Source organism: Manacus candei, unplaced genomic scaffold, assembly GCF_025592945.1.
Source record: "Manacus candei isolate 608988 ecotype Guabito, Panama unplaced genomic scaffold, ASM2559294v1 h1tg000033l, whole genome shotgun sequence".
NCBI classification, from domain to species: domain Eukaryota; kingdom Metazoa; phylum Chordata; class Aves; order Passeriformes; family Pipridae; genus Manacus; species Manacus candei.
Window position 1 is genome coordinate 11,878,934 of NW_026138081.1, and position 71,857 is coordinate 11,950,790.

General features: G+C 45.5%; 1 protein-coding gene across 8 annotated transcripts; it reads right to left on the reverse strand.

Annotated features, from left to right (window-relative positions):
• Positions 1-740: 740 nt before the first annotated feature.
• Positions 741-39,986, reverse strand: CD82 (CD82 molecule). Of its 8 annotated transcripts, none has more exons than XM_051791744.1 (9): positions 39,875-39,986; positions 20,731-20,812; positions 15,239-15,311; positions 11,875-11,999; positions 10,683-10,757; positions 5,991-6,098; positions 3,746-3,937; positions 3,428-3,511; positions 741-2,911 (listed from the first exon to the last, which is right to left on the reverse strand). In XM_051791744.1, exons 2-9 carry the CDS (start codon positions 20,791-20,793, stop codon positions 2,834-2,836), a joined length of 798 nt encoding a protein of 265 aa, XP_051647704.1. In that variant the 5' UTR covers positions 20,794-20,812; positions 39,875-39,986; the 3' UTR covers positions 741-2,833. The 8 variants fall into 8 exon arrangements, with proteins under 8 accessions (XP_051647704.1, XP_051647705.1, XP_051647711.1 ...); XM_051791745.1 differs by having other exon boundaries at positions 39,871-39,917; XM_051791751.1 differs by lacking the exon at positions 39,875-39,986 and adding an exon at positions 38,341-38,356.
• Positions 39,987-71,857: the final 31,871 nt, after the last annotated feature.

Consider the following 71,857-nt stretch of genomic DNA (forward strand, 5'->3'; position numbering starts at 1 on the left):
ACACTACCACAGGTTCCTCTAAGCCATTTTAAATGGCCAGAAACACCAACATGGCACAGGATCTGAAAGAATTTTGAGATCCAGCTCATATCCACTTCTCAACTGCTGAGCTGAGAAAAGCAAGATTTATACATTTGCCCTATCTACTTCTTAAGAGTTTTTCACTCAAGCCCAGTGTGTGGTGACATAACCTACAAAAATTTCTTTCTTCCTCCTCACAGCAGTAGGGCAGGGGCTGAGGAATCTTTTTTTAAAATAGCAGCCTGGTGGCAGAAGCCTGCTGACGGTGAGTACGAAAAAATTATAAAGGTAAGCTAGCAAGAGCTGTATGCACTGTGGGCATAGCAGCAAGCTTCCATTTTGTCAGAATTAGTCCCCAAGGCTTATGAGTTCATACTGTGCAGACTGTACAGATTTGAAGCGACATCTTCAAATAGAGAGATCACTTAGCTTAGGACATAGTAGGTAATCTAAAGGAACTACCACTCAATCAGATCACCCTAACTCAAACATACTTCATAAAACAAGGCAGAGTACAGCCCAGAAAACTGTCACCTCCCTCTGCTGGCAGTATCTTCACAGTCCACATTGATCTCACACATGGGTCTGAGACCAGCTTTTTGACAGGCCCCTTTGCTACCTTGAACAAACAAGAGGTCAGTGATTTGCATGTAAAGCAGAAGGGAATGGAGAGGAAGCAAGGGGAAAACACTGCAATGCACAAGTCACAGACAGATAGATATTTTTTTAGCAAAGTCTTTATTACAGAAATATTCACCCTCTAGACTTTTATATCTGTACATGCATTTCTTCCAGTAGGAAGATTTTGCTAAAAACAGACAAAAACAAAAAAGGAAATCCAGAATGGGCTTGGTATTTTTTTACTTGCTGTTTGGTATTGGCATCTGTAACTGAACAAGAATCTTACAAATAAGAACATATTAGAGAATAGAGTGTGTTAAAAAAGCTAGCAAGCTTTACTGCTAAAGGTGCCTTCTGCTATAGCAAAGATCAGCTCAAAGGATCTGTGCAGGAAGGGGCTGATATCTCAGAATTGCAAAGCCTTATCCGTCCTCTATAAAAACCAGTTGCCCAGTCATAGCTACTTTCTCTCCAGTCACTACTGTGTCCAGAGAGGACAGAGCAGGGACCCACTGCTGGGGCCCTGATCCCCTGCACAAGCCTTTCTCCCCAGAAGAAAACTGAGTAGGTAGTGAAACCACCTCCGGAACTGCTACTAGGGTTATGACTACCAACCCCCCCCGACAGGAGATGGTCCAGGGACCACCTCTGTAAGGCAAAGGCTCTCTCACCAGGTACCTCGTAATAGGTCTCAGGCAAGGACCACCCACTTCACTCTCATACAGCTTCCTGCTATCAGGGTGATTGTACCATGTACAACAGCAGGAAACCTATTGTGCGCAAGACACCTCTAAGACTGAAGATTTGCACCCAGCTCTCTTATGTAGGAAGATGGGGCAGTGTTTCACACACATCTCCTACCTTCTTTCGGTCTACACCACTCCTTGCTGCTGGCCACTGGCTGAATAGAGTGAACAGCCCAGCCATTTAACACAGAATCCACCCACCCTGCATGACTGCAGAACCTGCTACTTATCTGCTGCAGTGCTGGCACTTGAAACAGAACTCAGGATGTAGCCATGGCTCCAGACCACAGTGGAGTTAGAAAAATGGACAACTGAAATAAAAGCAACTTATTCTTGCATCCAAACTACAGAACTTACACTGGGCACTGGTAGCAGTGGTCTTTCCAATATACAACATCAGCAATCCAGTCAGATCCCTCCACATTCATATCTAAAAACCACAGCTAACAAATTTTAGGTTCATATAGGGGCAGGGGAAGAATCAAAATTAATCGTAACCTCTATAGAGTTGGCAACCCAAGAATGCAACCAGCAGAGACAGCCTGGGGCTGAGTCCACACTATGCAGCAGTCTCTGAAGTACCTTCAACTGACAGGAGCCAGCAAAGGGGAGCTAAGAGGAGAGGAAAAGGTAAAGAGGCAAATGGGAGAAACATCTAAGCATCAAACCCAAACCCCAAGGATCCATTCCAGAGGTAGCTGAGCACTGCCACCACAATCAGCCAGGTCACACTAGGAATTAATGGGTAGGCTTGGCTCCCTCCCAGTGGCTTCTCATCATGCTCAAAGGGAAGAACTCCACTGAAGGCAAGGCATAGCTGACTCCAGAAGCAGAAGAAGCAAGTATGACGGTAGCACTCTATTTCAGATGAGAACCTAGTCTGGAAGATGCACAGTAGGAGCCGAATAAGGTTAACTGCAAGGGAGGAGAAAGCCTATAAAGCATGATTAGTTACCACCACAAGTCAGTGAAGCAAGTGAAGCTACCAAAGCACTGGAATCTCAACAGAATTCCTGGCTCATGGGACTAAGAGATGGGACTTCTGGGGGGAGGTGAAAAGATGTGCAGGAGAAGAGCAAGGGAGAGAGAAGTTACTGTATGTTAGGCCCAGTGGGTTGTAGAATGCTGATATGAGTAGTATTGTTTATCATGGAGCAGGCAGCAAAAGCATTGTCCCCTCAGGTTAATCAGTGTCTCACGTGATATGAGACAGTCCAAGTTCTGCTTCTTGAAGTAGAAATAATCCAGAGGCAGGATGCAGGTGGCCCAATGGCCCTATTGCCAGAAGATCAGGCTGTGTTGCAGGTCTAACAGTTCTTAGCAGAGTGGTATCAGAAATGGGATGTCACAGGAATAATGGTCAACAGTTGGACAGTCTGGGTATGAGGCAGGAATGTTCTGTTTGCTCCTTTCTCTGTGGTGCCGTAGCTCTGGAGTCAGCCAACTCAAGACTTGGGCACTTTGGTGTAGTCTTCGCTGTGTATGTTCTTGCAAAGCGAAATGGACAGAATCATCCCCAGCAGCTGGAATAAATATGAAGAATGGGAACAAAATCAGCAACCAGACAGATAACAGGGGGACAAGAACAGGTGATACAGGGGAGCAGAATACAGTGAATGTCTTTCAATGACACCACACAGGTGAATAGATTTGGTCCACAACACAAAGCAAATGCAGTAACTGGAATGGCAAAATGGACTGCAGAAAGATGTTCATTCCTCAGGAATCTATGTTATGGGCTTTTTAAGGTAACAAGTGGGATTTCACTAGCAGGATGCTGCTTGTCTCAGTCTTCCTAGTTATGCATACAGTGAATTGTCAAGAGTCAGACACATCAGAAGGAACCACAAGTAGACAGGGCTTTGTTCCATTTTTAATCCAATCAATGAAAGCAGCAGTTCAAAGGCCCAGGTAGACATAACCAAGAGCTAAAACTGCACCACCATTAAACCAGGTGTCAATTACTCAAGAAAATAGCTTTGCCTTTTAAAGAATCTCCATAGTAAGAGAGTACAGGTTCACATCAGGAAGTGACTTACCTCTATAACAGCAACACCAGTGCAAACCCCAAGAATGACACCAAGGTTGTCCTTCAACCACTGCTCTACACCATCCATACATCCCTATAGAAAAAATACGGTCACAAGGAAAAGAAGCATGAATCTAAATATCTCAAGACTAAAAATCCATAACACATCGTCTTTGCATGCAGGAATTATCTCCATTACATGCTATACCAATTTTCATGGTAGCTTTAGCAAAAAATGGTGGGATCTCTGTTCCCCCTTCCCCCAAATTCCACAGCTACTTCAAACACTAATGACGTGAAAGTCAGGGGCCCAGGCATATCCACTCACCTGCCCATGAACAGGCCAGTCAGTATAGGTTGCAGTGCCATTGACAGGATCATCCAGATGACAGAAACCTCTTCCTTCCTCTAAGTCTTCTGTTCTATTGGAGCAGGAGCAGGGATACTCAGTCATGCTTTTGTTGATAATAATCTCATTATATTCCCAGTCTTTTGCTCCAGTCCAGCCACAGCAGGAAATCTAATAACCAGAGAGAGATCATCACAGTCTTACACTTTGCACTGGCAACATAACTGAAAATAAACAGGCAGAAGTACACAGGAACTCTCCATGTAACAACAACAGTCAGGCCATACCATTTGCATGAATTAGCTGCATTAGAACACCACCCTGTTCACTTATACATAGGGCTGTCCAGAAGACAGGGACATTATTTCCTACTAAAGAATCACTCTCCTAGCAAAACAAGAGTTAAAGGTTGACTTCTAGCAGACTAAATACTAGCAAACCTCATTTTATTTCCAGGTGACAGTGCTAAATAAAGGTAAAAATGCAAATGGAGGTGTTGCTGGTGGGTCAGCTGGAGGAGGGTAGTTGTCCTGTGTGACACATTTGAGAGATTTTTTCAGTCCCTCCACTTTTATCATTGGCAGGTTGATTTGGTGAGGGAGAGGCAAGTCAGGCAAGAGATTCATATGTTGAAAATTCATCACGTGTATTCACAGACATGTCAAAAGCCTTACTACCTAGTCTTCCGTCAGTGATGCCACCTCCATAGGTTTAAATGCTAATACTTGATTTTTCTTTGAGTAGCACACATTTTCGTTTCAGGCACGAAACAGGAACTTCTCATTTTCTTGTTCCCAGTCGCAAGGTACCACCGATCTCAGCCGTGGCCCCGGGGACAGCAGCAGCCACCGCACGATGGCGTCACCAGGCTGCCGAGCCCCAGCACGTCACCGTGAGCTAGCGCCTGCCTGGCTGCAGTGGGGACTGGCTGGAAAATGGGATGAGGAATACTTTCCATCCAAAGAAACATTTACATTTCTATACAGCCACGTGATAAAACTGTAGTTGCTGGAGGGGAAAGCACATCGGGAAGTCCAGCAAGTACTAAAGATCCTATCATAAGCATGGATCCCTGTGCCTGCATGGTGGCACACAGCAGAAAGGCTATAAATCTCAAGGTAGAAGGTTAGGGAAAAATCTCCCTCTGCCCAGAAAGGAAAAGTAGTGTTTCTGCTATAACAGACACGAAGCAGAGATACAAACAGCTGAACATCCACACCAGGACAAGTATTTGCATTCCCAACAAGGGTTGTGAAGATCCAGCCTCCAGAAGGAACTACCTCTGCCTCACAAGAGGTTTGGACTTTAACTCCAAGACTGGTCTACAGAATACCCACCCCCTTTCAAATGCTAACTTCAGTGTGCAAAGACCCCCAACACTCTACTTCTCCACCTCTACAAAACCCTCTTGTCTTCTTACATACACAAAGGGCTCAAGCATGAGCCTCTCTCCACAGTAGATTCAGGCTTCTCTTGTGTTCACTAGCAAGGAGTTGCAACCACAGTGATAAAACATAAATAAATCATTCTCCAAGGAGGAGAAATACTGCAGGTCAACATTTTGCAGACCAAAGAACAGACAGAAGACAAATGCTATTACTTGTACTTACTACACATCAGTCCCATGCTGGGCATGTATTTAACCACAACAGCCAGCCAGCTCTCAAGGCTTGTGGTTTGGCAGTAAACAGCTGTCATGACTCCAGTGTGCTTGAATACTCTCTAGCTGCTCAAGTGCTGACCCTGATGCTAAAACAGAAACCATGGGCAGTTGGATGGCTCCCAAGAATGCTGACACTTGCAGAAGAACCATCACAATAAGCAAGCAACATGCACCAAGTAGTAAGGCAGATGGTGCTGCTGACTTGCCTGGCAATAAGCTTGCTACAAATATCATATGCAAACGTGCTACAAAAGTCATATGCAAAGTGGTTTTCACATGTCAGTATTCAGGAGGCCCAGCAAACAAGGACAGGCTGGATACATTAGGCCATGCAGCCGATACTAGTTAGTTTTAACAGCCAATATGTAGAAATGGTCCAGGGTCTGACCCAGTAGTAGCAAGCAAGACCATTTTCTAGTCTGCAGGCACCAAACCTCACAGGCAACTTTGCAGATCAGCCAGATCAACATGCAATATCTGTTTCCCTGTCCTCAGCCTAGCTTTAAAGGCCATTGTCTGAACTGACAAGTCATCTGACTCTTGGTGTCCCCCATGACTCACCTGTATTTGCACATAGTCCCATACTTCTTGCAAGTTCTTCTTATTTTCATTCAAAGGGTTATACTTTTCAATCAGATCTTTAACTATGTGAGACAACTCTTCTTTCAGCTGTCAAGAAAAAAAGATGCAGGAGAGTTACATTAGTCAATTCCTTGTAGCCTTTTCTTTGGGACTTAGAATACATATATGAAGCTTCAGTCACTCTAAAAAGCTAACTGCAATAAGTAATAAGTTAAGGACAGCAGCTCTGCTGCTGCAGCAGCCAAAGCACTAGTACTTCCCAGCAAGTCCTTGCCCAGGCACAGGGAAGGGCTTCAAGCCTGATGAGCCGTAAGGAAACAGAACCGGGTATAGTTATCCTGCTAAGACACAGACTGAACTGCCTGCCCCAGACAAGAGAGATGTGCAAGATAAGTGTAAGCTGAAGGACAACATTGCCTTAAGGACTCACAAAAAATGTGAGTCTGTGTACTGCCAGCAAAACTCTGGTCAAGAATCTCAGTCACTGCAGTTCATCTCCACTGCTCAGGGAAGGTATGAGTCACTCTCCTGCTCCTGTATGCAGCTGGGTTTACTGACAAACAGCTGGGGGAAACTCGCCTTTTTCACAAGGCCTTGAACTGCCTCTCCTCAGACTCCTACAACTTCTGTTTCTGTATTAAGACAGGAAGAATTACAACTATCTAAACTGCTCATTAAGAGTCTTATCACAAAGCTCAGGTGTATCAAATCATCCCTACAACCCCATTTCTTATCCAGAGACATTTACAACACCCTTCAGTTCGATAAGAGGTGCAAGCTACACCTGGTAGACTCTTTCACTTTCTTCCTCCCACCTCCTTCTGAAGCTCTTCTTCACCAGCCCGTACATGATGACAGCTCTTACTGCTAAGGACAGACCCAGATAACAAGTTGGAAAAAAGTGTCATTAGACTGCCTGAGGGATGGGATAGAGTTACATCAGACTAAGGACTAGGATGTTCCCATCCTATATATTACCTGTTTGACTGTGGTACCGCAGCATATTTCAAATCAGTGGAAATGGTTTTTCCCTTTTCTTCTACTATTAAGCATGGTAATTGACCACAGCAAACCCCAGGACACTCAGCCAGAGGAAACACTTCCTACTGTTAAGAAAAGCTTTTCTACATCACCAACTCTTCTTCCTAGGAAAATTGGAGCTCAGTTCACTAGGACCAGCTATGTCAGGCCAGACAGATGGGAGCTGCATGATCTTTCTTCTCATGATGTCTAGCTCTTCCCCTTTTAATTACTTCACTTCCCCTTTTCCTTCCCTTCAAATTGAGGCAACCTGACCTGGTTCTCACTAATGAGATTGGCCTTGGCTTCTGCCATAAGCCTTATCAGTTACTGAACCTCTGAGTTCCCACCCTCACCCCTCCCGCACACTGCTGCTCCACATGCAGAGGGAGGCAAGGAGAGCTGGATTTGTTTTCCTACCCTGGGCCCATCTAGTCCCTTAGCTATTAGGTCAGATGGAGCCAAGTGTCACTTCTGCAAGAATCCCAGGCAGTGCTTCTGTTCTCCATCCCAGGACCCCACAACAAGCAAAGACAAGACCTGAACCTGGTGACCCCAATCACAGCTGCATAGGGAAGCTGTATGTCTGTTATTCCCCTACTCTTATACAAGAACAGGCAAGAGGTCTTGCAAACAGCGCTGGTTTCAAAAAGTGAGGCATTTCAGCTAGAGAAAAACTCAGGCATTCCTACATGTTTCAGAAAGTAATCTGAGAAAGGGAGAATATTACGCAAACAATAGCACAGCTCTGGAGAGCACACACACAGCCAGCTTGCTCATGAGTTTAACCAGCAGAACAGCCCAAAGGGAAAACATAGGCACCTGCAGCTGTTCACCCTTAGGTACCTGGCAGAGTAAAACAAAGAGCAACAAGCTAGAAGGGATTATGAAACCCTTAGACAGGTTTTCAACATCTCCACCATCTTCACCCATTTAAGGCCTGTCAGGACTCAGTGCTTTGTGAGACATACAATGCTTCAGAAAAAGCCACAGACCACTGCCAGAAAGCAGCAAGGCTGTCAGTCTCCCCTTCACATGGGCTTACTGAAGAGGGAGATGGAGAAAGCTGAATGCCAGAGGCAAGAGCCTGGGTCTTCAATCCCAGTCTTGATCATAGAATGAATTGTGCAGGCTTCTTCCACTGTCAGTCATCTATCCTGTTCCCTCTGTCAGACTCAAGCTAGACTTCCTCCAGCATTTATTAGCATCTAGCCTGCACACAAAAATAGGCTCAAAAAACCTGGAGGGAGCTCTCCCCACCTAGTCACTTCAGATTCGTAAACTAATGCATAGTCCATAGCCCCAGACAAGTCATTGCACAAAATCACCCAAGCCTGTTTGCTGCAAACAATAGCAAGCAATAGGACTATTCCCAAAACATCACTGCTCTCCTTCACTCCAAGCATTTAGAGGCAAGCTGCAGAGCACTGTGTGGACTAGGCCAAGAGAGACTTTGCCCAGGCTCTCACGTTTAGGGGCTTGTCATCCACTAGATGTAGGTGAGTAGTGACATTAGGCTCACAAAGCAGAATGCCATTTGTAACATTTGTGAAGTTACTATTTCGTTGTCCATTAAAAAAACCCTCTCCACAGTTTCAGTCATCAGCAGATGTAGGGAAATGAATGTTGCATCAACATCCTCCCAGTAGTACTGGGCAATTCCAGTCTGAAGGGGCATTCCTCTAACAATGCTCATGGCAGAGGCAAAGCAGCAGCCTTCCTGTCAGAGGCTCGGCCTTTTAGTTATGCCAACTTTATTTCAATATACTGTCACATGTCAGGGTGGAGGGGATTTTGACACCGAAAAGGAGTAGATATTCCAATAACATCAAGCGAACCTGTAGAAATAAATACTTGAGTTACAAGAAGTGGAGGAGCAAGCACCAACTTGCTGCATCCTGGATCCAAAATCCTTTCCCTCACTCTGTTATTCCTTGTTTCATATCTAACCAAGTTCCCAAAGTCAGAAAGAAATAAACACAAAGAACACAATAGACATCTAGGGACTGGATCTTGTGCAGTTTCCGTGTGCTTCACTGTGCTCCGAGCTGCCCTGGGATGACGCACACCAAGCGAAGCAGAGCGACGTGCACTGAAGCGCAGCCTCAAACCAGTGTGCTGGAGGTTTCAGCCAACACCTTCCTGAAACAGTTTTTCTTAGCACTTTAGGCTGGCACTTTGGAGGACCCCTGAAATAGAAGGGCTCTAAAAAAAAGCTTTTCCGTGGATTTTGTTCACTGAGGACTGAACAGAAGCATCTGTTCAAAGCCCAGCTTCCCTGACCGTTCTGTCAGATCTATACAAGTGATGATGTCAGTCACACCAGCTCCCAGGGCTGTGCAGAATAACCCCCAGCACTTTAATCTCTCCCAGGTCTGACTGAGGTTTAAATGAAGAGCTACAGCTTAAAAGCTAGAGTTTATTTTAGAGTAGAGTGACAACTGGAGGAGAAATAACAGAGGTACAGAATTTCATGGTCTGAAAAGTCGTATTTCCCCATCACAGGGGAATGCCCATCCCCACAGCTCCTCCCTGTATTAGTCAGAGCTGTTGAAAATCAGCAGCTCATTTAAAGCTGCATCTTTACACACCTGTTAGCCAACATTTTATTTTCTCCTTCAGCTTCAGTCAGCCCAAAGAGCAAGCTACATTCACACCACATCTGGCAAGGAACCCAGGCAACAGCTGCTCAGAGTCACCACAGCCACTTACACAAAGCTCATATCCGTTAGGCTCATGGAAGGCACCTTCCCTCTGCTCCCAAACTACTCCACCAGGTCCCATCCATAACTTCCTCAACCATCTGTTTTCTGTAACTGCCTAGCTGAAGGGTTGGCTTAGGAGAAACAAGCACAGCCATACAGTGCTATAGATATACAGTTATGCAGCAAAGGACGGGTTATCCACAACTGGTACCAGAAGCCAGTAGTGACCCCACAGTTATAACTTGTGACTGCATGTCTGTGCCTCCCAGTTTAGCCAGGATGAGTTGTTGCAATGCACTTAAGTAGCTCAAGAATTATTCCCTTTACACTACCAAGCCTGTTGGAGCTCTAGAAGCATACACTGTAAAACTGCATTCCTGACAAAGAGATCCACTTCACTTAAACCACTTGTTTTTAAGCTCCAGTTGTAGAACAGGAACCGTCAGATATTTGGGGTTGCTCTTGGGGAAAGAGGAGAGCTCTTGCAAGGAGAGCTTTGTACAGATGCAGAAACACCAAAAGCACATAACAAGATGGTACAAGGAGGTAGACCAGTCCTAAAAGTGCTTAGGCTGGTAACTCCTCAAGGCACCAGTGATGGCAACATGGTAGTAACCACTGCTAATACATGCCCAAATAGTTTTCTACAGCAGGATCAAGAGGAGGTGCAGTCTACAGCCTTTCAGGATTTTCTTTTTACTGTTCCCACTACCCAAAAATAAAGCCTGCACACCAAACAGAGCTTCATATCACTTGAGAAAGCAGTACTACTGAGGTAGATACAGAAAAAGCAAACTGCCCAGCAAAGCTGCTGAGTGTGGGTAGAGGAAAGGAGAATCCAGTTATGCCTGTTCGTTATAGCCTAGTTTGGAAGAACAAATTTCTAGATGTCTCCTGTTTTCCCAAACCAAGACCAAGGAAAAGATACACAGTAAGAAACACTTACCGTTTCTTTCTGGAAGTAGATGACCAGTCCAGCAGCAACCTGAGTAATGAGGATTATCATCAGGCAGGTGAAGTACTGGAAACCAAAAAGAAACCTTTAGAAAAGTCTGTACATAATAGCACAAGTTTAATAAGGTTTCATATACAAGAGAAATCACAACATTGAGCTAACACCTTTTGTGCTTGCAGACAAACTGCTATCAACAATGTTCTTCCTGGGAAAAGGCTTACATACAAGCATCCACATCAGACCAGTGCACCTCAGCACTTCTCCCAGCAGGTCAACAGGAAGACTTCTGGAGGGAGAGGGCTTACAAGCACTGTCTGCATATGTCATTCCAACTGGGACTCCCTTTCCCACCTCAAGCTCCATTCCCAGACCACTCTGGCCTCCATCAGTTGGACTCTGCCTATCCCAAACCTCAACAGAAAAACAGAGTCAATTTTACAAACCTAGTTTTTCAAAACTGTTTTAAAGTCAATTACCTTTTTAAAAAATGCTGTTCTACTTGTTTGAGGATCTAAATTTAAGATTCACCAGCAAACTGCTGAGGTTACTTTTAAACGATGGCAGCTACTACCGTTACACTAGGAGACGCCCCTAGAACCAGGACACACAATGTGTGCGATATTTGAGTTCCTATACACATGTGCTCTGAATAAGCCCAAGTCAAGTAGAAGGCTGAGGTGTATGAAGCTAGTGCCATCTCATCCATCACAGCCAGAAAACTTCCTATAGATGAACTATTTGAAGAGAAGTCCTGACATACAGGACATTCCTAGTTGAGTCTCTCTTGACTCTTACACTTTCCACAGAAGTTGAACTTCGTAGCACGGCAGGACACTGTCATTCTTCCCATTCTCTTTCACCGTGCTTGATACCAACTGCAAAGTCAGGGCAAGGGGGACAGGATACAGGGTCCTGGTAACTTGGGACACTTGCAGTTGGCAGTCCTGAACTCACTATGTGCAAAAAGAGTCAGTGACATCCTCTCTCATTTCACAGTTATCATCTCAGTAGTCTCTGAGGTGCTCTGCTGCAGTCTGTTGACTGCTAGAGAATTTAACATGTGCAAATTAAGAAATAGATCTAAGTTGACCTAGCAAAGTACTATCCCCAGGAGACCAGAGATCCAGCTACAATTCAACAGATATTTCACAGGAGAGTTATTAAATAGCATGAATACTCTCACCAGACCCAAGAGACATCGAATTTCATTGACTGCTCCAAGACAGCCCAGGAACCCCATGAGCATGGTGAGTGCCCCAACACCGATGAGAATGTATGCACCAGTCTTCAGGGAGGGAGATGATGTCTCTGTAGGAGCCACGAGAGGGAACAACATTAGCTACTGACAAAAACTTCATCTGCCATCACCATTTATAGAGCTGTGTCCCTATCTCCTGGTAACTGTATTTTGTCTTAAACAAAGGGACTGCACAGAGGTGTCCTGAACGTGGTGACAGAAGGTTGCTTCTGGGTGTCCTCTGATTGAAGGTAGACTTTCAAAGCCAGCCTGCAGGTCTCCAGAGCCTGGAAGACTCAAGGTCACTTGAAACAAATGAACCTTGTTTGGAGAAAGTTAGCTGCTTACCGGAATTTTACTCCCTCATGAAAGCACTCTGAGTGAGAATAAGATAAAGGATGTTCTACTCTACAACTACTACCTATTTGCTTGAATTCCCTTTGCCGTCTTCCCAGAAGCTTTCGTCCAAATTCTAAAACCCCTTTTTGGATCATCTTTTCACTTTATTCTTTGTTCTAGCCATTCTGTTTTTACTTATCCAGTTACGGTCAACAGTGGGACACACTAACTCTGTGGAGTGAAACATGAAACAAGAGCTACAGCTAGTGTTGAGCACAGATGATGTGACAGGTTACTTGACAAGTCAGTGTTGAATGACTTGAAGCCAGGTACTTACTGAAGGCTGTTGCAGGACCTGTGCATGACCCCCTGCAAACAGATGCTATTCTAGGATCAAAACAGATATCATGCCCAAATTAGCTACTTTTACAAAACCTCCTAGCTATCCTCCTGCTTTTGTCTGGACTGACTGTGCTCTTCAATGCTCAACAGTTTTTCAACTAAGTTAGGTCGCATTATTTCAGCCATGCTGGTGCTGTCAGCCCTCTCCCCTCACCATTTAGTACTGCGAGTAACAGAAGAAACAAGTGCTTACATTTGAGTTGGTCACTGGACTGTTTCTTGTAGGATAGGATTAGAGAAAGCAAGTATGACAGCATAAAAGTTGAAGAGATACTGTCTAGAAATAGTAACTAGAAACCTCATTCATCATTAAGAGACATTCTTAAATCTGAAAGCTGCACAGTGTAGGGGAATTCTGGATGTCCATTGATTAATGAAAATACATTTTTAGAGCTCAGCATTTAGTTTCCTGAACAGAAGTCCCAGGAGGCAAGCTTCTTCTGAAATACATTAAAAGAGTAATCAAATCCAGACTAATACTCTCCCACCTCATACATATCTTCCCCTACTTCTGATACCTGGTGCAAGTCACCAGCTTCCAAAGCCTCTTCCCTAGAACAGAGGAAAGTTCACTTATCAAAAAGTGAACCAGATCCATTCGCTACACAGGTCATTTCATCCTTGATTAATGTCCAGGTCAGACTCTCCCTGGGTGGACATATGCCCCAGAAGCCAGGATCCTACTTCCTCACCAGTCCTGTGACTCCTGCTGTGCAGATTAGGTGGTGATACTGCAAAGCATTTACTGAAGAAGCAGCCTTACAGGAGTGGCCTTCACAAGTCTATACTATTCCCTCTCAAAATTTGCATTTGCTCAGCCATCATACACTAAGTGTTCAAGTGCCCAGGCTGCAGCACCTCCACAGCGCTAGAAAGCACTAAGTCAACTTTCCATTACAAGAAAGAAAAAGCTATTTCCAACTCAGAAGCCTTTGGTGAACTGACAGCGTTCAGGAGTCATACTTGCACTTCTTATCTGCAGTAGTCTTGTCTTGCAACAGAAGGTTCTGCAGGCATTCAACTCCTGCTCTTTTCCTGTCACTCCATGTTTTCCTCTGCACTGGGCAGGCAGCCAAGCAAGTACAACAGGCTTCTTTGGCAGCAGCTGGAGTGCCCTGCTGTGCCGAGCTTCCTCCCTGATGCCTAGGTCACTAAAGCAGAGGCAAAGAGGGGCAAGGCATGGGAAAGGAAGTGAGGGGGCAGGGAGAAAGAGCTGATTCTGGAAATCTCCAGGAAGGAAACAAAATCCTTAAATGCTCTGTTAGCAGAGATTCCAAGTAAAATGGGAAGAAGCTGAGCCAAGCTCAGGGACTTCTACCGCCCCAAGTGGCTGTTACACCCAACAACCTGAGGGAACAGCTGCTGGCCCACTGGTACTAAGCACACTTCACACTGCGAGGGGTGCTGCAAACAGCCAGGCCCCGACAAGCTCCTTTTAGGCTGCATGTATTAGTTCGTTTCTGCTCATGTCCCCAGTTTATTAACCAACACCCCTTGCTGTGCTTCTTGACCTTCTAGTACTGCAGTAGCAAGCCAGATGCCGCAGCACAAAAACAGTGCAGCAGTATTCACATGTGCGGTATTAGCAGGGGGTGTCTCTCCACCCAGCACCTTCCAAAGCCAGGCTAGAGTGCTCAGCAGGACTTGGGAGATAAAGCTCCTTGCAGAATCAGTCTAGTTGGAAGAGGGACTATGAATGCCACTAGTGTTCATTCTCTGGGGCTGCAAGCAGTGTGCACACAGCCTTACTGCAGCATCTGAGGCTGGTGTCAGACTCAGCAATTCTGGAGGTAGTGGCAACAAGTAACCAGACCCACCAAACAGAAAAGTTGTTTGAAGTCTCCTCTAGGAAAAAGTGCAAAGGAAGTAGAGCCTGTGAAAGACGGAGTTGAGCTACTCATTTGGTGAAAGTCCGCTTACAGTCCTATGAGGCCCAGACTCTGCTAAGTCAGCTCACTTTTCTGATTATTGCAGAAAGTAGACTCTTTGTTAAAACTAAAGTCCATCAAATCCTCAAATCTACATCCTCAACTGCTTAGGAACAAATATAGTGTCTACTGTCAATGTACATGAAGCATCAATAAAACTAGGTACTTATTTTCTTTGGCATTTAAAACAGTCAAATTGAAGTAGATCAATACAGAAAGCAAGTAATGGAAGCATGGAGGACTCACACAGCAAAACTACATTAAGGGATTGTGAGTCTTTGGACCCGACGGTAATAAGGAAGCTGTTGTGGAAACTGAGTATGCAGTGAAAATAGGATGAAATACTATTCCCTATGTTTAAGATAAAATATTTGGATTGTTGGTTGAAGTGGCAATGGTCTCACTCAGTCTGACTGTGGTGTTGCAATCCACAAGACTAGGAGGAAAACTGTGTCTCCAGGGTTGCTCCCTTTCGTCCTGTCCCTGATAAGAGTCCCATCTTGCTAAAGACCAGTGTTACTGCTCAGGCCACAGACCATGCACAAAAAGTATTGCCTTTCCTAGTCTACATAATGGTGAAACACAGCTCCAGACCAAAGTCAATTCAGAAGAAGAATGAAGATGAAGAAACGCGGGCTTACGTAGAACCGCAATGAAACTGGTTTTGTCGGCCAGAATCCATATTCCAAACCCCAGGATGACAGCCCCCAGGATCTGAAAGAGCAAGAACAAAACATACATAGCTGGTTTATTAGCTTAGACAAATAAGAGGAGGCAGTCACCATTATCCATATTTCCAGACTAAAAACAATCATTCCTTTGCTGTTCCCGCCCATCTCCCCCATGGTACTCCTCCCAGAGTAAACAGGATTAGCATGACTCCAGGAAAAATGCCTCAGCCAACTGCACAGGAGCCCCAAGATCTGCTTGGCAGTCCTTCACACAGTATTTGAATAGTACATGATATTGTTGTATAGGAGGACCATTCAAAACAGTCTGAGGAAGAGACGCCCTGCTGCTAGAACATTGTTGTCAGAAGCAAAAGGTAAGTGCATTGCTTCTGTGAAGAACTGAAGAAGGACAAACGTATAGGATTTTAAAAATTTTTTGAATAGAGAAACCCATGACTCTATGGACCCAGGCTGGAAGCCTGAAAAAGGATTAGATATCTGGCAGCTGGAACCCTTCCAGAAGGGAAATCTTTGCCTTGTCAGGCTCTTATAATGTTACGGCTTCAAACCACAAATACAAAAACCCCAGTAGCAGGTTCCTTTGAACAAAGTGCTTCGTCCCTTCCAAAGCCAAGTTCAGGCATTTGCCTTGGCCCCTACTTTATGCCAGAATACCACAGCCCCTCAAGCCAACACATCTTAGCCCCAGTAGAGAGTCAAGAGTTATGAAACTCCTCTATGAAACGGCCTCTGCCTTGCTCACTACACAGTTTTATCTAGGACAAGGATTAGTAGAGCAATACATCCCTGTGAGGACTCAGCTGAACCTAATTGAGAAGTCAAGCAACACACAATTTTCCCATCTCACTTTGGAAGGTAAGGGGAAGCATGCTCTGTTTCAGCTTCCAAGTATCACCATGTTTTATACTACACTGTGAGGTGTTTCAGTGCAGATGACCCCAGTTCCCAAAACAGGGGAAGAGCACCACTACACCCATAATAAGGTAACTACACTGAGAAGCCTGGAAGTCTGCAGAGACTGGAAACCATTTGTGCAAAGATCTAAAATAGACTTTGAAGAGACAAGGGAAGGACAAAAATTGCAAGTGAGATGCTTCCAGAGGACATAAACTGCAAGAAGCAACAGCAGCAAGATTTCAAGAAAGGATGAAGTGAAATAAATTAACAGGGCTGAAGAGAGATTGCAATTCTGTACTTCATTAGAGAATGTTCTGATACTTGGGGTGCCAAACCACCACCTACAGCAAGCTGGTAGAGAATGGACAGGCATTGGCTCCACATTTTGAAAGTTTACACTACGCTTCAGCTCCTCATACAAAGAAGCTTTTCTGAGCAAAGATAAAGCCACAGTCTAAAATAAGCTGCTTGCAAGCTTTCCTGGCTTGGCAGAGGGTGCAACGTAGTTAGCTCTCAGGACAGGATTAGGAAGTCATCAAGCAAGTTCCCACCTATGAAGATGGATGGAGCATACTGACTCAGATTCAGAAAAAATGTAGCTGTTGTATCCCAGAAAAAAAAGAACTCCCCCTTGCTCCAACATGCTGCACCCGCAACACGCAATCTGGTGATCAAGTTAGAAAGGCCTCTTGAATGTGCAACAGCTGTGACACCTAAAAAATTCCTCTCAAACTTGGTAGTACCCAGAACTGCTGAACTGACAGTCTGAGGCAGTCTCACATTTAAACTATAGTCTCAATAAATATTTGTCTTAACAAAGATGTAAACCAGGCATATGGGACATCTCTTTTGGTTCACTGACCCTGAAATGTCACCTAAGTTTTGCTGTTGCAGACAAAACACAGAAGGGCTTCTGAGAAGAATTTCTGGGAAGTTATTTGCTATGAGGTGCTCAAAGTATCCAAGGCCTGTTTTCACTCTGATCTTTTCTCCAGTCCACAACTTGTATGTTTGCCAGGAGCTGCTGTGGAAAACACCACAAGGGGAAGGCAGAGAAGCAACAGCCCCAGGCAGAAAACACTGTCCTATTAACAAAGGTATATTTACATCATAGCAGGACAGTATCTCTGCTCAGCATCTTCAGAAGTTTGCATCTCATAGCAAGGCTGCTTCTGCCACTGCCTTGGCTTCAGACCCTCCATGGAAGAAATCATGTCTGCTTTGCATGGATTTTAAGTCCTCTGCTTCATTGCTGTAAATTCCTGAAGTGGGGAAAACATGTCTCCCCTCCTCCCTGGGGGGACAGGGGGAGGTTTCACCCCCAATTTCAGCAAAATGTCCTTCCATGCCCAAGCCAGAAGGATGCAGCTCCCTCAAGGCAGGGTCAGCAGTTTCCCACAGAGAGCCAGTCAAGAGGGGCTTGGAAAAACCAAGCTGTGATGGAGCTGACTCATCTTTCTGGAAAAAGCAGCTGGGGGTTCCCAACTATCCTTCCCCAGCACTGCTTTCCTTTACACTCAGATTGTGTGAGGTAACACTGAGCCTGGCACAGGGGACAAGAAAAAGGCTCTTAAACTCCAGACTTTGCTTTAGGTAATAGCCTTCTGCTGCACTTACAGAGGGGTTACAAGTAGGACAGTTATATATACTAAACAAATAGTTTCCAAAGAGTGTTGAACTTGTCTCAAAGAGCTGCTTTCCCTTTAAGAAGAAGCATGTGCTACAGCACGTGTCTGTTAGCCAAGAAGGTAGAAATGTTAAGTTCTGATGAGAGAAACTAAGATTATACTCCAAGCTTGTGTTTTTGGTATCTTTTCTAGCAAGCAGGCAAGCAGTCCAAGTAACCTTCTTCCCTTTAATCGAAGCAGGTCAAACCCTTCCCTGAAGTAAGGCTCCAAGACTGCAAAATACCACCAAGTCCCTGAACTACTTCAGCTATAGCAAGTGACTTTCTCACAGACCTCAAGCTGTAGAGCAGTGCTATTTCAATGACTAACGTCCAAAAAGAGTCACCAGCATGTCTCTAAAGGCTTCAATTGTCAGCAAGGCTGAAGAACACACTTCAGACAGCTAGGGTTGGCCTGCACAGGGTGCAATTACATAGGCTCACCTCAAGGTCCAAAGCAGACACAGGGCTTCATCACCAGCATTAATGTTCATATTTGCAGAAGCATGCTCCTCAACAAAACTCAGCAGCTTCAGGAAACCAGCCCAAGATATGCAAGACCTGTCTGGGCTGAGAGGTCCCAGCAACTCAACACAAGCAGTTTCTCTGCTAGATTTGTATTGCTCTACCACATTGTATAAACTCAAGAACAACCACACTCCCCTCCCCAATTCAGACTTTGAACAACCATAGTGGAAAAACTTCTCAGGTCAACTACTTCCTATGATAGCAAGACAGTAATGGATGCCACCTTCCTCAACATCTGGCATGTGCAAAAAGCTTGCCATCAGTCAAGACAGAAGTATCGAGAAGTATCGAGATCCACCCCACAACACAGTGGCTTTGGAGACCTCACGTTGACAGAGCAGCCTGAGGTGAAGATAGTGCCCATGCTGCATGGCAGGCTTAAAGAGTTCATTTAAAGCAGCTTCCCTTCAGTCAGCACAGACCTTCTCACACACAACCTGTCTTAAAGCTCTTACTCTCCAGGCCCAGCTCAGTGCACCAGACCAGCTTTCCACAACAGGGAGAGGGGCTGGGTGCTACAGCAGAGTAGGTTTGGAGCAGGGTGTGCACAAGACAAAGAACATCTGCTTCCCATCACTTGCCACCCAGTGAGGAGTGCTCAAGCCTCCTCAGCATCCACAGAAGGATTCAGAGCCTGCCATCCTACCAGTCTCACAAAATTTAGGAAAATGCAGCGCAGATGTGGGTCAGCCCAACAAAACAGCTCAACTCTGCCTCCTGAGAGCACATCTATCCCCACAGGCTGCCTGCAACCATGGCTCAGCAAAGAAGGGAGGGAAAGGCAATGTGGAATAGAGATACCACAATAAAAATTGACAGCATACAGCAAAAACAGTGACACTACTGTAAGGCACTGTAGCATATCAGGCTGTCATCCCCTTTCCTCATACACTAGGCTGGCTTTCTTGAAGAGAACTTTCTCTGTACAGAGATTAGCTTATGAACTTGGACTTAGGTTTAGGCATAAAGAAAAACTAGCCAGTGCCCAGGTATTGGGTTTCAGCAACACTCAAACACTGCCTTAACAAATACAGCTCTGCTTACCAGGGTAGACTGGTTGTTATATGCTGCTTAGAATTTATCACCTCTTCAAGAGAGGAGACAGCCTGAATATTAATGCCTTCAGAGGAGTCCTGCACTAATAGGGGGACAGGCCTGGACTCAGCTGGATTTTTCCTATTTTTAAAGTGGACTGAATCATACTCTGGAAGTCCCAGTAGCACTTGAAAAAACTCTCCTCTCCCCTCTCTCTCAAGAACCTTCCCCATGGATGCTCTGAGCACCCCTGACTTTGGGCTGATAGACCACACCTAACTACTCTTAGGATGGAAGCAAAATGCAAAGAGCAAAGAGCGAGCACAGTAGGCAAGGGAAACCAGATCCAGATGTGCCTCAAGTTCATTCTGTGTGCTAGCAGCACAGTACAGCCATGAAGGAAGCAAAAGGGAAGCTGTGTGCAGGGACAGAGACCAGAAAGCTGTGCTCACCTTATCATGCTCCAGTTCTCTCCCTTCTCTCCCAGCCTGACCCTTCCTTCTCCTTACACACTGCACAAGTGTAACAATATCAGACAGGCTATTCCTTGCTGAAATGCGGAAAGCTGAAACCTTGTACATCCCCACTACACAATTCCATGGAAGTAGGCATCACCAACAGTATGATCATCACCAACACCGTCCACGTGACACAAAATATGTAAGCTTCAAAAAGGGATACATGCAAGAATGTGTGTGGCCCTTCCAGACCCATTCTGTTCCAAAAGGAGTTCATCTTTTGCTAACCCTCACACTTGAAAATAACTGCACCCAGTGGGCTGCTTCATTTCCCCAGACAAGCCTGCCCCAGTCTGCCCCACCTCCCAACTCCATTTCAAACTTGGACTAATTCATCTCGTTAAAAATCAAAACCAGCCGTTGGGACTCAAACAAAATTAGAGTTGTTCTTTGAAGCCTGCCTGGCCTATTTAGGAGGGCACTGCCATTACTTGGCAGGTTTTGTAGCTTTGCTGCTCAGGGATAGTTCAGCTGCTGCTCCAGATGTGTCAGAGAAAGTAGTTACAACTACTCTTCTTCCAGAAAGAACCTATAACTCCTCTTTCCCTTCCCAGTGCAGGAAGGGAGCTGTGTTCACTGGAGACTGCAGGTGGGTTCTGGGAGCAGAGCTGCTCAGCACACCTGAGACATACACAGCAGCTCTGACATGCCTGAGCTTCAGGGATTCCCTCCCTCCTTCCAAAACTGTAGCCATTTTATTCAGTGAATACGCTGGTCCAACATCCATCAAAAAACACTTTCCAGCTAATTTTGGTCCAGGCCTTCCTTTCTACTCCACAGATGCCCACAATACTTACAAGGAACAGGAGATTGAAGAGGAAGAGGAAGTACTTGGTGACTTTTAGGCAGCCAGACCCCATCTTCTTTCACTTATGGGACCTAAGGGGAAAGCAGACAGACAATCAGTTATACTACAGACAGGTCCTCCGGGCAACTTCAGAGCAACACCCTTATCCTGTGCAGAGCTCTGGATCATCTGAGGGAGTCTCAGAGCATATGCACAGATAGCATGTCTTCCACAGAATACCCAAGTTGCCTTTTCAGGACAGCAAAACAGGACACTGCTGTCACTACAGACACTGCTGCCAAGAGGGCTACCAGCAGTTCCAGAAGAGATTTAATAACAAATACACTGCTAATTCCACCACTATTTATACAGACTTTGCAATAGTAGCATCAGCCAAAACACCAACTCTAGCTACTACTCCTGGTGGTAAAAAGTGATGCAAGCTACTTCAATTGACACCGAAGGGCTCGGAAGCTCGAAAAAAGTCCCACAAACCAATCCCACTGCTGAAATGAGCCTCCTCCTGGGGAAGAAGCACAGCTGAGAAACATATGAGGACTGGTGGGGGAGCATCTCAGAGATCAAGAGAGTACAAGAAAGACAAAGAGCTCCTGGAGTAAGTCCACTGGATTCACTGGCAAAAAAGACAATTAAGGGACCAGAGTGTCTCTCTTATGAGGACAGACTGAGACAGTTGGGCCTGTTCAGCCTCGAGAAGAGGCAACTGAGAGGTGACCTTATCAATGTCTATAAGTATCTGAAAGGAGGGTTTCAAGAAGATGGATCAAGGCTCTTCTGGGTGTTGTCAAGCAAAAGGATAGGAGACAACAGAAATTGATGCACAGGAAGTTTCACCTGAATGTGACGAAGAACTCTACAATGTGGGTGACTGCTCACTGGGACAGATTGCCCAGAGACATTGTGGCATCTCCCTCACCGGAGATATTCAAGTTATGTTTCTTGCATAGGCAACAGAGGACTTTTAAAGTTCCTTAAAATTTGCTCTACCAAGCTCCTTGCTTGGTGCAAACATCTCCTTGCTTGCTTGCAAACAGACCACGCTGCTTTAAGAATCAACAGCCACAGGAAGAGCAATAGTAGGCTGGGGTCACCAGTCTAGCCTGGGAAGAAATAGCCCCAACAGAGAGCAAGGTCAGCAGGGTTCCCTCTGCCAGCCTGGGTGTACCAATGATTACTGGAGCCCAGTATGTTCTTTTGTTTCAATCAAAGGCTTTTGCTTAATCCTATTAAATATTTAGGTTAACTCTGGAGCTAAACTGGTATGTGGGCCTTGTTATAACTGGCTAGCCTTCCCACCAAGCAATGGTCACCCTTTAACCACCAGAAGAGAGCACAAGTTTGAACTCTGCAGCTGAAGATAACACTACTGCTCTAACTTCAAGGGATGCCATAGCTAGAGACTATGCTAAGCCCATCGCTGCACAGTACCTAGCAAGATGCTACTGAGGTGGGAAAGCAGCACAGAAATACAACCTCATTCAGCTGTGCTACAGACTGATCTCAAAAATCTCATCTATATAGCAGTCACTGCACCTAGGAGCTCTTACTGCACAGCCAGGTTAGCAACATCTGTCAGTTTTTATTCAGTTAACCCCTCAGGTCAGAGTCCATAAAACCAGCAGCACCCAAAAGTAGGTCCTTCAATTAAGCCATGAAAAGCTCCCATAATAGTTTCTGGTGCATATGTGCACCAAATATCAAACACACAGCATTACCATTTCCAGTGTCCCTGGGTGCAGCCATCACTTGTGAGCTGGTTCTGTTCCAGCACAGATGCACTATACAACAGCTGCATCGCTACCAACCTAGGAAAATGAGTGAAGGCTCTCTGTTAGCAGATTTCCTCCTTTCCTCTTCAGGAAAAATGTTCTCTCAGGCCCTTAATCCTGAAAGGCACCAACACCTAAGACTGCACTTGAAGAGGATAACTAAGATGTAAAATTTCCCATTTACCTGGCTTGCTTACTGGCTTCACCATGAACACATCTCCTCTTAATAGCATCACAAACTGGAGCCTGGGAGTCTAATCAGAACACTGAGGCAGCCAGGACCCTAGCCGATAACGAATGTCTACTGTGGGGGTTACAAATGGTTTTCTACTCTTCAACCTAGCCAAGAACTAAGCTAGATAACCTCCTGCCCAATGCATTGGACTTCTTACCTTAAGATGCCTGGTTCCAGGTCCAATTCTCCTTATTTTCAAACTGGAGGGGTAAGTCCCTGTAGTTGCTGACTTGCTTCCTAGCACTAAGGAATAGCCCTGTGCTACCTACTTCCAACTCTGCCCACACTTCTTTGATAAGTCATTTAAGCTGCCTACACTTCTTTGATAAGTCATTGATAAGTTATTTAAGCTAATTAAGTAGTCAAACAAGTTGAGAAGAGCTGTTGTGGAAGAAGACATGCCTGAGGTAACAAGTGTAAAATATTGCTTTCAGGGCTCTTCTAGCTATTTGTTAAAGGCATACCATCTTCAATGTTTATTCAAAAACCCAACAAATCCCAACTGTGCATTACAGGACTATGCACTATTCTCTTCTTTCCACAGAGCAATATATCTCTTTCATAGCTCCTAGCCATAAAGTACTTCAAAGTACAGTTTTCAAGCCAGAAGAGAAATAGGTTTTTAGATTTTTGCTTTGAGCTTTTAAAATACTTTAGGGCCCCACATATTCAAATATTACAGATTTTCCAATTCTTCATCTGTTCTTCGGAAAGTAACTCGCTTTTGTTCACTGCATTAATGAAAATCCCCAAAACCTTCCCTTATGAAATTGCACAAACAGCCACAAAACTAGCAACACTAGAAGCAGCAGCTCAACAAAATTTGAGATAGGTCAGGTTTGGAAGCAGACGAGCTTGGAGTTATCACCAGCAGGCATATCCACAGGCCATTCAACAGCAAAAACATGGGTTAAGTACCACAGCCACAAAGCTGCCCATTTGCCTTTTGAAACTGGTCAAGTTTTGAGCCTTAATGTCGTGCAGCAACACATGCAAACGTTTAATACATTAAGTTTGCAGTTTTAAAATTCCACTGATTGTCCACAATTGTGTTTCTTTCTTTTCCTCTCCACCCCAACTGCTTTGACTATTTTAATCTTCCTCCCCAAGCAGCAACACCCACTCTATTCAACAATCCTGCCTATACATGTCCAAATTTTCCCTGTCATTCTCCAGATTGATGCCACCTCTGAAGAGGATGTCAGAAGAAACCATCAGCTTGGAGAATGGTATTTCTCCCAGCCTCTCATTCCCCTTCATAAAGACATGCAAATTTATGCAGTTTGCTGCTTTGAGGCACCACTGCCATAAAAACTTGGTTGCCAACACAGCCTGGTCAGCTGTTGTGTACTTGATTCTGGGTCTTTCTTAGCCTAGCTTAAGCCTCAGGACCTGAAGGGAGAACTAAGTCCAGGAAGGCATCAATTGATCCAGAACCCTGGGGTTTCCCATAGGGGAGGAACAGAACAAGTCTGCACAGACTAGACTGGCATCCGGGGTTGGCTTCCTGCCCCCTCCCTCACCTCTAGCTCTCAGGCCTGTCGTTCTCCCAGCAACAGCAATGACAGCAAGACCTGTATGTAGAGCAGGAGCACAAAATCCAGGACATGTGCCTGTGGAGAGGCAGACAGAGGCCTGCTTTGTTAGCAACAGCAGGAGTCCCATCACAGGTCAGATTAACTTATTTTTGTTGCAGGAGTCTGTGATACTCCCAGCCCCCCTCCTGTAAAAGGTGACCGCAAAGAAGGACAGGTGATATGGGGAGAGTTGAACACCTCTGCCTCCGGGACCCACCACTGGCCAGAGAGGCAGGAGGGGGGAACTTCACGCACAGACATTATAACCACATGAGTCAAGGGACAGAGAGGCTAAGTTAATTTTTAATTGCAATTCTGCTCTCTCAAATTAGATCCTGTATTGCCTCCACCCAGCAATCACTGCATGCTTAGTGTTCACTGAAGTTTGAGATGTGGCTCAGGCTAGCACTGTACATGCCTGTGCCACGCAGCTCTGCCGGTAAGAGCTCAGCCCTCCTCTGCAGCACCACCCTTATGCTCACCCTGCAGGTTTCTTCCTGATGAGCTCTGGCACCTGAAGCACCTCAGCTGCCAAGTTACCGTACAGCACAAATAAGGGGCTCATTTATGAGTGCAGTGAAAGAGAAGGAGGAAGAACCACAAAACAAACCAGAGTACGACAGCTGTGGAAATCACCGTCTCAGTAGATTTATAAGCAAGTGCAAAGTTCACACAAACCCTCAAGGACAGCACACGTGCTTCCAAGAGCAAGGAGCTCTGCCAGTCAGCCCCAACTCAAGTAAAGAAGGCACATTTTAATGCATCTAAATAGCCAGAAGATGCTGCCCTCTCTTCCCCAGATGCTCTCGCTTAAGGAAAGGAAATAATTGGTTACAAAGCAGCTGCAGGTTGTTTCTATGTACTTTGGCCAGTTGCTCCTCACCACCACTTCTCAGGTTCTAACATCAGGGGACATAAAACAAAGGCAGACCCTATAGGATGTGCTACAGCCAGCTTCCACCAGGCTAGGATGAGGTCAAGTCAGCACCAGATTTGGTTCTCTCAAGTTGCTATTTCCCTTACCCCCACAAACACCTCAAATGCCCTGTAAGGCTGGCACGCTGTCTCAGTTCTGCTATCCCTCCTGCCTGCTCAAGGAGAAACATCCAACTTGGCACATGCAGAGATGCAGCAGCAAGCACTGTGAACCAAGGTTCTGCAGCATACCTTGAGGCTCCTGACTCTTCAAATCTTGCATCTGATGTGGCAGGTGGGACCTCTGGGTCAAAGTCCAGCTGGTCCACTGAAGCAACCTCAGCCAATCTCATGCACTGCAAGTGCTTCTTAACACAACCGGCAACCACGACATTCCCATGCCTACAACCAAGCCTTACATATTGCAACAAGGTGTCTCCCTCAAGATTTTATTACCAGGCTGCACGCTGAAAATTTTTAAAGTTCTCCCTGATCTGATCTCACCTCTCTCCCTTTTCTTCACACCACAACATTGACCAAGGTTAGCTGGGTTAATTTGCAGACAGATTGATCAAGAAACCCTGGAGAAGGAGGAACTCCCACTGATGTACTCAGGTTACAGAACTGGCTCTCTCTGACCAAAGCAACTAGCATTTGTCCCTAGGAAAGGATCAGCATATTGCTGATTCCATAAAGATGTTTATCTGCACAGTAATTTGCAGAGGTTGAGGCCATTTTGAAGGCCAGTTGCTTTCTGCAGTATTATCCCAATCCAGAAACCAGGACCAGATTAGACGCACACCTGGCTAGCGACCCAAGAAGCCAGCTTAATAAAGAAGTTGGTCACTAAATGATCTAATCACTTCCCCTTGATCCCTTTTTTTCCAGCTCCAAGCCAGACACACCCATGCAGAAGAAGAGAGTGGGGAAAGGGCAGCTCAGAAAGCCACGGGACAGAAGGAAACAGGTTATCCTTTGCAGGATTCTGAGCCCTTGCACCCAGAAGCTCAGCTCCTTCTCTATCCATGCACATACAGAACAGGCATTTGGCAACAAGGTCTCCTGATCAGCAGTGATGAGACAGGACAGCTTCACACAACAGTACCAGTTAATGAACAATGACAGAGTTACTAAGTCTCCTGTTAACCAGGTACACCACTGCCCTCAGGGCAGAGACTGCAAGTTACAGCCACATTAACATACAAAGAATATCCTAAGGAGTTCATCTCATTGACGTTAATATTCAGAGGCCTTGGACTTTCAGTACACCTGGGAAGTACATCTTGTCTCTGGCAAGCAAATAACCGCAAAGCCAATGAATGACTCAAGTCTGAATTCACTGAACTTTTCTTTAAGCTTCACTGAGATAATACCAGCTGTGTAATGACCCTGAAAACATAAACAAGATCATATTTGTTGTGGAGATTTTCCAAACAGCACCTCTTCAAAAGTTACAAAGGAAGGATTGAGGGAGAAGCTGTATCCTAAAAATGAAGGCTGCTTATTAGGGTTACCTGCTCAAACAGGCCACACTTGCAGTTGCAGAGATTATTTATACACATATATATATATTTATGTGTGTGTGTGTGTATATCTCACTGATCCAGGTATAGTTCCTTTTTGAAGGAAAGTATCAGGGCAAGGCAGAAAACTATTTCTGAATAATACAAATGTCAGAAACAGAAAAAAGAAGGTACTTGGAACAGACTCCTATCCCATGTGCTCTAGAGACAGGTGCTGTTTATCTTAAGTAGAAGCAATTGCTTTCAAGCTAGAGCAGGTGGTCTGAGGGCTAGGCAAAGAGAAAGGAGCACAGCTATATCAGGCTGCAAACTGCAGCACCACACTTAATTGTCCACAAACTTTGAACTAGCACTTCGCAGTACAGGCATGTACAGCAAGACCCTAACATTGTCTGCAAGACATCTGCAGGACAGAGATTCAAGCCTGCATGCAGTCCCACATTTGCTATCCCTGGACTAAGGGGAGCAGATCAGAGCAACAGCCTAGAACCAAGTAGGCAAGTTAGCTGCAGTTAGCTGCAAGAAATACCACTGGAATGGTTAGCTGCAAGAAATACCACAAGATTTCTCAGGAATAGTTTCTGAGATAATGCATCAGCTCACACCGCAAAGGTAGATTTGTTCCTGGTGCATCTGTTAACATCTGTATCTAGTATACTGTTGTGTGAATAATTTGACTGGCAACAGTGTCCTCCAGTGAGACCCTACATTAGAAAGCACTCATAGGGGTACCTACGATGGCAGAGTTTTTTCAGCATGTTTTTTCATAGCAAGTATGTTGTGCATTTTCTAAAAAGGAAATGCATTTTTAGAAATGTACTTCTGATGCTCGAGGGGAAGTGATTAGATATTTATAAACCACTATCATATTGTTAAAAAGAAACCGATCTCACAGTTCAGTATCAAAAAGCAGCACAGGTTTTAGAAGCATGTTTTCATCTCTGTATTTGCAAGTGGCATTAACAGGTTTTGAGAACATCTGGTCTTCACACTTCAGTTTGAAAGCCAGCATTTAATTACGTCTTCAGTCCCTACAACTGGCAAATTGAGAAAGTTCTTTGCTATTTTCAGCCTATACACTCATGCTTGCCCAGCATGACAGTATTTGCAATGCAGCATTACTCTGATTTAAGCAAATCTTTCCATTCAGCAAGACCAGAGATACAACTCTGCCAAAAAAAGTGGGAGGAAAAAAAAAACCAACAAACCAACCCAAAACCCCACAAACTGCCCCAGAAGTCATTTGGTTCTCCTCTCCCCCTAAAAAAAAAAAAAAAAAAAAAAAGCCAACCCAAACCAACCAAACAAAAATTAATCATCTTACCAAAAATCACAGACAGAAGAAATAGTCGAAAGTACAGTTTAGTGGACTTTCTCTTTTTTATTGCCACGTATTAGAATGTTAGTTGTGCCACAAACGCTGCAGGTCAGGTTAAGAGGTCACCACACTGACTAAAGCCAGCACACAATGCAGTAAAAATGCACAGCTTTCACAAAACTGGTTGGGCAACTCTGTCACTTGACTATATTGGCTCTTTAATGGCTTCAACAACAAGACCAGCTCAGCTTTGTTTTCTGCACTTGGAACTGTCAGGGTGCAAACTGAAATGGATGCACCCACCAGCTCCCGTGTCTGTGAGTGGCACCAGTGTGTCAAAAGCAGTCCCCCACTATCGCCTGCCCCACACCTCCCCACAGAGGGGCAAAGCCTGTGAGCAGGACCTGCACCCCAAACTGCAGTGGGGTGGCCAGCACAGACAAGCAGCACTTTGCTTGCGCTCAGGTAAGCTTCTCCCCAGTGTGGCTCTGCAGCACGCAGAGGATGCTTCTAAGTGTTTGCCGTTGCCACCAGTCATCAGCCTGGAAATCCCCAGTGCAAGTACTTGCACAGGACAGGATCCCATGCTTCCATTCTTATGCAAGCAATGCCTTGGAGGCCAACAAATCTCCTCCAAGGGGATTGGGTTGTAGATACCTTAATAAGACCCAGCAACTTTCCCACCCTGCCAGAGCACCCAAAGGTTACCACAATCCAGGTAGGAAGAAAACCTTAATACAAGCTTTTTGTACATTACAAGACAGGACCAGAGATTGTGAGACTTACGAAGGAGCCAGGTAGTATAACTGATTTTTATCTTTTTCACCTCCTCCTCCCATAAAATGCAAGAGGTCAAGGTCAAGGACTTTCTACTGTAAAGTTCCCTTTCAAAACAAACTGGCTTTCAGTTACTTCCATTTTCTCAGATGCCAGGGCAGATAACTAGTGGGTGTTTAGATTCAGTACACCCATGCCAAACATGCTTCTGAGAAGTTACAGCATCTGCCTGAGCTGGGAAATGAGGTTTCCTACTCTTTTGGTTCTTTCCGGGAATTAGCAGAGAGAGTAGTTTTACCTCAAGGGCAGGAAGTTTTCCTCAGCTTGGCAACCTGCACAGCAATAAAACAAACAGCCTCTCTTCTCCACCTCCCCTCTGCTCATTGAGCCCTCAAACCACATGTCTCCACAGACAGGTGGATTGGGCTGAGCAGAGCCTAGGCACCAGCATCTAGCGTGGGAACAAAGCTGAGCTTACCCAGCACCACTCTCAATAATAGCAGGTTCTCCTGTAGTTCACTCCATAGCTGAAGCCAGACACTTTGAGAAGCCAAAGCAGTAGAGACCACTCAGAAGAGCATAGGGTGATGAGCACTCCCTTGTCCTTCTCAGACTAAGCCTCTGGAGAAGCTCGAACACCCTGCCAAGCTATCAGTGCTCACCAGAGCAATGAAGTCCCTTGCAGCTGACAGACCAGCCCACAGGAGAATGGAAGCATCTTCTGTCACCAGGATTCTCCCCAAGACTTCTCCCTCTAGAGTATATCCACATGATCTCAAGTGGCAGAAGAAAAAAAAAAATCCAAAAACCCAGAGCCCCCCACAAAGCAAACAGAGCAGACCTCTGCCTTGTTATTCCAAATGATTGTGAAGCTTTAGGATTGTCAGCTTCCTCAAGCAACAGAAGAGACAGGCTATTAGTCTACTTTAATCATATCACGTGCTTTGTATCAGATGGTTTGCTGATAGCAAGGCAGTGATCTCAAGAAGCAGAGGCTTTAACCATTTAGTCCCACAGATCAAGTAGAGCTCAAAGACTACTGCAAACCCATCATGACTGGAAAGTCCTACTGGCACAGGAAAGTGCCTCAGGCCACAGGGAATGCATCTTTTGGCTTGTTACCAGAAACAGTCCCTTTATTATTTGTAATCTCAAGAATCTTTGTTTTTGCCAAATAGATCACTTGTTAATTGCAGATCATTTACCAGACCAGTATGCCACTGGTGACTGAACCATTCCTGTTCCCCTGCTAGTATGTTTGCACTGCTACATGTGATTCTAGAGCAGAAAATCACTGATCAGCAGCTGTAACAATTATCCCTCTTCAGCAAAGTCTCCAATCTGAAGGACCCCACTTCAGGCTGACAATACAGGAGTAAAGTACAGGAGCCAGAAGTACAGGATTCCTGCAAGATTCTCACACATAGGATCTCAGGATGTCTCCCACACTTGCCTATCAGGGAGGACAAGGAAAGGAATTCAGCAAACCCATTTGTTAAAGTAGACAGGGCCAGCTGAGCCTGACATCTCCAAATTCAGTGGACTCAGTGATGCAGAACCACTCATGCTGTGGCAGCAGTGCCACAGCCATGAAAGGTTACTGCTGGGCCCAGCCTCTGCACCCACTGCCCTCTACCCTAAGAGAAGCTGTACTTCCTATCAAACCATCCCAGGGTCACAAGAGATCTTGTGCCCCGCAGCAGCATGGTCTGCCTGCCTGCTGGCAAGATGAGCACTGTCACAGACAGTCTGAGGATTTCACAACATCCTGAGTTTCACACCATGGATACCACTTGACCCTACCAGTGGGTATGAATGAAAAGAGAAAGCCAGAGCTATAAAAAGCTTCTGAGGAAGGGATTCTGTCTCAAGCAGCCTCTCTTTCAAGAAATGACTTAGAAAGGGCAGAAGGGCAAGAAAAGCCCTAAAGTACAACAGTTCAGAGTACAGATGTTTTGAGTCATTCCCTGCTATTCAAAAACACCTGCAACCACATTTTCCCCTTCCAACATCAAGGTGAATAATATAAACAGTTTTGCATTTGTAACTGGCAGCACCTGGCCAAACCCCTTGCTGGCCTGATCCCTCTGAGGATGCAATTCAGAAGTTATTTCACGCTTTGCTCTGGAAGAGTCAGTCCCAGCAGTAGCTGCTGTACAGTCTCCAAGATGTACAGCAGCATTGTCTAGCACTTTTTCTTTTCACCTTCATAGAACAGTCTCCACATGCCAAGCTCTTTATACAGGAGAAAGAAAGTGGAAAAGAAAGCTGCATTGTACAGCAGTAAAACGCAGCACTGTGAGGAGCAAGAATAACACAGCGTGAGCTGTTACAGAAGCTGCAGCAAAGCTGCTTTGTTCCCAGTCTAAGCATTTTAGGAAGTGAAATGCCACAATAAGAAATCTTAGTAGACAAAGCTGGAAAACAAAGGGGGCCTCCAGGAAACACTTTGCCAGGTGGAAGAGATACTCAAGAACTTTTGGTGGCCCATCTACGAAGATGGTCCTAGAGGCCAGGGCAGGATTCAATAGACACAGGTGTTTTGCTGCCCTGATGACCGTTACATTACCATGCAGGTAATCCCAGCAGAGTTAATACAAGAACATTGCTCAATCATAGACCTGCCACCTGCAGTTAAGATCACTCTTCCACCAACACCATCTCAAAAAAAGAAAATAATCAATCAAAGCTTCAAAGCAATACAATGTGTAGGCTCTGGACAGGGTTATTTCAAGCCAAGAGGAACAGACATATGGGATAAGTTCCCCAGGAATTTGGCAGTTAAAATAGACAGTAAGACTTCGAAAAGCTGAATCTATTTTGGGAAAAAGAGGGGCCTCCTTTGAGTCTGCAGACCTATGCACAGTCTGTAAAACGGGTTCAGCTGAACCTGAACCAAGAGAGGCTGGGTGGCCTTTTCTACTTTCCTGAGAGGGTCTCCTTTTCTATATTTAGAGCACAAATATTTCAGAAGACTATTTGATGGAGGAACGTTAGAAGAATGAGATAGAAAAGAGCAGTTCAGAGGTATTTATTTTAAAAATAAAGAACTTTTATACAGAATAACTTATTTAGAGATAATCAGCTGAGCCTCAATGCAGACATAAATGATCCCATTTCAAAGGGGAAAAAAAAAAAGCAGGGCTGTTTCATCTTTAATCAGTAAATCATGATTGAGGATAAGACTACTTTTTAAATAGGTCTGCAGACACATTTTTTTCTTACTTGCTTCTGTCCAACCACATTGTGCTCTTTCCCCCACAGCCCACCCATTTTTATGTCACATCAGCTCTACAACTTTAAATCAAGCCAAACCTACCAATGACATAAAATTACAGCAAGGGGTCTCATGTATGCTACCTGGGCAGGTTATGGCTGTGACACTAGGCTCCCTCTGCTTTTAGGATACATGCCCACCTCTCACTAGTGCAGCAGCTTGAAACCCAGCCCAGTAAAACCCCATTGCCTGGTCCTTCTCTGATGGGAGGCTGTCGGCAGGAGAACCACCCACTGCAGGTCACCAGCGCTCTCCACTGAGATCCTGGGCACAGGAATAATCATTAGACAGCACCATAGTAACACAGCTGCTGACCTGACCCAGTTCACATGCTGCTTATACAGGCTGTTATTCCTGACAGCAAACACCCTGTCATGAAGGCTGTTTCTCTTCCAGGCAAAAAAGGAGCAACTGTTTAGGTTCCCAAGGGACAGCACTGGCCATCCACTTGTACACACAGTGGTAGGTCTTGCTTGTAGCTGACAGCTGGGCTAGGAAGAGGTTTCCCATCTGCCAGAAGCTAGGCAAACCAGTAACTTCATGTTTTATTACAGGATCAAGCCTAAACCACCGCCACAACAGTCTCCACAGCTGCAGTATGATGGACTGGGAACAAATGCAGAAAGATCCAGGCTCTGAGACCACCAGCCAGACTGTAGCATCAAATAAAAGAGCCTTTGAGGTCTTGGACTTGGGCATTAAAGCAGCTTGCCATTCCTCAAAATAGCCCTCCCTTGAAATAGCCTCTTCTGCCAAGGCAGTAGACAATTTGACGCAGATTTTGGCATTAAGAAATTCCCACGCAGTTTCGGCAACTACATTTTGGTCACCTCAGTTTTGTTCCAGGAAGCCGCTAGTCACAGCCCTTCCCCAGAGAGCACATGAGAGAGGAAACACTGACGTTTCAGGTCCCCTCACATCAGGCCGGAGAAGTACCAGCAGCTGCAGGCATCACTGCCTCACCCTCAGGAGCAGCCACAACCACCCCCACTTTAGTTGAACTGGCACAGTGTTATCATCCTTGGAGGGATCTGGTGCAGAGGAGCTGCTGAGCCCTGCGCACAAGGAGCAGCCACCCCATGCAGCTCGCTCGCAAGGCTGACCTGTCACGCAGGACAGGGCTCCAATTCTCCAGCCTCCAGTAACCTCCATTGTTCCTGCAGCCTCTCCCCCCACTCCTGTGCAGCGTTCCCAGAGAGGTGCAACAGACCCCTCGAGAATCAGGAGAGGGTTGTGCCTTTACCTTGTTTCACAAGGCTCACCAGGGCTTCTCCACACAGCTGTGGTCTAGCACTGTTCCACACAGCAGCTGCCGAGCAGAAGTCTTTTCTAATTAAAAGAGCTTCCTTTGGGAATAGGCAGATTTACTGCACAATTGAGAGGGCTCTTTAGTTATTCCATGTGCAGTGTATCTGTAAGCCTGCATTAGAAAGGGACCTGAATGCAAAGAAGAGTCCAGCAGCTTCTTAGACTGTTGGGAAAGTACATCCAGACAGCTGGGTTTTGTCTGAGTGGGGTTCCTTTCACTCTGAAAAGACTGCAGAGATGAGCATAATTAGAACTCCTGCCTGCTTTTTAAGCTCCAGTTTCTTCAAGCATGCAGAATAGATGTTGCATAATAGTTCCCATCTCTATTTGGGTGGTAAAAAATTCAAGGTAACAGCAGGGGTAAACAGCCTTGCTAACCTGCAGGTGAGCAGGCTCCTTAATCCAGGTCCCACCCTCTTAACAGGGAGCCTAGCTCCATGATCAGAAGACACAGAAGAATGGGAGTGAGGGGACAGGAGATCAAGTTTACATAGTGAAGCACTCTGGGAAGCTGAGGACATTCCAGCAAAGCCACTCAAGATTGACTCATCACCAGCAGCTTCAATCCACACATGGCAGACACATGACTGGCTCCACAGCAGCCAAGAGGATACTTTGTGCCATGCCATCAGCATGAAAGAAGCCCCAGAACCAATGCATCATTATAACTACAGTACTAGAGATAGTGTCCTACCACCACAAAAGCCAGCCTGTCACCCTTTTATGCAAAAACTACTCTACAAGTTCTTTGACTACAAGCAGAAAGGAGAGGAGCAGAGCAGTCTGCACAGTGATTTTTGAAAGCAGGCATATTAGCTCTGGGGACCAAAGTCCAAAACTTCCTCTATGCTGCCACCACTGAATACAGAACCTCTTTTAAATTTCTGTTCACACATATCCCAAGTAATGTTAACTAAGCCATTTGCAGGATCAAGGAGAAATCAGGAAAAAAATCAAGTAGGAAAGGAATAAGACATTCCCAACACAGATATTTTTTTCTCTCTGCCCAGAACACCTAGAAACCAAAATGCCATGAAGGTATAGAAACTTCCCTGGAAAGGTCTCACTAGAGCACTGAAGCATTTTGTGCAACAGTAGAGACAGTCTAGTTAATTTAGATTTCACAATTGATTTCCAACAAAACTGCTAACCATCTATCAGAGGAGACATGATGCTGGCTCTGGACGTTTAGTATTTACATATTCTTATAGTATGGGATGACAGCAGCAGCCCTTGAAGTCCTAGTCAAGTGCCAAGATGCCACTTCCACACCTGCCTTGCATGCTGTTCCAGAAGCCCTGCACCAACAGAGCATAAGTTGTGGTCCCACAGCACCCCAATGCACCAAACCCCTAGAGACAGCTCACCCGAACCTGTGCCAGTCTGGTACACCCGCTCAAGGAAAATTAAGGTCCTGGAGCAGGTTGCTTTTAAAACTAGACAGACAAGGTGCTGCATGAAGCCTCTCCTGAGGGCAGCAAGTTCCCATGTAGCCCCCTCAAACCCATTTTGGGGAGGGCACAGAAACCTCACGTATCACAGAGGCAGTGACCAAAACAAGGTGCTGGTGGAGGACATGGTCTGATCCAGTGATGTAACCCTTTCTCCAAGGCACTTCTGGGAAACAGCTCCCTTCATTCCCAATAGGTAAAGCTACTTTACAGCATGTTCAGTCCCCTCTATGCCAATCCCTGTAAGCTAGTTCCTCTTCTGCCCCCTTCCCAAACCACCTCCATGGTAATGGATGGAGAGCAGCAGCAGGGACAAAGGGCAGTTCGCATCTCCAGTTGTGGGAAGGTTAGCTTGGCTCAAAGTACATGCTTCAGCTCTGACAGCTCATCCATTCCTTTGCTTGTGTATGAGAGACCTCCCTCTGACTGAAGCAGAATTGTTTTGCCTACAAAGGGAACTCTCCATTATGTAACTTCAAATCTTCAGGCTGCTGGATATCCTAATGTATATAGCTCCTCCCAGATCAGTATTTGTCCAGTACACATGGCCATGGGATTATCATCATACTAGAAGAGATCAGCAATCTGCTTACAGCTCAGCAACAATTTTGCAATAAAGGGTAAAGCGCTTTTGAGATGCACCTGTTTGCTCAAGTCTGCGCTGCAAAGAAACTAAATCATCAGCCTAGCAAAATTCTTAACAAACGCCCCCAGCCCTTTGCCTATGTGCAAGGCCCTTCTTCTGGCCCTTCTCTGCTCCTGAGCTCCTTAAAAACAGACAAGCCACTTACCTCAGCAGCAATTTTCAGAAATTAAGTATGTGCACCAGTCTTTGGTTTGACTTGCTTTTAAATGGTGTCCCAGTTCTGAAGCTCCATCAAGGAGACAAAGAACTAGAGCAGTCAGCGAGACAGCTGGTGCACGTGCCTCTACACACAGGAGAAAGCTTAGTCTCCTTCCCTTTCTCCCCTGTATTTACTTTGGAGGAGCCACAAACCACCCAGCTTCCCTGGCTCTGTGGTGTTAGAGAGGACACACACTTGGGTACTGAGCCAACAGTCTCCAATCCTTGTCCCCATCCCAACAGGCTACTGTTTTATTCCCTTTTTCTGCTGTCATCTACAAAGCAGTCCCTTTCACAGAGCTGCCCACGGTAACGCCTCATCTTTCTCCCAGAAAATTAGCTAACCCTGAATCTGTCAGTGCTCACAAGCAATGATTTAAGTAATCTCCAGTATACAGTTCCTTGTGCTTCACTTATCACCCTGTCTAGGTTCGAGTCAGCAGTTAACTGTTTCAGTGTTTCCAAGCCCTGACAGCCCAGAGAGGTTTCAGCAAACAGGCTCCGCCACAGCCAACCAGCCCTCAAGGAACTGCTGGCACTGGCTGTGCCTCCTGTATTATTCCTTTCACCATGCCAAGAGAGCCTGTAATTTTTAGCCTTTCCTCCATTTCATTCCATCTAAAAACACAGAGCAGCCAAGAAGAGGCAGAGGTGGTTAGGTAATGGATTGAGTCTTATTACACAGTTCCTAAAGGAAAGGTGGCTCACCCAGCCATCCCTTCACACACTGTCATTAATCATTTGCCTGTAGAAAGCTCCAATCTCACATTTCTCAAACAGATACATCAGTGTAAGAGTACAGTTCATTTCTTTACTCATCAAAGCTGACAAGCACACGGTGAAAGCAAGGCTGCTGGGCCCAGCTCCCCCTCTGCTGTACAAAAGGACTTCAGATCTCAGGACACTGTGATCCACATTCAGAGGCAAATGAAGGCAGGGAAGGAGAATAAGGGGATGCAGATGTCATGTTCCTATTTTAGAGAGGTGAAGTTAGGGAACTCTAGCATGAGCCATAATTCCTGGCAATAAGAAGTTCGTTTTGATGCACAAAAGTTTTTCTACACAGGAAACTGAGGAAGAAGTGCAAGAACTGACGCTCTGATCATCCTTGTTGCACAGAACCACTGAAAACATTGCTACCTCCTCCAGCCTTCAAAGCCACTCAGCCATAGCCTGAGCCCTGACAGACCCCCTCTAGCACCTCCACTCACCAGTGAACAGAAACAGAGAAGAGACCAGGAAGAAAGTGGCTGCCACACCACTTTCAGATAACATTAAAGTGGACCAATAATTACTACTTTAGATAGCATGGGCACGGTCCAACTCCCAGTATCACCCTGGCATTCCTGTGACAGACCCTATGCCTTTGGTGTCCAAGGTCCTTGTAGCAACGCCTTTTGCTGTGCTGTGTGCTTCCTGCTGTAACAATGCCAGCAGGCACCAAGAACCACAGCCATGGTTTGAGCTGGAAAGTGTCTCAGGGCCTGTGATTACCAGAGGTCTGCAAAACTCCCGCCTGCACTTCTCTGATTTAAACATCTACTGGATGAACACCTGCAGTCCTGGATGGTCCTCTCCTGACTTACAGCAGTAGGACACAGAGTAACAGGAGAGGGATAAAACCTTTCCTCGGCTACAGTCAGATGAGGAATTTCATACAAACCCCCACCTTGCACTTCACAGAGCTGGAAGCAGAGTGGTTTGAGTAGCAGGGGCAGGAAACCTTCATGGAGCTGTGGGAAGGCCTTGTTAGAGGACTGTACCAGCTTACAGTTGTAGGTCACACAACACCTGCCTGTCCTCCAAGAACTAAAATAGAGACAATAACAGTAATGAAGAGAGTCCAGATGAGCTGCATCATTAAAGCTAAATCCTCTTAAGGGAGGAGCTTCCATGTAGCCCACAGGGAGGGCTTTCTCCAGGCACTCAGCTTGCATCCTGCTCTATTTCTGTCACACACAGGTAAGAAGCTGAACAAACACTGCAAGACTTCACCAACCACGCCTGCCCTGCAGCACAGGGTTTGAGGATGTCATCTTAGCAGTCCCCACAGCCCTTGGTAATGATGGAGAAGCCCAGGCCAAGAGGGGTTCAGATTCACAGAGGCTCCACAGACTGAAGCTGTTTTAGAAGCAAGATCCCTCTATGAAGGATGTTAAATGAAAGGATGATAGCAGTGAGGCTACTCATTTCCCTGAGCCACTCAAAATCCACACATCGGCTTGCAGAGCAGTTGGCAAAGGTTTTTTTCACCTGTGTGGCAGTCCAACATGAGCAAGCACCCGTGGATTTTTTTTCTTTTTTTTTTTTTTTTTTTTAAGTACAACTGTAGCTGTGGGAGTTCTTGCTCCAGCAAAAGGACCAGAAACAAGTGTGAATGTTAAAAGCCACCCCACTGTTACATGAGGCTCTGCTATGGGACACGAGCAGGTCTTTCCCCACCCATGCAGGGACACTGCAGAACAGGTCACTGACCACACCCCACCAGTGACCTTCTGCCTCCTTAACACTTTCTTCCCACTTAGTGCTCATGAAGTATTCAGTAAGATCTGAGTAATTTGTCATTTTTACCGCTTGTCATATGCTTATCTTGACATCAGCATACAGCATTACACTCCTGAGACTGCTCCTCTCACCAGACACCTCTCTCTAGATCTTCACAGCCATGTTTCTACACTTGGACCTTGTGGTCCACAAAAAGGATTCCAGTCACAGGCTTCTGCTTGATGGTTCTCATGTAGCGAGCAAGCTTCAGAGCAGCAAGCTCACATCTCAGGCTTTGATGAGGATTTTTCTCAAGCCCATGGTATCTGAGAAAGTAACAAAAAAAAAAAGTCTTCCATGGAGAGGAAGTATCACTGATGGCAGATTTCGAGACAGCACTCTCCAGCTGTACACCCTTGCTTGCATAGAAGCACACAGGAGTTGGCAGAAGTCACACATCAAGAGGCCTCACTAGCATTGGGATGGGTTACACCCCTGTGATCCTCTACTGTCAACAGCAGCTCAAACATCTCCAAGAGCTGCTCTCCTCACCAGCCACTGCCTCTGAGAGCACTGCAGTAGGACGCTCTCCCTCTCTTGCACAGCTAGGAAAGTTTTAAGCTCTCATCTCATACACAAGACTAGATTTTGTCCAAGACATAGGAACACTTCATTCTAAACCAGCTCTACAGTTTACTGAAGCCAACACTTAGATTCCAGAATGGTTAGGTCTGGTTGTCTGGTTTTATTTTCCCCCCCATCTTTTTTTTTTTTGGTACCAAGTGCTCCATTTTACACTAAAGCATACACTGCAGAGCTTTTATGCTCTGGGGCTGAAACAGCATGCCTGAGTTGTAACATGCCACTATCCCCGTATCAACAGACTTGTTAACAGTCACACTGCAAAGGCAATTCACAGCCAACATCTACTCAGCTACTGAACCTCAAGCTGAACTACGCTGAACTTCTCACTGGGATCTTTAAAGGAAGGCGGGGGGTGGTGGGGGGAGGAACACGTTAAGCTGGGCCAGCACCAGATTTCGGTAGTCGTAATAGAGTAAAATCGCTACAGAGGCACCTAACCCGCATCCTAGAAATCAAACTAGACACAGCCGACTGAAGCCCCCGCACGCCCAGTCTCATCAGCAGGCAGCGGAGGGACTCGGCCGAAATCCCTTCACAGCAGCAACCGGCCGGGCCCACAAGACACCGGGTCCGCTGCACCTGGCGATGGTTTCTTTCAGGCCACACACCAGCTGCGCCAGAGGATCACAGCTCGCCCACCGACTCAAGTTTGGAGGGACACGCCCGAGAGCGGCGAGCAGCGGGGACCGGCGCCCCGAGAGGCTCCGCCGGCCCTGGCGCGGAGTCCCCGCCCGGGGAGGGGGAGCGGGGCTGCCCGGAGCGCAGGGGGGGCCGCCCGAGCGGGACTGCACGGACACAGCGGAGGCCTGCGCCCGGCCCAAAAAGAAAGCCCCGCCGAAAACCCCCGGGAAGTCCCCGCCGGGCACAGCTCCCGATCCTCCACGCCGAGACCCCCGAGTCGAGGCTAGCGGGGTCTCCGGCCACAGTGGAGGGAGTCCCGGCATACGCTCTCTCCTCCGGTGCCGCCCCGTTCCCCGACTCCTCAGGGCGGGCGGCTACAGCTCACCTACCTCCCCGGCTCGGCTCGGCTCGGCTCCGCTCGGCACCGCTGCGCTCCTTCCCACCGCCGATGTGGCCCCGCGGGGCGGAGCCGGCGCTGCACTGAGCCGGCCCCGGGGCGGGCCGTCACCCTCGCTCTGCCCCCGCAGAGGGGCTGCGGGGAGCCAGCGCCTCTCCCGGCGGAGCTGCTGCGCCCGCGGCCGTGCGGTGCTGCGCGGTGCTTCTCCGCCCGCCCTCCTGCTGGGGCACTGCCCGCTGCGGGTCCCTTTGTGCTCGCTCCTCAGAGCTAGTGACACGTTTTCCACTGCCCACCTGTGAGGCCTTGGCCGCTGCCTTCTCCTCTCCCGCTGTGGCCAAGTCACCTTGCTCCGCTCAGGCAGGTGGCCAAGCTCTGCACTGAGGCCCTTTGCCCCGCCTCGCTGCCCTTGCCGTGTCACCCACCTCTCCCTATGTGGCTTGTCAAGTAGGTGCACACACAAACACCCCCACACCCACATCCACCCCTATTAAAGTGTAAGGGCACGGGCAGCTTGTCTGATCCTGCGAGAGAGAGGTGCACTGTGGCTCTCTGGCCGGTGAAAGCAAGCCTGGTGATCCACCGAAAGATTTTTCCAACGGGCAATTTCACTGCCCCAGTGAAGCTTGTAAACGTCAGCAGAGCTGAGCATTGTTCCCCCTCCAAACCCCGTTAAGCTCTTGTTTGCCCCAGTGCCTCCAGCACTGACTATGGTGAAGTGCTCACATGCTGTGGCTGCTGTTTGCTCTGCTGACCGGTGTCATTGCATTGTTTCCATGGGCTTCCCTGTTTTGTGCAGTGTATGAGCTCTGTGCAGTGGGCAGCGAGCTTACACCAACAGCTCTTTGTTCTTGGCACGTGGCATAATTAGCCCAATGGGACCCTGCCTCTACTGGCAGAACACAAATAAAAATAGAAGTGATAATGCAATCTAACAGTAACAACAATGTGATCGTCTTTAAATCCTCATATCAAAGATACTGAAAACAAATCCATCAAGCCAATCCTAAAATAGGGGAAGGTCAGGATGTCCCTCACCCTTCTGAGGAGCAACATTCCTCACTTTCATGGCTTCTGTTCTGACAGGAGGAGGACCAGCGAACTCCTGCAGCTCAAGGCCCCAGTCCTTGTTCCTGGGGGCAGCAAAAACCAGTTTGCCCTTTTTACTGAGACAAGTGTACAATGACTACCTTACTCTCTCCTTACAAGGAAGTCTCTCTCAGTCATTTTTCTGTGCCTGCAGGCTGATTCCTTACTATGCCACCAGGCTTTAAAGAAAAGATTTTAAAAGGTCCTTTTCTAGTCTGTGTTTTATTCATTATGTCTACTTGACTTCTTGCATTTGGAGTTCCATCCAGTCCAAACCTTTCCCTGCAGATCCCAATCGCTTTCCTTGGTACCAGAATTAAACATATAATTTTTCCCTTTTTCAGCCATGACACTCAAAAGCCTTCCCACCAGCTTGTATATTATCCTGCAGACATCTTACTTTTGTTGTCAGGATGAGCATGAGGTCATGCAGTGGGTGAAGACAGGCCACATAACAAGTCCTCCTTCATGGATGTTAGATAGCATGAGGCAGGAGAGACCATGGAAGGAGGCTATACCTGGAGAGCAGGTGTCACTTGCTGAGTGCCACACACATTGCATCCAGCACCCTGGGCTCCATGTCCTCCTCTGTGCCACCAGCAGGTAACTGCAGATGCATCAGCTGGCATGAGGGCTCAGCTGGGGAGGGGTGATTCAAATGCAGGTGCTGCAGAAGAGGAATGATAAGGTGGAAGTGAAATGACTTTCTCTGCAAAGAGGATTTTGTGGGTGTGGTCTCACCACTCCTGTTTCTGCAGCTGTCCATAGCAATACCAGGCTATGCATGGCCTGCAAACTGGCTAATAAACTTAACTTTGCTAAGACTTCTCTCTCTTACCAAAAAACTTGTAAGGTCAGTGTTAGCGCCTAAGACAAGAACAAATTTTGCATAAGAATTTTTTGGGGCAATATCTGAAAACTCATTTACAACCAGTCTTGGGGACTGTGTCTCTCTGGATATCAGCAACACTCCAGCATCTCTTTTCAAGCACAATTAACCTTCATTAAAAACAGTCATACTCTCAAACAAAATATCAAACCCATTTTTCTTTATCCTTTCTCTCTCTGTAATAGTCTTTGTCTTTAATTTAAACATTAGCTCAGGCTTATGCCTGTACTCTGTAAGCCAGAGTGCTTACCTATAAAGACATAAGGCTCTATGGGACAGGTGAAGTAGCATCTGCCTGTTCTTATATTGTCTTTCTCATCTTTGCACCATATCCAAGCTTACAGGAACTGGGCGTGTAGCTTGTTTCTGATTCCTACAAAAAGTGTCCTACTTTGAGGAAGAAAGCCTGGGCTCAAAATATTTCCCTGGTGGATTAGTGTGAAGGCTGTTTCTTAAAGAAAATGGGTTTAAAATAAAAAGTGATTGCAAGGTACAGTGCAAATGGATCGTGCCAGCAGCTCTGGTGCCCAAATGCATTTGTGTCAATGTCTTTGAGAACAGGATACATATTAGCAAGGGCAGTGTGGAGATATATATGCATCGGTGATTGTATGTATAACTATTTATGCTTGAGTGCCACTCAGATATGAATCAGTGAGTCTGTAGAAAAAGCATTAAGTCTATACCACTGCATTTGCTCAGAGCAGGGGATAGGTTTTAAATGAGAGCTTCCAAAGTGCCTCAGTTTTATTAGAAAGTCTGACACGAATCATGCTTTCTAGAAGGCTTGCAACAGGGACTTGGCAGCAGAGGAGAAACAGATCTACTGAGATGTTGCAGCTAAGCTGTGCACAGATGGCAGACTAAAAGCCCAAGTATAAACAGCATCTTTTATAATGTACACATTAGGCTGGATTCTCAGCTAGTGATTAGACAAAAGTGCTTGTAAGAAAACCCTAGGCTGGAGAAACCCACCATTATGTGGCCTGTGAGGCTGAAAACCAAATTCACTTCAATGGCAGCCAGAGACCAGCCAAAGAGTCATTCAACCAGGCAGTCTGTTTTTGCCTTGGGCCATCTTCATTGCAATACAGCAACCATTCCCGGTCAAACAAATACTTTCTTTTCAGGAGGAATTAATCTCTTTACCCAATCAAGTCATGGCCTGTTCTGTGGGTAAACAAGGGAAGTCTGCACCGCAGTCCAAGTCCCTGAGATGCAGCCTGGTACAGGTCCCAGTTCATTTGTACACAAGATCTGTTTCCTCAGGCACAGGAGAATACTAATGCCCTCCACAGAGCTGGCTGTGCTGTGCCTTTATGGTTGTTTGCAGTCTTGCTCTGGGTTGTGAGAAGCTGCACAGTCCCCACTGCTTTGCAATGAAAAACACATGGATGGCTAATAATTATGGATGGCTGATAATGATGGAGGGAGCTATGGTCCTCTCATTCTCTGTTGGTAAACTCATGTCTGATGGGTAGGGGCCATCCTGAAACAATGGGATACAAGCAAGAAAGTTCCCATCATTTTATGTACAGGCAGCACATCATGTCTCTCTGTGAAGTTGGGATAGAAGTCTTAGGGTTGTTTGGCAGCAAGCTGCAGAGTGAAAGGGACAAAACTGCTTTTCTCTAGTCTTAGAGGATCTCTGAGAATAGAAGGTCTGAGGTTCAGCTGGCAAAGGTTGCTGCCCAGTGTTGCACGTACCAGAAGGAGGAAATTAGTCCTTGGCATTAGGAAGAACAGAGAAACAGGAAGACACGTGGACTTATAATGTTTGCATATTTATTTCCTTATTTCCCTTAAAAAAACCTTTGAATTGGCCACACATTACTGTGACTCTAAGAGAGGAAGGATTTCTTTGTTGATCGGGCCAAAACATTGAGGGTGATGCAGTGATGAGTGCTGTAATTATCAATACGAACTGCCTAACTTTGAAAAAAAATAGAGCAAATAATTACTGTATTTTTTTCTTTTTAAACTCCAAGTTAAAAAAAATGGCTGAAGAACTTAGAGTTCATGGTTATTGTCGGTTTGATAGTACAGTATAAAATAGAAAGAATGCAAAGCACAATTAAAAATCACAGTTTTTGTCAAGTCTAATTTGACAGAAGTACATTCATGGCACCATAAGCAGAATCTTCTTTTATTTACCCCAAGCTGTGTTTTATTAGCAAATTAATTATATAGACAAAATAATGGTTAGAGTGAACAGCAATAAAAGTGCAGTGGTTGCTGAAGCTTGTGGAGCAAGAGGAGAGTATTTTAACTTATATTAGGGGAAGATATGTTTATTAAAAGGTATGTTTTCAGGACTAAAGTATTTTTACTAATTCTGTGTTTTAGGACTTCGACGTGCACAAGTGAGCTTTAGTAAACTGAATTAACTTTCCTGATGACCAGTTGCCCTCCCCTGGCTGAAATGAGAAATGCAGGCAATTGAAATTTTGCGGGAGGTTGGACTTGTACAAACTAAAAGGAAACTCTTCTGCCAGAAACACCACGTAACTGGGAAGCAGATTGGTTATTTTGGATCCTGGTAAGGGTCTCTCACAGCTGACTATTACAGAGGTGACTGCACTCCCAAAGTTGGTATTTTGCAAGAAAAGATTGATCCCCCCTCAATAGGTACTGGAAAATGCAGCACACAGAGATTTGTCTTCCTAGGCAGGAATTTTGGGACTATTGAACTCTCAATTTTTGTGGTCTGTTAAGCAATAGCAAGTATGGGACCGTGTGCTCCAGTACGTGTTGGATGTCCATCTGACCTTTGGCATGGAAAATTTGCTGGAACAAATCATCCAGATTTACCATCCTGTACTTTCATAATTTCTCCCTTTTTAAAAATATTCCTCATAGAAACAAATCTCAAAAGATCTATGAACAGGTCACAGACATCTCTGAATTGAGAAGAGTCTGTGACTGTTGCTATGGGCTAGCTCATAGGCAGATAAGACAGAAAATGACAGATGAGTTTAAAAAATGCATCCCACTCACTAAAGGAGCTCTTGCTTGTTCTGCTGAGCTCAGTTCAGTTTGTGGGCATGCCTGGGCTAACAGCATCCACAGTGGGACTTTGTGAAACTTGCTGGATCTAGCACTTAACTCAATCATACAATCCTCTTTGTGCCTTTTGCAAGTATCTTTGGCAACCAGAAACTAATTTCAAAGAGGTATCATTCAGCTCAGTCCTTTTAAACACCTGTAGATATGGATGAACACCTCAAGAACTTAACTCCTGAGGCTTATATAGTAGACACCAAAATTTTTCTTCTTCCTCTTATACAGAAGTATTCTGCTTCTTCAGATGTGCTCTCTCTCTCTCTTTGGAGATACAAGGTGTTTTGTTTGTGGCTTTTGCAGGTGTGCTGGTTTTGGCTGGGGTAAAGTTAATTTTCTTCACAGTGGCTAGTGTGGGGGTGTGTTTTGCATTTGTGCAGAATACAGTGTGGATAATATGGAGATATTTTTGTTATTGCTGAGCAGGGCTTACAAAGAGCCAGGGCCTTTTCTGCTTTTTGTCACACTGGTGAGGAAGTTGGGGGTGCGTGAGGGGTTGGGAAGAGACACAACCAGGACAGCTGACCCCAACTCACCAAAGGGGTATTCCATACCAGATGACATCATGCTTAGTATATAAAGTCAGGGAAAGAAGGAAGAAGGGGGGACGTTTGGAGTGATGGTGTTTGTCTATCCAAGTAACCATTGCCCTTGATGGGGCCCTGCTCTCCTGGAGATGGCTGAACACCTGCCTGCTCATGGGAAGCAGTAATTAATTCCTTATTTTACTTTGCTTTTGTGTCACTTTTGCTTTCCCTATTAAACTGTCTTTATCTCAACCCATGAGTTTTCTAGCTTTCACCCTTCTAATTATCTCCCAGATCCTGCTGGTTGGGAGTGAGCAAGTGGCTGTGTGGGGCTTGATTGCAGGCTGGGGTTAAACACGGCAGCAGAAAAGACCTTACTTGAAACACAACCTCCTGTTCAGAGGGCAACAAGAATATCCACCATTCCCTTCAGGAACCAAGTAGGGTCTTGTTTCTAAAGGCAGCCTGTGGAAGCACAATAGATTCCACTTATAACCTTTTGATCTAGTACTTACAAATTGAAGTGATATTCTGGATTTTATGTGCGGCTTTGCACTTGGAGGTTACAAAATGCCAAAGCACCATGAGGTTCCTCCCCTCCCACAAGATTTTAGCTATTTTGCTTAATATCTTTCCATAACAGTGTTTCCGAGGTTAGGCTGCCTGGATAAGTGTAAGCATTTTTCTGCATGGTAGGAAGAAGGAGCCAGAGTGCTGATTAGATTACTTTCCTCCTAAGTTCATAACTTGAATGCAAAGTTGAATGGATCTGCCCTAGTCTTTCAAAATAGGAAGAACAGAATTGGCACTAGAGAAACATGGGCACATCTGAGCAGATCTCATGTATGATTCACTTCTGGAACCCAAGATGACCTGGACCAGCTCTGTCTGTGATAGAAGGCCAATAAGTGTGTTTAAACACTCAACTGTTTCTTGACAGTTCTTTTAACTGTCTGTTGCCTTGGATTGAGAGGAATGATCATTGCTGATCCCTGTTGATCTGCATTGGGGGTGTGGCGGGTGTGCTGTTGCTTAGGTAGTATTATTTCCGCACTCCACGGTTACAGAGACTGGTGAGAAGTCATCCCTTTCAGTCCAGTTAACATAAACACTCCAGAAAACCCAGGGAAGGAGAAGAACCTAGTTCAAGGTCTGCCAAAGTAAATGAAAGCACTCAGAAGCTGGTACTGGCAGGCTGGGTATTTTCTCAGGGAATTGTGTGCAACACTGGCATGATTTATCTGAAGAAGCAAGGCAAGTGGAACAAACAATCCTATGACACTAATACCTCTTACATAAGCTCAGTTCCACAAAAATATTTAGAGATTTAATTGCCTTCAACTTCATTTATTAAGGCACCCAAGTTTCTCCTTGCTGTGTTAAGCCATTTTAAATCTTGCATTGTAAAGAATCTCTTTTCCACTTTGCCTCCTTCTCTTTCTCACACAGATGCATGTTTCAATGACTACACGGGCAGTGAGGTGCGAAAATGTGCCCCTGCATCACTTACTTAGTCAGTAAAGCTGCAGTGAACCACATGGAATTACATCCTCGAGGTCTGCTGACAATTAGTCATGTGTCTTTCTTCCACTTGGTGTCTCCCTTTAGTCTCAAATCTGGGGCTAGATCTCCAATAGCACTCTCCTGGGAATGCGTATTTGTTATTTACGTCATATAAGGACCCTCAAGTTTCAGTGGTGCACCCTGACTCCAAAGTGATTTGCAACACAGAGAACTCACAAGATGTGAGACTCCCTTTCCCTCTCCTCCCAGCTGTTTATCTTTGCTATATGCTCCCCATCAATTTTAAATGTGCTTAGGAAATTCAAATATTTCTTTTTGGTTACTGTTTTTCTTTGTGAAAGTAATGTATTCATTGTACAATTTGATATAATTCTTGTTACAGAGAGCTAGGCCTGGTTTGACTCATTCTCTAACAAGTGCCAGAGAAGTTCACAGGCATGCAAGAGAAACACAAAGTGTTATTTCACTGACCTAATAAAATAGCATTTCCAAAGGGATAATTTCAAAATAACATCAAATAAAAGCCCAGTCTTTCCCCTTGTACACAAACAGAAAAGGCAAGGGATACTTTTAATACCTCTTTATATTGTAGTGGAAAAAAAATTGGAGGGGGGAAGATAATTTCAGCTTTTTTGCACTAGAACCCAATTTCTTTATCGTATATAAGACTTGATTGATAGGGAAATCTATAAGCTTGTATTCCTTTTCAATTTGTGTGTAATGGAAGCCAGTTTTTCAATGACAAAAGCTACTGAAACTCCCTGCTTTGAAAGACTTTAGATATTTTCTGCTACGTGGAAAACATTTACGGCATAAATGCCTTAATGTGCTTGATTCACTTCTGTTTCTGGGCTTTTCTGTTTTGCCAGTTCCTCTGAGATTAAATCTCTGAGAGAAAGTGGTCCAAATCTAATGTGTTTGGCAGTCCTCTCAAATAAAAGCTCCTTTCTCCAAAGACCTCTTGGTGTCTTGCTTAATTCTGATCTGGAGACCTAGAGACTAGACTCTCAGCTAGTATAAATGAGGGAAGTATACCACATAACAGCAGCCGAGGATCTGGAAAATAGTATCTACCAATAATGTCTTACTTCATGTGGGTTCTACCCAAATAATTCACTAGCCCTCCTGTGGGAGAACAAAGCACTGTATATTTCCTTTTACGAGCTGTTTTGTACATAAATGCCCTTTGCAGCCCTAGTACATCTTCACTGAAACCAGCGAGAGCAAGTTTGCAAAACTTGTGTGCATCTTATTTTTAAATCCTTTCAAAATAACAGAGGAATGTTCATCAGACTGCAGATTCCCAACACGAAGTAACTGTAAAGTGTGCCAGCATTTTCTTAGAGCAGATGCTGAGATAACATCATCCTTTTGCTGTGCCTAGGTGGAATGAGTACGGTAACCTGGACTTTCAGGGCTGTGGGATACAGAGTTTGGATAAGGATGGACGTGCCATCTAGTGGCTGCATGTCCCTATTGCTTGGGCAGTCTTATCTCAAATTATCAACATGATCCTCACTTCTCTTGGTAAGGTAGAAAAATAAGCATTACAGAGTCTTATCTGAAAATCTTAAGTGGCCCATCTCTTCTGTATAGCACCAAGCTGGAAGATCTCTGTATCAGGCCTCATCTTGTTAGCTGTATTTTCAACCAGTGTTTCCAATAGCCAGTCAATCAGGTGTTTGTCCACAGTCACTTCCTCTGACCAAAGAAAAGGAGCTTCTGTCACTTGCTGTGGGTGAAAGTTTCCCTCTCCAGAAGCTTTTCACCCTCTTCCACTTCCAAGACTTTCTGCCCATGCCCCATTTCACTCCTACTCTTTCGAGCTGTCTCAGCAGCTCTTCTTAGTCCCCAGTGCAGGGGTACCACAGGGGTGGCAGCACTGCAGAGAAGGCTCTGTAGCAAGTTATAAACAACTCTTTAATTCTAGTCCTCATGCCAAAAACTGACTAAGGCTGCTATGAAAGGGATGTTAGATGTGGGAAAGCAATTTTCAACCCTCAGGATCCTGCTTGCCACCAGCAGAGTTTCCCCAGCAAGAAGGAGGCAGAGAGACGTATTCCACACTGTCTCTAGACACCCTCCACCGAGCCAGCACTGAGCAATCCCATACATCAGGCCAATATCAAATGAAACCACAGAGGAGGCTTTCCCTTATCTTTCAGGACAATTACCAAGCTATACATCACTTGAACAGTCTGGAAACTATGGGAGATTGTGGTTTCTGTTGAAACGGGAAAACCTTTTCATGGTTAGCACTGGCAATGAAATTTGTAGCCCACCTCCATCTGGGCTGAGCCACGGGTGATCATTCTCTGGGATGAGCTTCCCTCAGTGTCAGAGGGCAAATTAATAACTAACTATGTGTGAATGTGCATTTCAAGGAAAAATCATACTTTTTTTTCTTCTCCCCTCCTGCCCCTCATTTTGCCTTGGAGAAGTTACGGGTTTCCTCAGGTCCTCAGAGAGGTTGAAAACTGTCCAAAATGTGCTTCAGGAAAGTGATCGTTCAAAGTGAATCAGTTTCCAGTGTCTGCTCACCATCTGTGTGCCTTTAGGAGATTGTCACACTTTCGGCTGGCTTCATCCCTCTCTCTAATTCCTTGGTTACAGTCAAAACAGTTCTAAAAGGATTCGGTTCCCACAGTGGGAAAATAACTGGGACGCTGCCTGCTAGCATCACTTCACCCACGAGCAACTGACGCCTCATGGAAAATTTGAAAAGTAAATTTCTCCTCTGAGTCAGTTCTGCTGATGTAGCTTCTACTCAGAATTACGCTGCTCTCTTCTGTTTCTGTATTGTAAAGCCATTTGTATGAGAAGAGGATCCTGCTTTCCTGGAACAATGCATTGCCTTTGGTGAACTCACAAGCATCTGTGGCATTGGTTCACCCACTCTAAACGATCTGAACTAGTTGATTTTCAGGCAGAAGGAGTCTGATACAATGAGCTATGGCTTTCTGGTCTGACATGTTTTGAATTATTATTCTGCCTCTGTTACATTTTTCATAGAAATGCCCCAAGCCACTGACAGACTCGGTTTAGCAATAAAGAAATAATCATCTCCACAGCAGCTAAGGGGATGCCAACAAAGATGCTATGTGGCTGAGTCATCTTCGTATTGCAATAGTGCTGCCCAACTAGCCACCCTACGAGATTTAGCAGGCCCAGACTTTTCAGCTGGGATAATTCATCTTTTGCAGTCTCTCTCAATAAGCTTCAGTGACTAAAAGTGTGAAAAAAAGTGCCCCTTTCATTGCAGAAGACAACTGATGGTCTCACCATCTAAAGTGCTGACTGCCCCAATATGTATCTTCATTAAATGTGGCAGTCAGTGAGAAGGTTTGGAAAAAACCAGTCCTTTCATTGTCTGAGAGCTAAACGAACGATCCCATAGCACCCACTGATCTGTCACTAACAGCTCAGACTGTTGGCCAATGGCCGGATTTCTAGTGCAGATCACGACAGCTAAGAAGGAGTTAGATATCTGAATAATCATGGGAGACCAGGGCCAGGATTAGAAAGAGAGAGGAAGCAGGAGCCCAAAGTTCACTTTACTGTGAGTGAATGATTACACCATATTATTTGTCCACTCTCTAGAGGAATAGTTGCATCCACCCTGCTGATGAGTAGCACCAGCTCTCTACTCCTTCCATGTTGTGAGCAGGAACGGATGTCTCCACAGCTTTTCTTGCCTGTTCTCATCTCTCATCTTGCCACCTCTCACTGCAACATGAAAATTGTTTGACTTTGCCCTATTAGATCATCTGTCTGTGCTAGATCCATCCCTGAAGGGCAGAGCTTCTGTTGTCTCACTTTAGGTTCAGTAAGGCTCTCTGCATCCTGCTCAAGAGTGAATTAACTGGGGTTCTCCTCACTCACATCTTCTATAGCATCATTTGTAGACTGGCTTTTTAGAGGTGACATAAAAAAGCAGCCACCAAGCTGTGTCCAGATCTCAAACTCTTATGTCACTACCCAGAATTCTGGACACAACTAAAAGAGGTCCAGATTGGGTCCTTCCTAAGCAGCAGCAGTAGGTACCTGGCCCTTTCCACTCTAAGGATGACTGCGTGACCAGGATCAAGGAAGGGGCCACTTTCTGGAGGCCTCAGGGACTAGCCTGCTTTATCCTGAAAGTGTAGAGGTCCAAGTGGACATTTAGAGCATGATGCCCCACAAGGGATTTATGGCTTGGCTCTGCACCGTGGCAAACTGCTGAATACTCAGAGCATGGTATAAATTGGTTGGAGAAGAGACACAAAGCCAGAGCTCCATGAGCAACACGCAGGAGGTCTTGCCGACTATGATGTGTGTGGCAAAATGATGGCTGAGGAGGCTGCTACCATAAATGTGGTTATCACATGTGTTGCTCTAGTAGATGCAGCATCATGTAAACATTTTAAGACTTGGAATTCTTAAAATGGTATTCTACAAGCACAGGGTTGTTTCTTCTGCAAAAGAGGACATCTCTGTTCTGCAGTACCAGAAGGAACGAGTACACCTCTTCATTCCTATTTCACTTTACCCTTTTGTGTACTAAGATAAAACAAAAAGAGGGTGAAGATGGAGGCAGTGAAGAAGAAAAACATGTGTTAGCATTTCCAACATGCAAACAGTTTGGACATTACAGTCTCACTTTGACCTTGAAGCACACTCTGGACCCTAGCTGAAGGCCAGCCACTTTTTGTATTTTTGCCAGTGTTGGGCTGAGAAGGGAACATCAGTGTGTGGCATTAGCCAACTATATTGCTTCCTAAATTCCCTCTGCTGGCCTGAGGATTAGTGTGCCACAGCAACATGAACCCAAAGCCTCACAGGGCTCGGGTGTATGCTTCTTGGCTTTCCATCACCCCATTTCAATGTGTACTAAGCGGCTCCAGTTGATGGAGGGGAAGGCTCTGGTTATGATCATATTGAGAGCTGAGTGTTACCAGAGGTCATCACTGCTGATAGTTCTCGCCTGTGTGAGAGAAGCAACTTGGTTTTCATCCAAACCTTAGACTCAACAGCACGGAACCCATCACCACATCTGCTTGCACAGCCTCACAGCCCCTCACTGGCAGGCTCAATGGAGAGGATAGTGCTGAAATATGGTGCAAAGACTGATGACACAGTGTCTTTTGTGGAGATAAAGGGAGGCTGATCCCTTTCATCACTGCTTAAGCAGTTGTTTCAGATGTCTTTTCCTAGCTTTTCTTCTGGTCAAGGCAGAAGCTGGAGGCCTAGTGGCTGCAGGACAACCTTTGCCAGAAGGTACAGCTCCCTGGCGAGGGGTGGGCAGTTCTCACTCCTGGTTCACTGGAGGGCAGCCCCACGCTGGGACATGTCCATCTGCCTTGTCCACATTAGAAAACCCTGTGTGCAGGGACGTCCCTGCTCCTGTCCATTGGCATGTCTTGTGAAAATAAGGACTCTTCAGAAAGGTTTTTGCTTCTGGCTCAGGAAGAAAAATGCAACACAAACCAGTGACACTTACTCCCATCTGACCCCCACTGCGGTCCTTTTTCTAAGTGAAGACCCAGCTCTGCTGTTCCCCGGCATGCAGTATGGCAGCCAGGAGCGTGGCTGCAGAACATCAAAGTTAATTAGAATCCAAAAGCAAATAAATCAATCAATACGTTCCCAACCTCCTTAGAAAATCTCATTATTGGGAACCGACCCAGGCAGGGACTCCCAGGAAGAACTACAGAGGAAGAGATTCTCCAAAGCTGTAATTTTTAAGGTTGTACCACTTGGAGAATAATTACAACCAGCAAAACAATGTTCACATCTCACATTAATATAAAGTAATGACTGCATGCCTGTAGCCAGCTAACCACAGAACTGAGAAGAGACTGTCAACTCTTCTGCCCTGCCATAATAGAAAGCACGTTGGAAATGCTAACAGCCGCTGCACGCCAGCCTCTTGTCATCCCTCCTTCTTAAAGACACAGAACAAGGGCTGCTTCGGCCTCCAAATGCTGCTTGTACAGGAGGTGTCGTCACCGATGAGTTTCTCTTCTGTCTAAACTAAAAATGAAAATTAATATGTTTATAATTTTCAGTGAAGCAGAATTTTAAGATAGTTTCAGACATTTTAAAAGGCTTTTGTTTCAGAAAAGTACTGCTTCCAGTTTTGGAAATGTGTCAAATTTGAAAATACCATTTTGTCTTCCTTCCTTTCTACATTATATTTGCTTTAACACCACTTCCAAGTGTGTCTCCAGCATGTGTTTATAATGAAGTGCAATAAAGTAGTGGAAACAAGAAGAACATACAAATAAATGAAATGATAAAAGAAATCAAATCAAATAGTATTTTTTAAACTCTAGCACTATTATTATTATTATTATTATTATTATTATTATTATTATTATTATTATAGCTGAGAAAAAATCTAATATAAGGTATTTTTCTTCGGGAATTTTCACCAAAATCGGTGTAATTTTATCACTTTCATTCAAAGTTATTGGAATGTCTTTCAAATATCCAACCTGAAATCTTCTGAGATGAACCTCAACGGAAGAGTCTTCATGGAAATTCAGGTCAGGGTTGGAAATTAAATTGAGAGACATTTGGGTTTAGTGCAACCAGACTGTAAGATCCCCAAGATATGAACTATATTTTAATTCTGTATCAGGGATTATCCTTGAGCCATTGGAGAGACCATGAGGTAAATAATAAATATTAGTATATTCACTGTGTATAGTGAATATAGTGAGGTTTTCTCTGGAAGAATCTCACAGGGGAGGCATGTTGCAGCTGGTCAGCCCTGGGGCGGGCTGTTCTGCCCCAGCCCTTGGACCTGTGCTGACTGCCCATGCTGACCCTTGGGGCTGAAACCAGTGACCAAGGCCTGACCCACAGTCAGCAGATCTTGATGCTGAGTTTTAAAAGGAATTTAAAAAGCACTTTAAGCATTACACTTTCTTTTTGGCAGTCCTGATCTCTGAAAGCAGAATGGGACACATATAATTCCAATCTGGTCCTCAACATTGTATCAATATTTATGAAAATAAATAAAGTCATGCAGGGTTAAATATTAAAACAATGGGAGTGAAAATCAGAAATCAGGGGGTATGAAGTTGTCTCCCTTTAGACTGAAACAAAAAGTGAATAAAATATAGCAAGAATATTCTGGAGATCATGATCCAGAAAGGACACCTTTGTTGCTGGTAACATATATTGAAGGGATTGTTACCAGATTATCTGTCATCAGAAGGAGACTTCTGCAAGTCAGTTTGAGCACCAACATGGTCATGGTTTAGAGGCAGTCTCTGCTTTTGGTGGTGGAGGAGGTTCAGGTTACAATCTTTATATGTCAGATTAATTAGCTGTTTTAACCAAAGTGTTCAGGAGGTCACGCTATTTTCTCAGCAAGTTCTTCTACTGTGACTTGTTTTGACTTTCTCAGGAGATCTTTCAGGAGTAGTGTGGTCCATTTATGCTTCAGCACCCAGGTTCTCATGCAGGATTTTGTAAGATTTCCCTTTGTTCTCCCTCATCTGTTGTGGTTTTGCAGCTATCTGGAGGGCTAGTAAGACGGTCGCTTAGTGGCTCATGATGCTTAAACTAGATAAATAACTAAAGAAAAGTCAAAAGGACACTGAGAGAAGAGATCATACCAAAATCCATGAAGTCAGCAGAGCTGTCAAAGGTTCATGAAAGAGTAGAGTACCTCCATTGTGGTTTCAGTGGATTGGAGTAAGTGTAGTGGCAATATTATTTCAACAGCATAAGTACAAAGTTTTGCAAATGATTTTCTGCAAACCAGCCAGATCCACAAAGATGGTACAGTAGAAAATGAATTCATCCCCAGTCAAGAGTGTGGCATGGAGGCCAGATACACAGAAGGGAAGAGGAGCCTCTTCTAATATTACCTGGAAACCAGAAAGTGTCCTTTTTTCTTCCCCAGGAGATTAAACACTGACTGAACATCTGGTTAACCTCTGGATAAGGAGGAGCTGGGAGCTCCTTGTATGCCTCTTGCCATCCACAGACCCAAGCCTGAGGGGAGGTCAACCAGCATCTTGAACTGCATGGACAGGAGTGTCCCACTTGGCAGCCACTGAATACATTCTTTGGCTCATCAGCAGAGCCAAATTCCTCACTAAAGGAATTCATGCCATACTCGGGGAAGAGACTGCTGGACAAGGCAATTTCTTTGCATCACTTAAGTCACTTTGCACCCTCCAAACAGCCCAAACTTGTCTCCTGTCTTAGTGCAAAGCTGTCACCACTGGGCACGGGAATGGAACAGCTCATTCCTGTGTAGCTCTGCTGGCACCCTGTGAGAGACCAGTGGGAGGCACCTGAGGGGGAAAAAGTGACCCAAGAAATTGTACTCTCATTCTGTGTCACTGGGAGACCACTCATGGAGGTCTGTCAGCAGCTGACTTATTTAGGATAATCTTTATGCTTCTGCAATCTGGTTCAGGGTCAAAAAGCAAAATACAGAAGGTGTCATCATCTGCTGGATGGAGCCTCACCTTCTTCACTGGGGACAATTGCAGCGAAACAGGGACCCTGGCCCCAATTTGCAAAAAACAGCAGAGTTTCTGGGTGTCCTGTGCCTTCATGTCGCTAGGCAATAGGCAGTCAATCTCATTTATCTTCCAGGAATCTCAGAAAGCCTGGCAACTGCACCGACAGCATCTTGCTCCAACTGAGAACTAAGGAATTTTGCCGCAAGACCCATCTGAAACTCGCTTGAGCTTTCCAAGCCCACTGCTCCCTTGGGGTGGGGGAGGTGGGGAGGGAGGCTTGTGTTGATTAATATTAGAAGAAACTCCCCTGAAAGAATGATAGATCATGGCTTGGTGATTTCAGAATCTTTTCTTGTTTCTTTCTTTGATGAGAGGAGGGGGAACTGGAAACAAAAGGCCTAGGAAGGGGGGAACGGAGGGAGGGGTGTGTTTTGAAATCTGCTTCCTTTTGGCCACGCTTGAACTTCCAAGAGCCTGCTTTTGACTGACATCCCTAGGAAATGGGAGAGAAAACTCCATGCTGAGCCAGCTCTCTGCCCAGCAGAGGAAGGAGGAGGCATCTGGCTCCAAGGAGCTGAAATAGATGCCTTTAATGTGTCCGTCAGCCAGCATCACAGAGGTGCACTTGGGTTTTCCAGCTCGAGCATTCTGTTTCTGCAGGCTTCCAGGGCCTCTCCACCCCTCTTCAGGGTCCATTTAGCTGGGTACTACATCCACACTCACCTGGATAGCTGCAGGTGGAACAGCAGAGGAAGACCAAACACAGAGCCACTATGTGTATTCACACCTAGAAAAAAGGGAATGGAGCCATCTTCACAAATTCTGGCTTCACCCTTCCTTGCAATCTTCTCTTGAGATGCAGGAGGAATGGCAGAGGACTGAGACTGCCACTCAAAGCATTTCAGAGACATCCAGTTTAAGAGCCTGGAGAAGAAGTGTGTTAATGAGGGTATCATCCATGCCATGCAGCTACCTCCCTGTCTGCAGCTCCAGGACTCTGGCCCATATGTGGGGCACATATCAGAACAGAGCATCACTGGAAAAATGTGAAAACAGCCCTGAAAAGGGAGATCTGCTGCTCATGTTGCATGGAGTTATGGTGGGAAGGTGGGAAGGGAGTCAGCGAGAGATTGGGTGAAAAGGCTGTCAGCATTATCTAGAGCTTGAAAACTGCTAGAGAGACTACAGAGGCACTTGCAGGATAGTTGTGCTGAGGATGGATACTCAGAACAACACATGGGAGCATTGTAATTCTGTTTCCAGAGAAGCTAACGTGATGTCTCTTGGGTGGGCAATCACAAAGAAACCACCTTATATTTCTGAGTGAGTCCACAGCACCAAAAACACCTTTTTGCCTTCTAATGCCTCTTACATCCATCACCTTGGACACATTATCAACTTTGAGTTTGCCCCTGTGGCCAAGTCACGTGTTTATTGCTGTTCTCTGTGTTAGATCTCTTGAGCTGAATACAAGCTAAGGACATGAGCTCTCTCCCAACAGCTAGGAACTTCTAAAAGGCTGTTGTCTGTGGTCTCCAGTTTTCCCTGTCTGAGCACACAAATTTCTCAGCAGAGAACTTCCGAGTTTCCCCTAAGCAGAACTCAAAGCCTGCTGTCTTTTACTGCATCTTGAAACATTTAGTTGTTTACACTGGCTCGTGTTAACTAGCTGTTTTTTCTGAAAGGAGGAAGACTGGAGTTCCCATGTTTCTCTTACTACTGAGTTCTCATTCTATTAGTTGATATTCATCACTAGGATATAGGAGGTTAGGCAATGGATCTGCCTACCCACTTTTGGTGATGTGCCCATTTCTGATGATAGGTACTTTCCTAATGTTCACCCTAAGCAGTAGGGTCTAGCAAGCCATTAACACAGAACGTGGTCAAACCCTCTTAATGAAAAGTGAGTGGAAACAAAGCAGACCAGATCTCAGATCTGCTAGGAAACAAGGACAGTATAAAGACTACTGTAATGCAGTTTGGGAACATATTCACCTTTCTCAAGTCACAGAGATGTTTCTTTGGCATTCTCCTGCCAATGTTTGCCAGTTGGCAAACTCCTGCTGAGTTTGTATTTTATCATGGAAGTTACATGACACATTGTCATGGTCATGAGTCACATCAGAGTGTCTTAAGTAAGCCTGTGTGCTCTGTCTGTCACTTGCAACGCAGGCTTTCTTTGGGTTAGGGAACAATTGGTACCAAATAAAAGGAATGAAGGTGGCTAATGACACGAGATGCTGATACTGGCAGTCTCTCCTTGTGCGGATGGCCTTCTAAGGTCCATAATGTGTTGGACCAAATCCTCTGTTATGTGTTACATTTATGAGCAATCAACTGGCATTTATGCTGTTTTGGACTGGTGTAGGTGTCCCTGGACTGACAGTTTCTCTGTAAGATCCTCTTTTCTCCTTGCTCTTGTCTTCTGATATTACATCTTCAACTGTTCAGGCCAGGCAGTGCCAGTGAGGAAGATTTGCCCTTGCTGGGGAGAGTGTATTTTCACCTGACCTCCAGTCACAAGCCGCAGAGAGTAGAACTGACCTGCATGCTGCCTCACCTTGAGGATCGGTGCATGGGCTGGCTGGAGAACTTGCCCCTCTGCAGGCAAGAGTCTTCATCCCACATTCTGCCTCCAGTTTCTCATGCTGCCTGTGATGAATAGCGAGCCTGGGGAAACCCACAAGGGTTTAGCTCCTCATGTTTTAGCTCTCCTAGCACACTGAAATCCTGCCCTCAGTGTTGAGAGACAGTAAGCTTGCACGCGTCCAGACAAGGACTATACAATGATAGATAATACCAATAAAGCCCTGAGCTGTTCTAGAGAGGGGAGGGTGATTTATCCCCAGCCAGACGGCTGGGCTGAGCAGAGTGGAGAGCGGAAATCCTACAGGAGCTGCGGGGCACACATCAAAACTGCATGTCACTGTGTCCGCGACACCCGGGGCGCCAGTTCAAAGCCATCACGTGCTGCGGCTGGAGACTTAAGGTGATGCCAAGCTAATGAGCAAACGAAACAATAAATAACCCCAGTGATCATTACGCATTCCCCCTCCTTGGAGCTTGCCTGCTCCGGCCCTGGTGAGCCAGTGCTTCTCACACCCAATTACTCATGCCGAAGCCCCTCAAACGGAGCCCAGAGCAGGCTCAGCAAACCATTCATCTTTGCAGAGTGGAGCTCTTTCAAGTTTCTCTGCGGCAGCCGCTCTGTTTATTGTTAAGATGAGCACACAGTTTACATGAACTGTTCTTATTTATCTTTGACTTTTACCTTTTAGGTCATTCCTTTGCACGTCCGGCACTTTCGAAGTCTTGACCGAACTTTTATTTATGTCTTAGGATTTTCTGTCTGAAACTTTCCAGCTTCCAGTGATGGAAAGGTGAGCTGAGCTCCTGACTGGGTCCTTTTCTCCAGCAGAACTGAAGTCCCTGAGGCAAATCACTCCTCAGGACAGACATTTAGGAAGCTGCCGAAGGGAGGGGATGGGTGGGTTATGTGTCAGGAGGGGGTGCTCGGATAAGTGCTAGCAGCTGAGTTTTGCGTGACTTTGGGCTCAGGCCGAATATGCAGCCACATTGAGAGAGAGGATGAATGGATACATGGTTTAGGCATGATGAAGGCAAATTGGAAATTGCATGGCTATGGTATTTGCTCTGCAGGCTGCTAAAATGCCTGAGGGGAGAAGAGACCCAGATATCGTCCCCAGCAGGCTTCACATGTTGACCACTGCTGCATGTAGTTATAATCTTTCCCAAATTTCAGGTCTTCCTAAACAGTCACCACAGCCAGTGATCCCCTGCCTTCAGTGCTCGATTGTGCCTTGCTTCGTCCATCTGCTCTCTCCCACCAGTCTCACTCCAAGCCTTGTGCAGGGCACAAATTCTGTTGCTTTTCAGATGAGCCCTGTACCAGTGACAAGGTGATGGGAGTCTTTCCATGCCTTGGTGGTGATGTATCCAAACTGTGAAGAGCTAGATTTGGATTCTCCTCACAGCCAGGAAATGGAAATATCTTGTCTATGGTCAAAGGGCATAACTAGGGCAGGGTGTCACCAGATATGTCCCAATTTACAGGAGCTGGAAATCTGCCTGGCATGTGTTCACATAGGAGGAGAAGATGCTAACACACAGGCTAAGGAAGGAGCACTGAGAGAAGATAACCTCTCCAGCAAACTAATGACCTAGAAAGACAGGACAGTGTGAATTGCTTTGCAGTTATCTCACAGACTCAGAGACCTTGAGGCAAACAGTCAGAGTCAGTCTGGCAGAGCTGTCAGCAGCACCACCTCTCCAGAGGGCTTGGAGGTAGTGGGGGCTGCAGGAATGGCGCTGGATTGGCTGTGGACTCAGTATGGACTGCCAGGCCTCTGTGTGGCTCCTCTGTCTCCCTTGTCTGTAGCTGTGGGAGGGTGAGGGCAGACTGGCCTCATCCCTGCCTCCTGCAGCTTCCAGAGTGGAAGCTGCAGCCCTGCTGCTTGCTGCCACGTTGCACAGTGGAGGAGGTAGTCTGAGAGAAGTCACTGCCTTTACCAGTTCAGTTTTTATGTTTCAAAGGAACATTGCCAAAACAAAAATTCACATATTTAAATTTCTTTAATTTAATAACTTCCACAATGATTAAAATGGAAAGAATTTTTTAATTGCATATTCCTTTTCTCTGTTTTTTGCCTTCTCTGGCTTGACTAGGAGTATATCTCCAAAATTGTTTCTGCCTCTTCCCACTCGTGATCTCTGAATTTTCTTTCTAGCTCTGTCATCAGTGTTATCACTTATGTTAGCCTGTGCCTGTTTTTACCTTGGCTCCTTGACCTATGAAATAGTTGAAGAGCTTTTCCATCTCACATGTCAAATCATTACATGCCGGTGGAGCACTGTGAGCACTTCTGTGAGTGGTACTAAAGAAATGGGATGTCTTCAAAGCACCAAGAATATTTTCTCACCTGCAAGGGTCAGCTTGCAGGTGTTTCAGTCCAGAGCTTGCCCATTACAAAACGGCTCAGAAATGTGTAGGGCCAAATTCTGGACTGCATTACACCCACCTGGCCCAAGGGAAGCCATTCAGATTCTTCACAAGAGAGATGGACAGGGAGCAGGAGCAGGGCCCACTGACAGTACATGAAGATGTCTTAATTTCTAGTGGTGTAAGAGTGGGCTCCAAGAAGTTGCAGCAAACACTTGAAGGAAAGGAGAGCAATAACAGGTGAGCTTGTATCCTTTGAGACGTTTTGCTGACCTGGAGAGTTGTCAGACACAGGCAGGATGTGTTCATGTCTTTCTTCCTTTCCCCTGGGGACCAGAAAGTGTTAAAAACCCCTGTGATATAGATCTGTGTTCACATTGAATCTACACCCATCATATATATATCGGCTTTTGAGGGTGGGGGTGGTTTACACATGTCACTGGCCATAACTCAGACTTTTATTATAATCATGACCATATGGTTAATGGGACCTAATAAACCACTGTTGACCTGGACACTCTGTGCACAAATCTCATGCTCACTTTCCTTTCTTCCTTGCTTGTCTGGGTGCACTATGCCAAGCAGCTGCAATTCAGTGACTCTAAAATGCCAGTTTTAGTGGTCCCGCACCTAGTTAGTTTAGAAAGAATAAAACCCCAAGGAAGCCACATTGCACCATAGCCCAATGGAGACAGGGACCAGCTTTCCAAGGGTCACAGGGCAGCTGCTCTGTGCATAGGACAGACATGAACAGTGTCTGTGTGAAGGCTGGAGCAGGGGACATGGCAGAGACATCAGGCAGACTCCTCCCCAAACAACAGAGTCCCCGGGTGAGCTCCAGTGATTGCTGTGGAATTAATTCCATGCTTCTCCTGGTGCAAAGAGAGGAACATTTAGCCAAGCATTTCAAAGAACTCCTGCATTCTGGTTTTGGCAGACACAAAGGCTTCCACTTAATGGAAATTAGAACTGGGAGAAAAAAGCTATTAAATTCTATCTCAACTTTTTCCTGGGAACCCAGTGCACAACTGATCCAGGCCTTGTCTTCTTCAACTCCTTATCTAATCTAGGTAATTAAAATTACCTAAATGATGGGCAGGTGACCTCAGCTTTGGAAGGACATTTGTTTTTGATCTGTGCCATGCTACCATCGCTCCGACTTTTAATAATGCTGCATTGTCACCTGTCTGTCCCTGACCTGCCTGCTCAACCATCTCCATTCTCAAAGGGGTAATGCAAACCTTCAACAGGCACGGCTGGACATCTGCACACCAGTATCGTTTACCCGAGCTGTGCTGCTCCTTGGGCTTTGCATATAGCCCTTTACAAGACCTCACCATCCAAAAATTTCCCCAAGCTTGGTTTCATTCACTCCCAGGAATGCTGCTGCTGACTGATTTTACAGGTGGGGGCCCAGGACAAGAAGCTGCTTAGCTTTCCTAGAGAGCTGAACATATGTGCCTTGGAGGAATGTGTAATCTTGAAGCTATAGGTATTGAGGCTTGTGGTTGACACATCAGTCTGAGCCAGGGTAAAGGTTTTGTTTCTTTCTTTTGATCTTGAGCTGAAACTTAATGTTTTTATTATTTGATTGGTGTTTTTGTGATTACATGCACCTGCCAATAATGATATCCAGGCACACTTGTAGGTGGGGTGTTGTTGAAATTAAACTCTCTTTCTTCCCTAAAATGACTGTGTAAACACCAATATCAGCTCCTTGTGTTATGTTTAGAAATGAGGGCTCCTGGTGCTGTATGACCCTTTTTGAGCCATACAGAACAAGCACAGAGGAAAGCTCCTCTCCTCTCCGCTCTGCTCCTCTCCTCTCCTCTTCTCTCCTCTCCTCCCCTCCCATCCCTTCCCCTCCCTTCCCCTCCCCTTCTCTTCTCTCCTCTCCTTTTTTTTTTAAAATGCTAAGTTTACCTGCTGTTTGGAAAATGTCATATCTTTGCCACATTGTGCACTTAGGATTCTGTTTCGTCTGTCCACATATAGTTCACATGGCTTCATTTAGGACCTGGTGGTCACAGCTGGAGTCATTATGCTGTCTTTGATGGCTTTTGGAGCAGTCTGAGTAGGTTTTGGTACATCTTCAATCATGCTGAGTAGGTATAAACTATTACTCTTACCAGAACTCTGTGTCTTCTGTAAGTGGAGGGTTTTTTTCCCAACCAGTGGCAGCCTTGGCACTCGGATAGCCCCAGGAAACATCAAAGATAGATGGACAAATAGACTGTACAGCAACCCAGAAACATAAACTGATATGTTTAAAAATGTAAAAGCTAGAGATCTGCATGATGGTTTGGGCTTCAACAGGTGAGATATGAAGGTGAAACCTTCCATGTCAAGAATAACCTGACCTCAAAATGTCCCAGCCCTGGGACATCTCACCTTCTGCTCCATCCCACTCTTCAAACACAAAATAGCCTTCCCACACTTCCCATTGCAGCCTCCTCTCACACCACCCTGCCTATTGCTGCAATCACAAAAGTACTGCCTGGCTAACAACTTCCAGGCCAAGGACTAGTTGCCACAGCTGGACACAGCCTTGTTAGTTGCAGGGAAGGTGTTAGTGGCAGTACAACCACCCATGGCTCTGGCTGGAGACCATGGTGGGGGCAGTGATTCTCCCACAGTGTCCTCTCCAACAAGTCCCCACAGGTCAGGCACAGTGGCTGATATAAAAAAGCAGCCTCCGAGAGTGCAGCATCATCTTTGCCCATGTTTGAGATCTTTTTCTCTATTTCTCAGCACAAGCAGCCAAGCACAGGTCCGCCCAGGGGTGCAGGCAGAAGCACCTACAGCTCAGAAAGTCTCACCACAATCAGGAGCCTTGTCAGGAAGCTTCAGCAGAGGAGACAAGGGCCAGACAATGACTGGGCAGCTTTGGGGAAGTGCTGGAGGACCAGGGGGCAGTACAGGCACTTTTACTGAGATTATCATACTCTATGTACAGGTGGGAGGCATCCAGCTCCACATGCATCCATCCAGCAGCTCTCCTTTGCTTGAAAATCAGTATGAGCAGAGTAAAGAGCGGAGCAGCATGCATGGAGGCACAGCAGGATTTTACCAACAAAGTGTGGTCTGTCTAGTATCACTTTGTCCCAAGGTAGTGTGTCACTCTATGCCCTGAAAACAGTGTTACTCCTCTGACATCATTTCAGCCATGCCAGAGGCTGCCAGTCACACAGGAAACAGTTCTTTTGAACAACAGAGACAGACAACATGCCAACTCTGCCTGCAGGAGGGGAAGCGGGAAGGTTCCCCATGCCCCACGGGAGGACTGTGCCCACAGGAGTGGGAGGCATGTGGTCTTCGCTCCGAAAATGCTGGCAATGTTTACAAAGTCAGACACGTCAGCACAGTTACAGTCAGCAAAGTGAGTGTAAAACTGGCCTTGTTACTTCCCAGATCTGAGGGATACGAGGCAAACACGCACAGATGGTCGGCCACTTTCCATAATGAAACACGTCTTTATTGTCCCGAGGAAGCTGCGTTTCACAACCTAAGCACTGAGGCTTGCTTCTTTTTTTATATATTTTATTTTCTCTGCAAACTGTGGGCAGTTTTGCCCCTTTCCTTAAATCAAAAATTGTGGACGATAAATACGTGTTTCATTACTGAGAGCTGGCCAAGCATCTGTGTGCAATGGACTTCATTTTCTTCTCTAGGTTGCTGGCACAAACATTCCCAGACAAAGCCAGAGAGGAAACTGAAGTGAATGCAGAGATCTGAGGAAACTTGGGGAGAGCTCAGATTTTGTGGCTGCTTCTTTCTGGTACATGCCCAGCTGCCATATTCCTGACTTTAAATGATGTGGTGAAGTTTAGGCACAGACTGTCTTTGCCAGACTTGAAATACTTGGGTGTCTATGCTGTTGCAGTTCCCAGAAGCAGCACAAGCTCACAGTAAATAGATACTGTCCTTTGAAGGATGACTAAATTGATGCAAGGCTGCCTTGAGCAATTTATCTAGAAAACACATTATGCTAGTGATCCCTGGGCTTTTTTATTGCTTTGTTTCTGTCCTCACTAGAGGGATTGAGACCTTAACTCTGTTTGTATGTCTGGATTCAAGGCCCTGGAAGTGCTCGTGAGCACTAGTTTGGAAACATCTTCCCATAAGCTGGTCCTGAGCTCCTCCTCACAAGCAAGGAAAGGATGTGGTGTGACATTCAGTCCCCATGACTGCCATTCATGAGGCTGTAGGATCCTGCTAGGATCCTGCCTGTGCAGAAGAAAAGATGCTGCCCTGTCTTGATTTACACTCCTGACAGAATACTTAACAAATACAATACTTTAAAGCATTACCGTATTCACCTTGGGACGAATCCATTCAGAGAAACAGTACAAAGCATATGGTTGTGATGACAGCTCTGGGACCAGGATGTTTTTGTCCCCAGTGCAATGGGGTTATGCCTGCAAGCATATATTTTGTGAGAAGTAGTTGGCTTTAATGATCTTTAAACAGCCAGTTCTCTTTCTCAGGAAAGACAGAAAGACTAAGAAATAAAAATAGAGGAAGAAGAAAAAGAGAGGACCCCAAGAAAAAGACAAGTCATTTGTACCACAAGTGAAAGTATGGGGCTTTTGACCAGGCACCTGCATAATTAGAAGCATGTTTTTAAAAGCTTCCCTATCTGTGTAATTTGTTGCCTGCCCATGGTGGATTCCCAAAGACAATGAAGTCTGGGAGGGGAGCAGCCAAGTGGGATTCTTGAGAAGCATGATTTTTGCTGTAGGCTCTCTGTGGGAGCCAGGACTGAGCCAGGATGTGTGCTTTCCCTCTATACTGTGGCATGGATATGTGCTCGGGCTGCTTGCTTGGTGAGGCTGAATTGTTTCATGTGTGTGGGTATGGTTTTACACTGTAGTTAGACCCCAGGGCTAAAGCCTTAGCCTGCCTTAATTTCTCTTTATTCATAACCCAAGTCTTGGTCCAGGTTTACTTGGTCCTGGTTTCAAAATCTGCTTTGTCCTAGGGTTAGGAGCCAGGCAGCACAGCAGTGCCAATTCAGGTCCAACTCGTACTGCATGAGGCAAGGGTGATAAGACACATTCCCACACTGTATGACAGCAGCATGACTCCCATGCAGTACCTCTGTAGGAGATCCATGTCTCTCAGAGAGCTCAAAATACAACTTTTAATGGAAAAGTCAGGCATACTAGTGTTTAACCTACACAATTAAAACCAAAGATCAGGTCACTAGAAGAAAGTAGATAATTAGCATTTTTACTGAGCTATTGGAAACCTACCCTAAATATAGCAAATACAGTCCAAAATGGCAGTCCAAAATACAGTTTGGAACATGTGTGTTCCAAATCTATATAACTCATCTTCTCCGCTATTTAAATCTCACCTTTAGCTTCTTAAATTGCAAGCACAATCAAGTAATTTAATTTGCAAATCCTTTGACTATCCTTGCCTAAAGCACCCACGTTCCAGGGGACCTGACCATCACAGAGTTTTTGGGTTCTTCTCCTTAGGACATATTTGAGAAATTAAAAAATCTCTCAGTGAATTCACTGTCCCGTTGACAGTTTTGTTAAAAATCTAAATGATTTCTAGTGACAGATTTGAAGAGCAGCTGGTGTCTTGGCTGGTCACAATGCAGAGTTGAAACTTCACTGAAATGCTGTGGTTGTCTTTTGGAGGAGCCTGTCTCTATCCCTTGAACACAGAAGGAATGAAGAGCCTGCAGTCTTGGCTTGGCTTGGCCAGGCTAGGTGCTTGTTGATGGATGGTCGTTGGAATCCAAAACTCAGGTATCAGCAGAAAAGGACCTGATAGGATTATGTAGCAGGCCATGGACAGCAAGAGCTGGGAGAAACTCCTTACTCTGAGGAGCCTCATTACAAGACTTGTTAACATTCAGCTATGTTTGATTGTCCTGACTCCTTCAACAAGATATGGAAAGACTTTGTGATGATGTTGTCAGAAGATGTAGAAGCCCCTTTGTTCTTTGCCCCCATGTGGTCCTTGCTACAGGAAAATATTAACCACTTTGTGTAATTGTAGCAGAGAATTGTATAATCATCTAGTTAGCATAATCCATCCCCCAATTAGCATAACCCGTTCTCTTCATTAACATGTCCTGCCTCCAAGACTTGATATTGCAAAGTGAGTGTTTAATAAAGATTCCAGCTCCTACCCCCAACCTGGGATCTCTTAGTTTTTTACCTTCACAGATGGCAGCATTGAGGAATGAAATAGCAAGAAGCTCTAATGCAGCTGAGCATTGATCTATGTGAGATGGCCAGCCTATGACCTAAGTGAAGCAGTTGTGTCACTTGGGAAGTAAAACAAGCAAGAAAAACATGCTCCCAGTTTAATTCTGTGCTGTCCTCCTCTGTCCTACCTCTTGATACATAAGATATCCATATGGCAGTGCATGGAGTGTGTTTGCAGCACATCTGCTACAGCTCTGGTGTAGCTTTCTACACCTGTGGTTCCCTCCCAGGTATTAGGGTTCAGGGTGGGCAATCACCTGGCCAGGTGTGTAACCGGAGTCCTCCATGGTCTTGTACAGCAGGTGCATAAGGCTCTGCTGTTGATTCTTCTCTATTGCTGAGTATAGCAGAAGACTACAGCTGGATGTGTACATGACACACAAATTGCTGTGTAGGCACTATGGGGCACAAAATTACGCATCTTATGAAGTGCCACTTGTTAAACTGCAACTTGGAGGCAGCACTAACCTGCAGCTAGAGCCAGGAAAATCGCTTGGCTCTCACAGCAGACAAAACTTCATGCTCTTTCTCTCGTTAAAAACAAGTGCAACAGTAGATAAAGAGCTCAGACAGTTCCCAAAGGCATTCAGTGTTTTCACAACACCACCACCAACGAACAAAAAGCCAGTTCTGGTAAGAGCAGCATGCCTTTTTTTAGATTGCAAACCTTGGCTAGATGTAATTGCATGAAGTCTTCTTTCTTTGGATTCCTTGTGTTTGTAAGATTAAAGCCCCTCAGGATATAACAAGAAGATCTACAATAGCCCATGGATTCTTATTTTAATAGAGAATTGTTTTTAAAATAACCCACAAAGGAAAAAAAAGAAGGAAAAAAGCAACCAAAATCCAGGTCCTGATGGGATAACATATTTATTCTCTCTCAATTTTTAGTTCTCCAAAACTAGTCTTAGAATGCCTTTCCCACATCAAGTTTGTCTCATTAGGACTGTATTTCCCAGACATTCAAGTAGAGGTGGCATGGAGCAAACAAGGGGTTTGGATGAACTTTGAAGTAGACCAGATGGAGGCAGAGGTCAATATACTGGAGAGAAGGAATGCCGTCCAGAGGGACTTTGACAGGCTTGAGAAGTGGGCCTGTGCAAACCTCATGAAGTTCAACAAGGCCAAGTGCAATGTCCTGCTCCTGGGCCAGGGCAATCCCAAGCACAAGTACAGGCTGGGGGTGGAATGCATTGAGACTAGCTCTGGAGAGAAAGACTTGGGGTGTTTGTGAACAAAAAACTCAATATGACGCAGCAATGCACACTTGCAGCCCAGAAAGCCAACCACATCAAAAGAAGTGTGGCCAGCAGTTCTAGGAAGGTGATTCTGCCCCTCTGCTTTGCTCTTGTGAGACCCTACCTGAAGTATTGCATCCAGGACTGAGGCCCCTAAAACAAGAAAGATGTGGTCCAAGGCCAGGTTGGATGGGGTTTTGAGCAACCTAGTCTAGTGAAAGGTGTCCCTGCCCATGGCAGGGGGGTAGAACTAAAAGATTTTTAGGGTTTCTTCCAACTCAAACCATTCTGTGATAAGTGATATGTGACTCAGAGATGGAGACTTAGCAAGGACAGTGCTGGTAACCTCAGTGGCATCTAAATGCTCTCTCCAAAACCCCATGAGAAGGCTGGCTGTCAGCCAGTCATTTGGTGGTCCAGCACTACTTTCTCAGATAGCTCAAAACCATACACTCCTCTATGGTCTCAGTTCTTGCTCCTGTCACTCAGCCCTTCCGGAGATGCTGATGGAGATGTCCCTTGTGTGGCATTAACAACCCTCTCTGCTGCCCGAACATAGCACTGTAACACAGCCAGTGTGAGAAGAGCAGTTCTGCTCACTTTGACCAACAGCTTCCCATTTATCTGAGCTTGCTGGGGGAACTAGAGGAGTTCAGGAAACATCCAGTGTTTGGCAACATGGCATCATCCATATCCACAGCTTGACATTCACCTTCTTGTCACAGTGAGGAGCTCAGAGTGTCACAGAGAGAGGTTGTGGTAGAAAAAGTTGTTGATAAATGGTTTCTGTCTGAAGTCCTAAGCAGACAGAGTGTTCCTGAGTGAAAAGGAAGCATAAAGCAAGCACTTCTTCTACTGCTGAACTGACAGTGAAGCATGCTGAGAGTCAGGCCTTTTGTGGGTGATTCATGACTCTGGGGTCACATGGTTAAAGATTCTTGTCTGAAGGGGATTAGGTGTTTCCAAGGAAGCACAGTCCTTCAGTGCCTCCAGCATTTCCTTGAAGCTTTTGGAGTCTCAGACCTGCTTAAGATCTCCCTCATTACTCTGTCTCATCACATGAAAAGTCCATCACTGCTTTGGCAGAAGGTATGGAGTGTGTGTGGTGCGAGGGACATGAAATGAAATCCTTTGAAAGGTGCTAGTTCCTTCCACCCAATCCAAATACATCTGGGTTCAGCGGAAGCCAGGCCAGCCCCTGGGAGGCTCCTTAGTGCCCACATAATATGTTTATCTATCTGATAGCCCGCCAACAGATCATACTCCTCACCTGGTGCTCTCTGTGTACCCCACACTTTGCTGTACAACTGCACCTTCCACTCTGCTCACTATAAACTGGCACAAACATCTGTTTGCGTGAGGACAGCTGACTGCGAGGCACATCCTCTGTGCAGACAACTCTGGGGAAGACAAACATCTCCTGTGGATAACTTACGCTGGGCTGGCTGCTTCACTAATGAGAACAGGCTCTCATGAGACTACCTGGGTACAGGGCTGGAGCGGGCTCTGTTGGCCCTTGTTTGCCTCCTTCTGAACTCTCTCCCTCTGCTCCTCTCTCCTTTTCAACATCAAACACTTCTCTCCTAGTAAGGTGTTTTCTGATGCCTTGCCTTAAGGTCACAGTGTAAAATTAGAATGTATTGGGCCACTACGAGATGCTGAGGTTGTTAAAACTGTGTGTGCGCATGCACACCTGTGTGTGCATGTGTGTTTAGTGCAGGGCTTTACAAAACTACCAAGCACTCTTTAAAGTACCATAAAATTTAATGCTCAATAGGGAAGCCTAAACAAATGAAGCTGCACTATAAAATGTTTAGTGTTTCTATCGCTTTCACTTTGAACATGAAGACTTATTGCAAGTCACAAGAGGCATCTCTCTGTCTTTTTCTCTTCCATATCCTTTCTCACTTTGCCTTTTTTTCTTTTGAATACCCTATTCCCAGAGAATTTACCATGGATTTTGTACAGGAATATCTCCAACTTCTTGTATGCTTGATTCCAAAAGGTATGGCTATATGCCATTGAAGGGAGCGGTCTGTTCTCTGTTCCTTGGCAAATATATAGTTGAGACTAAAAAACAGAGCACTACTCTTTCATTTACCCCAAAAGCCACTATATTTAATTATCTTACTGTATAAAGTGGCTGCCAGAAGTTCCTTCTGCAGCTCTTATCCTTGGCCTACTGTGGTTTCATCTGCTTTTGTTGTGACTTCAAACACAGATCTCAAAGCATAATCAACAGCGAGCCGAAGTGTGCCCTAAGGTCTCCTAAGGCACAGGTGATGGGGATGCTTTGTAACTGCCCAGTGAAGAGATCCAAGTGGTATATTCTTGTTATTGACAATGAACTAAACCATCGTATGACTCTCAGCTTACTTGCACATCTCTCAAAATCCTCTCTCTAAAGTAAGGCAGGACATGAGCAGGTGGGGTGCCCTTCTTGCTGCTGTGAGAGGACATCTCAGCTAACCCTCATGGAGCAACATATTCAGCTACTGGTGAATAAAATTAGGCAGTTAAGTAAATTGCTACTTTCAGAGGCAACAGCGATTAGATATAACCTCCTGTACCCCAACTGAACAGTACCAGACTATCCTCAGCCTCATGGTCCTCACTTGTACTCCAATGGTGTCAATATTTACCTTCTTCTGGTATAAAACTTTCATCTTACTGATTACAGTTTATGAATTTTGGCTTCTCAGGACTGAGATGCAGGCTGAGATTGGCAGGGAAGAGCAAGACATGCTTCTAGCTGGTATAGCTGTGTTTCCACCAACAGGCAATGGGAGGCTGAATAAGAAGCAATAAAGACTGTAAGGTGTTGTCTCCACCTCTTCTGGACTATGCCACAATATTATGTACATTTATAGTTTCAATTCTGTGTATACTATGATCCCTTTGGAGAGAAGATATAGCCAGTTGCCTATGTTCAAATAATTTTTCCAAGTGAAAGGCTTCAGATTATCCAGGAAATTGAATGGCTCCTTCCTTTCTAGACCTGAGAAAACCCACGGCTCATGGCCTTTTCTATTAATTCTGTCAGGTACTTCATTCTCATCAAGGGAACATTGCAAGGTCGCAGCCTTTCCTCCTGACTGGAACCCAGGGAAGTAGGGATTGAATCTTAGGCATACTCTAACACTCCTGGATTTGGACACAAGTGGAAGAAACTTGTCTGTTTTCTGGTTTACCATCCATCTGCCCTGGGGCCTGAACTTAACTGCAGTTTTCAGCATGAGAAGAGGCATGAAGTTCCAATGTGCACATCTGGAATTAAGAGCTGAAAATTGGGCTCGGTGCTGATAACGCTTTATTGACAGGAGATGAAAGTCTTGATTCCAATAACTTTCTGAGCTCCAGTTCCCACTGCTTTACGAGGTGTTACACACTTTGGTACCTTTGAGAGAGAGTTTGCTTCCCCTCCTTCTCTCCCACATCTTTATTGCTTCTGTTCCACAGACTCGAGTCATTAAAGTCTGAAATGCTTCAGCCCAGGAGGGTACGGAAACCTCCTTTTCCTGAGCCACAGTGAGGAAATGTCAGCAACCAGGTTATCTGAGAGCGATGGGCATGATGGACCCTGAGGCCAGAGTGCTCCCAGGCTCCCACTGTCAGTCAGGGGCAGAGCTTGGTACTAATGGCTCAGGTCAAACACCACTTGCAAAGAAGGCAGGCACTTATGATCCACTTCATCTTCCTTCCTCCGCTTTTTGCATGGCACCAGCACAGGAACTCCCATGTTACCCTAGGAGGGCTCACAGTGTGTGGGGGGCGGGGGGGGCAGGAGAGTGTGTCAAAACAAAAGTAGAGGAAGGAAAGATAGATCAAATAGTGCAGGAGGTATGGTGCAAGTGCCATTCCCCACTGCCACATGTTCCTGCGCTAGCAGCACAGTGCCTGAGGCAGGACTCTTGTGACTGGGACCTTACCCAGTGTCAAGAAGCCAATTGATCTCAGAAGGCTTCAAGTCAGGGGGATGCCAGTCACTTCCAT

Coding starts and splice junctions, on each gene's coding strand:
- CD82 (XM_051791744.1), bottom strand. CDS start 20,793: ATGGGGTCTGGCTGCCTAAAAGTCACCAAGTACTTCCTCTTCCTCTTC. Junction 3,938..5,990: donor GGGACTATGTGCAAATACAG/GTGAGTCATGGG, acceptor TCTGGTTATTAG/ATTTCCTGCTGTGGCTGGAC. Junction 3,512..3,745: donor ACTGGCCTGTTCATGGGCAG/GTGAGTGGATAT, acceptor TTTTTTCTATAG/GGATGTATGGATGGTGTAGA.